Below are 72,089 nucleotides of genomic sequence, written 5' to 3' on the forward strand. Positions count from 1 at the left end.
GGTACACCACATCCAGGTATACCAACAAGTGTGTAGAGTAAGCTGTTACATAGACAGCCTCGGTACTCTGTCAAGGTACACCACATCTAGGTATACCAACAAATGTGTAGAGTAAGCTGTTACATAGACAGCCTCAGTACTCTGGCTGGGTACACCACATCTAGGTATACCAACAAGTGTGTAGAGTAAGCTGTTACATAGACAGCCTCAGTACTCTGGCTGGGTACACCACATCTAGGTATACCAACAAGTGTGTAGAGTAAGCTAATACATAGACAGCCTCGGTACTCTGCCCAGATACACCACATCTAGGTGTACCAACAAGTGTGTAGAGTAAGCTGTTAAATAGACAGCCTCAGTACTCTGGCCGGGTACACCACATCTAGGTATACCAACAAGTGTGTAGAGTAAGCTAATACATAGACAGCCTTGGTACTCTGCCCAGATACACCACATCTAGGTATACCAACAAGTGTGTAGAGTAAGCTGTTAAATAGACAGCCTCAGTACTCTGGCCGGGTACACCACATCTAGGTATACCAACAAGTGTGTAGAGTAAGCTAATACATAGACAGCCTCAGTACTCTGGCCAGGTAAACCACATCTAGGTATACCAACAAGTGTGTAGAGTAAGCTGTTACATAGACAGCCTCAGTACTCTGGCCGGGTACACCACATCTAGGTATACCAACAAGTGTGTAGAGTAAGCTGTTACATAGACAGCCTCGGTACTCTGCGCAGATACACCACATCTAGGTATACCAACAAGTGTGTAGAGTAAGCTGTTACATAGACAGCCTCCGTACTCTGGCCAGGGACACCACATCTAGGTATACCAACAAGTGTGTAGAGTAAGCTGTTACATAGACAGCCTCAGTACTCTGGCCGGGTAAACCACATCTAGGTATACCAACAAGTGTGTAGAGTAAGCTGTTACATAGACAGCCTCGATACTGTGGCCAGGTACACCACATCTAGGTATACCAACAAGTGTGTAGAGTAAGCTGTTACATAGACAGCCTCAGTACTCTGGCCAAGGTACACCACATCTAGGTATACCAACAAGTGTGTAGAGTAAGCTGTTACATAGACAGCCTCAGTACTCTGGCCAAGGTACACCACATCTAGGTATACCAACAAGTGTGTAGAGTAAGCTAATACATAGACAGCCTCGGTACTCTGCCAAGGTACACCACATCCAGGTATACCAACAAGTGTGTAGAGTAAGCTGTTACATAGACAGCCTCGGTACTCTGTCAAGGTACACCACATCTAGGTATACCAACAAATGTGTAGAGTAAGCTGTTACATAGACAGCCTCAGTACTCTGGCTGGGTACACCACATCTAGGTATACCAACAAGTGTGTAGAGTAAGCTGTTACATAGACAGCCTCAGTACTCTGGCTGGGTACACCACATCTAGGTATACCAACAAGTGTGTAGAGTAAGCTAATACATAGACAGCCTCGGTACTCTGCCCAGATACACCACATCTAGGTGTACCAACAAGTGTGTAGAGTAAGCTGTTAAATAGACAGCCTCAGTACTCTGGCCGGGTACACCACATCTAGGTATACCAACAAGTGTGTAGAGTAAGCTGTTACATAGACAGCCTCGATACTGTGGCCAGGTACACCACATCTAGGTATACCAACAAGTGTGTAGAGTAAGCTGTTACATAGACAGCCTCAGTACTCTGTCCAGATACACAACATCTAGGTATACCAACAAGTGTGTAGAGTAAGCTGTTACATAGACAGCCTCAGTACTCTGGCCGGGTAAACCACATCTAGGTATACCAACAAGTGTGTAGAGTAAGCTGTTACATAGACAGCCTCGGTACTCTGCGCAGATACACCACATCTAGGTATACCAACAAGTGTGTAGAGTAAGCTGTTACATAGACAGCCTCAGTACTCTGGCCAGGGACACCACATCTAGGTATACCAACAAGTGTGTAGAGTAAGCTGTTACATAGACAGCCTCAGTACTCTGGCCAGATACACCACATCTAGGTATACCAACAAGTGTGTAGAGTAAGCTAATACATAGACAGCCTCAGTACTCTGGCCAAGGTACACCACATCTAGGTATACCAACGAGTGTGTAGAGTAAGCTAATACATAGACAGCCTCAGTACTCTGGCCGGGTAAACCACATCTAGGTATACCAACAAGTGTGTAGAGTAAGCTGTTACATAGACAGCCTCAGTACTCTGGCCAGGGACACCACATCTAGGTATACCAACAAGTGTGTAGAGTAAGCTGTTACATAGACAGCCTCAGTACTCTGGCCGGGTAAACCACATCTAGGTATACCAACAAGTGTGTAGAGTAAGCTGTTACATAGACAGCCTCAGTACTCTGGCCAGATACACCACATCTAGGTATACCAACAAGTGTGTAGAGTAAGCTGTTACATAGACAGCCTCAGTACTCTGGCCGGGTAAACCACATCTAGGTATACCAACAAGTATGTAGAGTAAGCTAATACATAGACAGCCTCAGTACTTTGCCAAGGTACACCACATCTAGGTATACCAACAAGTGTGTAGAGTAAGCTGTTACATAGACAGCTCAGTACTCTGGCTGGGTACACCACATCTAGGTATACCAACAAGTGTGTAGAGTAAGCTAATACATAGACAGCTCAGTACTCTGGCCGGGTACACCACATCTAGGTATACCAACAAGTGTGTAGAGTAAGCTGTTACATAGACAGCCTCGATACTGTGGCCAGGTACACCACATCTAGGTATACCAACAAGTGTGTAGAGTAAGGATTCAGCACCTCTAAAATCCCTGATTAACAGGCTTTTATCAGGCATTGTGCACCAAGCACATGCACGGGCTTAGAAAGTGTACTTGGGTCAATGAGGGGATCCCTAAAGTACACAGGCACTAATGTCTCCTGAGAATGGTACAAGAACCACATCATGTAGACTAATATCAATAGTTGCTTGATGACTTTGAAGGAAATCCAATTCCAGCAATACATCAGGAGACAAGCATTGTACAATGTGGAATTCTTGAAGAATAACCAAATGATCTATTGTAACTGGTATCTTAGATATACTAAGAATATCTAGATCTTTCCTGTTTGTTCTGTCCAAATGTCTTTCCCCTTTTTTTCCTAATAGGAAATATTTTCTCACCACCAATGGATGAGAAAACATCTGATTTCATACAGCTCAAATTGGCACATGGCACCCCAACTCTAATATTGCCATGACATAAACCCTTACAACTGGTCAAGACAACAACATTGCTGAAATCAGTGACATCAGCATTATAGCCATGTTTTTGTTGAGATTCATTTCCTTTAAATGTGTCCTACCACATTGTCCACAATTGTTCCATAATTGTGGTTGTGACATCCACTTCTCCTCCATGTTCATATTCCTTAGAGAAGGGCTCCAGTTTTGTTAATAGGGCACGTCATTGTCACTTATGTCCCTGATATCAACATTGTACAACCACTTCTGCGATGTTGATGGAATGTTTGTGTCTCGTTCTTCACTGGGTGTTGGTCATCGGTACACTCAGCCACAGTTTTAATGTACTGCTTTCTGTACATAGAGTCATCCTGATGCTTATATGAGTGAGTGAGTATGGTTTTACGCCGCTTTTAGCAATATTCCAGCAATATCACGGCGGGGGACACCAGAAATGGGCCTCACACATTGTACCCATGTCGGGAATCGAACCCAGGTCTTCGGCGTGACGAGCTAACGCTTTAACCACTAGGCTACCCGACCGCCCCGATGCTTGTATGAAATGTTCCCTCTTGTTTGAGTATTTTCTGCACTGGTCAATAAAGAAACTTGTCCAACTAGCTCATCTATACACATGCACAAAAGTTAAGCGCCACCATATTCATAGTCTCTTGATTTCACGTGTGGGAATCAGAAATACGAAATATGATGATGTATGACTGAATTAGGCTTCCATAGTTTCAAATTTGTCCAGATACCACAAGGAAAGCATGCTTTACGGCAGTTCCCCTACCCAATAAATAGTGAAATTCAAGTTTCAGACACGTGGTTGCATTTTGCTCCTGTGTGAGATTCCCCTTCCAATAGAGGTTGAAAATCAGCCATAGTGAGGAGAAAGTTAACGAACTCTGAAGATGGCAAGTGATAGGCATGAAAAATGCTGGCATGTCATGCAGGGCCATTGCAAGACAAATGGGGCGTCATCACAGTGTTATCAGTAGTTTCATTGTCACACATGGTCAAACCAATGATGTCACAATGACAGGCATAGGTCTGGTAGGCCAAGAAAGACCTCTAACAGAGAGGATAGACGTCTTTTCATGATAGTCAGACGAAATCCATTTGCCAGTTCAACAGATTTAAGACTGCAGTGGATTACCCACCAGAGACTCTCGACGATGACCGTAAGGCGTCGCCTCAGAGCGGCTGGTTATAACGCCAGAAGACCAGTTAAACATCGTCAACTGACTGAGAGGCACATGCGGAATCGTCTGATATGGTGTTGTGCCTGTAGTCAATGGAACTTGGCCACCTGGAGAATGATCCTTTGGTCTGACGAGTCAGACATCGTGATCCCCCAGTTCAGAATCTCGCTGAACTTGAAGCCGCACTTCATGAAGAATGGATCCGTTTGCCTCAGAGAAGCATTCAACGACTTGTAATGAGTATGAGGCATAGGGTTGAAGCTGTGGTCAATGTCCGTGGATCATACACACGTTACTGACGTTTCTGTCTTGCAATAGACTCTGCACTACTTGGTTGTCTATGTGACACCTGATATGGTCTGCTGATATCATGACAGTTACATGACAAAAAAAGTTTTTCAATGTTTTCTAATCCTTCAATTTCTGGTCTTCGGTAAAATTCCATTCTGCTCATATTCTTTTGGAACACAAGATAAACTTGCTTTGGGACAACTTTTGCATCACATGAGGTTTACATATATGGCTTATAACAATCGTACATCTCGTTATAATAGTCATCATTAAGTGCCAAAAGTAACAGTTCACAAATATGGTGGGTGGCGCATAACTTTTGTGCATGTGTATATAACAGACACAAGTCTGTCATTCTCTGATGTGGCCAGTCCAAATGCAGCATCTGCTATTCTTCCAGGACTTATTCCTAAGCTGTATCATGCAATCTTGTCAAAATGAACTGTTTAATGTAAGGTTGAGAATTAATAATGACTGCATCCCTGAGGAAGTTGTCGTCCAGTCTATCAAGATGTTTAGCCTCATATTGCAGTTCTTGAAGAAAGTCATGAAAATCCTCGTCTTTGTATCCAAGATGACTTTACTTCAAACCTGCTGTATCACAGCTGTCAGAGTTTTAACTGTGAGTGAGTGTTGATCACCCTTTAATCCAAGCTCTTTGGAGAGATTAATGTCATTGAGTGTGATATCACTCGCCGAGTCAAGCATGGCCACAAGCCACAAGCATGGCCTATCCACAACCTTGTCTGGTTGCGAGCCTGTGTGAATGGGCTTATGGATTTTTGTAGTCACAGTAATGACAGGGTTGATTGTGAAGGGATTGCAAGTACTTTAGTTGCTGTAGTGTGACAACACAATCCCTAATAGCAGTGTAAAACTTGCATAGAGCAACCAAGTCATGGATACAACAGTTGGGCCATTTGTTACTTTATCCAGGAATGCTCTTGCCACTTTAACATGATGCCAGAAATACTTTATCAGTACCTGGAATGCCAAGGCATAATTCCTGCCACTGTAGTCCAGTCCTTGAGCCAACATTCGTGCTTCACCTTTCAGGTGGACTGTAGCAAATCTATTCATCGAGTGTCTGTAATCCCGGGTCTGCAGTGTACCTGAATATAGAACTGTTCAACACTCGACCGCGGCTACTTGATCTGAATGATCGACACTTGAGTGAAGATTTCACATCACACACTGCACGAAATTGAATCACATTCCTCACAACATGCAGAGGGAAATCAACAGCAAGGGACAAATTCAATGTTCGTAAGAGAAAGCAAGATAATGAGGGTGATTAATAACTGTGTATTCTGTGCTTCTGATACATGCTTCAGCATGAGAGTGTGTGTTTAGTGTCCATGGGAGTTTTGCTGATTATTCCTGTGCTGGCTTCATGCAAATATGTGCTTTTTTGTCATCAAGCCTAAGGGAGAGCACTCATCCCACACTCAGCGTAACGCTAAAAGTACTTCTCTCTAACAAATAGGACGGTCCAAATTTACATTGTCAGATGATGCAATATCTCTCAGAATAGCTGCAGTCTCAGTATATGTCTCATCGGGCTGGAAGCTTGATAGAACTTGTCTTTGAGTGTCATGTGTATTATACCATGATGAAAGCTGTCTCAGTAGTCTTCAGGAACGTCGACATGAAGTAGGACTGATCGGATGGCTCCTGCAATGTGAAAATCATAGTCAGATGCAACCATTTTCATCCCAACTAGGATAAGAGATTTTTTGTGTGGCCTCACTCCTCTGGAGATTGGGTTCTTGGGCTCTCCAGTAGGTACAGTAGCTTTATCATCTACACATACAAAGTGTGCATTGTCACTGAACTGTACTGCCATCTCTTTTAACATTTGAAACTGATAAGAAGTGAATGCAGCAGCCACATGCTGTCCCTGTGGCAGCCTCTGTTGTACTGCAAATTTCACCTTAAAGCCTTCAGTGTATTATGTAGCAACATGTGTATGGGGATTGCTTGGCCAAAAGTTTAGTCTTAACCAAGTCTTGGATATTTCTGATCTCAGGGCATCTACTGAAAAGATGGTAATTAGAGCTGATGTGTTTGACATCGCTCATGAATTTCATGCTTTTCACCAAGGAACCTCTGCATTTCATTCCAAAATGGATCAGGTCTAGCATCAGCAATTCTTCAATTATTGTATATAAAGTTGACAATTAGATCAGTATCGTCACAGTGTGACACTGTAGAAAAGTCCTGTAGTCTCTTATCCACTTCTGCTTCGCCATCATTTTCTGGAGCAGATGCATCACCAGTACAGTATCTATACATGAAAAAGAAAACATGCCTAGGATTCATTGGACATTCTTGGTTCTAGAACTTTTTTGAGTTGAGTTGGTTAGATCGGAATTTATGTGCTGGCAATTTGGTGCCTCACTCAGACACTGTGGATTCAAATCCAAGATGCCACTCAACCCCCAAAAGTACTAGAATCTGTACTTTACTAAGAAAGTGTTATCCCAAATATAACATTTGTTACATTTGACCACTTTGTAAATGGCATTGTGTTTCATAGCTTTCAGCTGTGGGAGCTGTGCCAATTTACACTTGTCAGAGAGGTACAAAAAGTATGTGATCGAGACTACCAGTTGTCCCATGGAAGCCTCAGTGGCTGAGTGAATTTGATCCCTGGATTTGTGTGCTGGTGATTAGGTGCCTCATTCTGTGAGTGTGGGTTCGATTTGGCAAGAATTTGTGATAGTAATTGAAGAGTCCAAGAACAGATCTAACTTCACTCTGGCACAGGCAAGTCAAGAACAGCATCAATCTTGTAACTATCATTAGATCACCACCACTACCACGAGAAGTAACCAGTGTCGATTGATGTCTCACTCTATATGCTTTCCATCAACAACCGCTGAGCCCCATGTGTTTAACATCCGGGCAAATACCCCATATTTCTAGTGATGTTAAAGATTGGATCTGCAATTATATGAATTATGATCATGATGATAGTAGCCCAAGGGCACATGTGACGCATGACAAGCCAATTCCACAGGTAAATCTGCATCATCATGTTTGAAAACATTGTCAGTTGTTGAGGCAATTGAATGAAGTGTTGGAAAAGAACCTTAAGTGGGAATGGACTGATGAATACCGGGAGGGAATATTTGCAAGTATGCATGTTCAGTGTTGTAAAGCAGAACAAGACACAGTCTACATGACACAATGCAGGCCAGAGACTCCGAGATTTACAAGACAAAAAGTTTCTATCCTCCAAGCATGTCACACAAGCCAGTGAGAGGTACTTACCTATTGATTTGGAACACAATCAAGGTGTGCAGTGTGTCAGCATACTTATCATTGGGGAAAGATTGTTCAAACAAACAGGATTGTGTAAAACTTACAGAACCGCTAGATTCACAAGTTTCTTAAGATATTGAACATTGTAACATTACTTTGTTGACAAGGTCAAGTGAACAGCTGACAGATTTTGAAATATTTGTAGTTGAATCACAAGAATCTGCTGTTATAGATACAACTTGTACTCTGACAATATGTGGTGAAAGTTGGTTAGATTTTCTGTTGCAACTTTAGAGCAAGTGTTAGCACAGTTCCAAGTCAAGAATCATTTGTTTGGGGAAACTGTTTGTACTGCTTGTAGCTATACACTTGCCCCTTCTTCTGATCAAAAGCTGGAACTGTATTGGACCCAAGCGTATGATGTTCAGCAATCCTGTGGTTTGGGACCTCACATCCAGTGGACATTATTGTGTGGATATTTTGAGCAGAAATGGACTTGGTGACAATCATATGGTATGAACTGAAGCAGTCTTGGTGTCAATAAGACCATGAATTTAGAAGAGAAACCAAAGGTTCTGTTAAACCTTCACAAAAGATTTGGTCATATGTCTGCAGAGAGCAGAAACAGTTGTTGAAAAGTGCAGGTGCAAGTGACTGTTACTTTGCTAAAGAATGCAGAAAATAGGGAGATATGCCATCTGCATAGAACACCATGTCTAAGACCAGTTGCTGGTTTTCCTTGGGCAACTGAGTAGAGTGAAACTGTCGCTGTGGGCATTGCATGAGCTGGAGCAGCCCTTAGCAAAAAGATATGGTTTTTCACCATTGATTTTCAATTTATTCTTCATTTATTTTCCATTTAAATGGCAAAATCATTGAAATACCATTTTAATGCCATTTATTTATACTCAGAACTGTGGAGAACATCTAAACCATTTTTTTAGGGTACCATTTAAATACCATTTATATTATAAATGGAGGTTTAATGGTAGTCTTAGGCCATTATAGTGGTATACATGGACATGGCTACATAAAGATGTACATGTACAATATGAAATGTAAAGAGACCAATACTAGAAAACAACTGAGATAATAATGTATACACATGTACCCTGTAATACTCATGTTAATTATATATAACTTTCTGAAAATTATTGCAGATGGCATCAAATATTGCATTATTTGTCCCCGCCGCGCGAAAGCGCGAAGCGGGGGATATAGTATTCACGACCGTCCGCACTGGATTGTCTTCATATTTGGAACTATGGTGTATATACAGACTCCCCAGACACCAGTCGGTTTTGGTGACCTTGACCCCATTTTCAAGGTCACAGCAGGCAAATCTGCTTTTGGAGTTGGAAAACGGTGTTGCCGCGATATCTCAAGAACTAATAGCTGGATTGTCTTCATATTTGGAATTATGGTGTATATACAGACTCCGCAGACACCAGTCGGTTTTGGTGACCTTGACCTCATTTTCAAGGTCACAGCAGGCAAATCTGCTTTTGGAGTTGGAAAACGGTGTTGCCGCGATATCTCAAGAACTAATAGCTGGATTGTCTTCATATTTGGAATTATGTTGTATATACAGACTCCGCAGACACCAGTCGGTTTTGGTGACCTTGACCTCATTTTCAAGGTCACAGCAGGCAAATCTGCTTTTGGAGTTGGAAAACGGTGTTGCCGCGATATCTCAAGAACTAATCACTGGATTGTCTTCATATTTGGTACTATGGTGTACATACAGGCGGGGGACATTTCGTCACTTTGTGACAAATACTTGTTTAATCAGGGATAAATCTACCCCCGCGTCCCGTGTCTCTGACGCATTAAATTCTGACAGGACCCATATTTTTTTTATACGTGCATCCTCCAGGGCGCAAGGTTTTCATGAAACACTAATGTCCTTTTTTGTGGAAAATCAATATCAACGTTTTTAACGCAGTTTTCTTTTGTCTAAATGCGTGCATAAACGAGATTTTGGTCAATCAATTTTCCATGGAAAGTCCCGTTCTAAAAATAACTTAATACGCATGTGCGACGTTTTTCTTTAAAACGTGATAGCTGATTGGTTGTCAATAAGCAAGTGACCAATCGTAAGCATGCTTGTATATGACTTCCGTTTCTGTTGTTGATAATTTCTCTAGCAGTCGACATGCCGCCGAGAAAGGTAGCAAAGCTGTCACATTCTCAAAAAACTTTGTCATCGATGTTTGGTCAGAATGATACAATTGAGACAAGTGAAACTGAGCACGGCGAGTCTCAGTCAGCCAAAGAACCTATCGGAAAACAGAAAGTAAGAACATTCCAATCAAATTGGCCAACTGCACACCGCTCGTGGTTGATATACGATAAGGAAAGCGACTTCATGTGTTGCAAGCTTTGCACCGAAAATGGTAAAACAAATGGCATGACACGTAACGCTAAGTGCAGAAATTTCCAAAATAGTACCTTAACCAGGCATATAAATAATAATGATTATAAATTGTCAATTCAGACTCCGAAATTTCTTGAAGATTTGCAGGTAGCACATGCACGTATGACAGCAAAACAAGATAAAGCAGCTGTGGCCTTGTTGAAATCTGTACACTGGTTAGCTTGTGAAAACGTCCCCCTGACAAAATTTAAGTTTTATTGACTTTTTACATGAATTTGAAACAGAAGATATTGAAGTTCTCAAGGAGTGTAAAGTCAACTATGATTCGCTAACCACTGCCAATGGTCAACTAAAATTTATGTCTGATGTGATAGAGGATGAATTGCGGATTAAGTTAGAAAAATCTCCGTTAGTTACTGCTTTGGCAGACGAAAGTACAGATATCACCAACTACAAACGCCTTGTTATGTATTGCCAAATAATAGAAGATATGGTGCCTAGCACTCATTTTGTCACAAACATTGAGTGCACAGATACGACAGGGAAAGGAATTGCAGTGGCAATTTTGGATGAATTGGAGAAACGTGGTGTCCCCCCACAAAAGATCATGAGTCTTGGATCAGATGGTGCATGTGCGATGACTGGGAAGTACAATGGTAAATTCATGTGTTCAAACTGCCTATCCAATTTGTTGCATTATATATATCTGTATGCAAATATAATTGTCACCACTGCTGTGCATTGGCTCTATTGGGCATTTTAGTTTTGCCGGGCCAAAGGAGAGATATTCATGTATTCTTAGTTTAAACAGGATTATAAGCCAGTAGAATCATTAATTTCTGCTTAAATGCTATTTTTCTTAAAAAATAACACCATTTAATTTCCATTTATTTTCAGGGTTTTTTTTAAATAGGACATTTATTTTCAGATAGTTTTTTAAATGGTACCATTTATTTTACAGTTATTTTCCATTTAAATACCATTTTTAAGGTACTTAGCATATTACCATATAAGGAAAAGGCAATTTAAATATTTCGGCTTAAATAAATGGAGAATCAAGGGAGTTTTAGTGGTTTTGAGAGAAAAAATGGTATTTAAATGAAAAGTCAATGGTGTATTACACATAGCAACACATCGTACATAGTGGGCACATACCACCCCACAGGAAAGAAAAATGGCATTTAAATGGAGTTTCAATGGTACAAAATTAAATGGGGAAAAAATGGTTTTTCAATGACATTTCATTTCGATAAGGGAGGGTACATGGTATCTTCACACAATAGACTAATTCATGTCAAAGTAGTCAAGTGTGTTTGTAAAAAGCTTTATTAAACATTGGATAGGAACACATGGAGCTCCTTGAAAACTGAACACTATTAAAGGTGGCAAGTTTGACAACAATGAGGTACAAGATATTGGCTAAAAAGTTACAGTAAAAACTACAGCAGCTGACAGTCCCTGGAGAAATGGCTTTCTGGAGAGACATAACCAAACACTGACAGAAATGTTGTTGAAAATCAAACAAGATGAGGATTAGCATGGGCTTTGATGACAAAGAATTCTTTCCAAAATGTTCATGGGTATGTAGCAGGGGTGGTTCATTATGAAAAAGGACAAGCTGCGGTTGTGTTTGTTGAGGTGACATTTATTCCATTATCAATCAATTCAATTGATCAATCACCCTGTAATAAAATATATAAAATTATATACTGTACATAGAATAGCATTCAAAGATACAGCTGCATATTAATTATTTCCTAGTTTGAGCAGTCACATTAATCCATACATGCAACGCATACAGTTACACATCACTAGTTCCTTGTAGATAACTTATATTAAATACAATTTACCGAACTTTCAAATAGTAAAACATATATTAAATGTCTCTTATCATAACTGAATATATCAGTTACACACCATATAGTTAGGAGAATACTAGTAGCTGTGTGGCGTCATGTATATATACTTATTATCTCTTATATAGTAGGAATATATATAAAATGCTACCATGTTGTGTTAAATTATAACACATAGTTAATACATATAAATTCATTCATAAGTGAGTGATAAGATACAGGATTTATACATACCCTGTGGGTGACACCGGGGTGTGTCTATAAACCCACATCATATAGGATTATGGCATTCTTATTAAAGGTAAATAACATAACTATCATGCCTGAATATATACATACATACATACATACATACATACATACATACATACATACATACATACATACATCATGACAACCATTTCCTTAAATTATAGAAAACCAACTTCTAATTCAATCCTTACATTCAAAACTTCCAATCAAATCATGCTCTCACACATACTTACATGTTAAACACTTTATACTGATAAAATAGAAGATATCTTGATTATTTGATATCATAGGTAAGCATTTACAATATTTTACATTATTGATAACATATTTAAATGATAAGTTAGAATTCTATTTAGGAAAGATAATGTAAATAACTAACCTGAACTATATGTAGTCCATGTCCTGTCTGTGCAGAGTTATAAGCAGAGTGAATAAAAAGTGTGCAAATGTTAGGGAGGAAAGCTGTAGTTAGATAATGTTAATCAGCTAGGAAGCTGAAAGCTATTGTATTGACAAGCTAGAGAGTTGGTGACAAAGGGACAGGAATAGACTAACCTGTCCACCCTTCAATAAAATTGGACCAACCGCTTGGACTCTTAACCCAAGCATATACATTTTGTACTAAAACTAATGAAGATGTATACAACTACTTGAAATGAAAAGAGCTAAATCTATATTCCTAAAAACTATATATACAATATCCTGTTACAGGTACAGCTGTTGTCACTAACAACTATGAGTGAAGTGGCGGGCGCTCATATTAACGCTATTCGTGATGCAAGGAAAATTTGGGCCAGTGTCCCAAGAGAGCACAAAAAGCTGTGGGGTGTGAGGCTAATGACGTTTATTTATCTATTGAGCGTATGCATGAACATACGTCAGCCTGAAACAATGAAATAACAACATAAGCAAATGTAACATAGAATCTAATAAATATGTACAAACTGTTACAGGTACTCTTGAATTTATAAAATATAGATATCACTTTCATTAATATCACTTTATCACTTTATCAAATATATATATATATATATATATATATATACAAGTGATATCATTTGGTAAAATACTGTATAAATATATATAGTACAACAGCCACACATGTCAAACATACAACACTCATACACCTACTATTACCACTGTAGTCAACTAATTAGTTAAAAATGATAACAAGGTCATGCAATCTTGCTGGACAGAAGGATTCGAACCATGCCAAAACATTGAAAACATTCGCGCGCATGCACCGCTTGTTAAGGTGTGGTGTTCTGCACAGCGCCATATAGCGCGTGGCAATGAACTCCCTGGGCTTGTTACTTTCTGGTCATGCTTTGATATATAGAGCAGCCATGTTGTCGGTGCCTGCCTCTAACAGTGTCAAATCAGGCCCAACTGCATAAAATTTGTAAAGTCATATTAAAGGACTTTAATACAGCCAAATAAGGGTTTTTTTCATAGTCAAATATGGACATATTGTTGTAAATAGTGAATTTAGAAATTGTTTCTGAAATTGTGGGTTAATGTAAATATGGTGTAAATTTGAGTTTCAATTAGTAAACAGACATGAACTAATTTTTGTTGAGTTATTTTTAAGGCTACATGAACAAATTTTTGTTGAGTTATTTTTAAGGCTACCACTGTGTAACACGCACTGCTAACTAGTAAATCTTAGATTACATATGTAAAAATACTTGTAAAATACTTCCCCCTGCACCCAAATGATGTCCTCATTACGTGACGTGGACTGAGATATTGCACCACCAATTCACTCAAAGATACCAGCAGCCGCAAGCTGTTCAATGAGTCCAGCTCTGTCATCCCTGTCCTCTGTTGTGGTCTGACTCATCACATAATCTCCTGAGCACTGCAACTCCGATGGCTGTCTCTGCCGGAGTGATGTCCTTGGTGGTGGCTCGGGTCTTGGCATTGGTCGCTCATCTGATGGGACAGGAGGAGTGGCTCCTACCTCTGTGTTTGTGTCCTGTTCTTCACTGACATAAGCATCTGCTGCTTTTCTTCTCTAGCATCCACTTTACATGAACCCGGGTTCTCTGATTCCTGCAGCATGTGGCCGTCACCACCAAAAGAATAGCTGGCTAAATCAACAGTAGTCAGATCGTCACCCTCTGGCTGTGAGGGAGAATCTCGTTCCAAGTGGTATCATCGGGCCCCGCTGGAAGTTCAACAAGCAGGCTTAAGATGGACACACGCTCATCTTGATCCGACACTGATGTTTCTGTCTCTGGTTCTGGTTCTTTAAGTTTCTCAGGTCCTGACGTTGGATCTGGTCTTACTGGCTCTTCTTCAATTTCCTCAACTGGTAAGATCCTGGTAAGAGGAGGTGACGAGGCAAAGATTTTTGTTCCTTCCTACTCCATGTTCTTTCTTCACAACAAACACTGTTATGCCCAGATTTGGCTGAGAAAGAAATATGTATGGATCCTCTTCCCACTTGTCAGATAGCTTGTGCTTTCCCTCAAAGGCTTAACTCTTCACCAGGACACGTTCACCAGACTAGACATATCCAGCCTTCTGTTTCTTCTGGGATTCCCTTGATGCAGAAGTGGCGATTTAGCACGTCAGTGTCTGCTTGTCATTGTAGTACAAACATCAGGTAAAATGGGGAGTAGCACATTGATTCCTTTCACACAAATCCTTTCAAGTCATGCTTCTGTTCGGACTTCAGTGTGCCAAACATGTTGAATAGAGTCCTGTTGAAGCGTTCTGTCATCGGCACATTCTACATGTAACATGTGCTTGAAGGGTTCAAGTGGAACACCAGGGAAGTTCTGCCTGTAGAATGTCTCTGATATAGATGAGATGGTTGCTCCTGTGACCAGTAACATCTTACACTTGACTCCATTGATGGTAACCATATTCTCTGTTGGGTCTCAGCTGCTATCTGCTGGTTGTTGATGCTTCCAAGGCCCATGGCCCTCCCCTTCCCTATAGGCCTGTGGTATTTAAAGGGTCTCAATCGATGGCTGCTCTGCATCCCTTCTGAATATTCCAGACTGCCCACATCTCTAACATCTTGGGATGTCTTCAAAGGTCTGTGGTCCCTGGAACCAGGCTGGTGTCTGTTGGGTGCCGTCCGAAGGGTTGATGTCCTCTTGTCCTCACAGGCTGTGTCAACTGTTGACTTAGATCTTGACCCGAGGATGGCACCTGGTTTAAGGTGCATCCTAGCCTGTCAGTCCTACCAACATGTACCTTGAGGGCTGCTATCTCTGCAGACATCGATTTCAACAGCCCTTTGATCTCCTTGACTTCAGATTTGTGACTGGGGTGACAGTGGTCTTGTTGATGCTGTAAGTCTTCTTGATTGTTGATTTCTCATATGGCTCATCCTGGTCTGCTTTATGGCTGGTGAAACCCTTCACATCATCACGAAGGCATCGAAAAGAATCTGTTTTGTGTCGCTAGGTTGCAGCTGACCAAGGATAACGTCTTGGCTGAGAACATCCCCCAGATGGCAGGACCACTCAGCTCATTTCCCCTTGTATGGCCATGTAGAACTGCGCCATGATGTTTTGCTCTGTGTGTATATTGCCAAATACACTATCCACCTTGTTGAGGGCTTTTAGTGAGGCATTCTTGTCCACGTGCATAGCCACTCTGCCTTGCCACTTAGCAAACGTCAGACTGTTTCCAAGACAATGTCGGTGGAGTAGTGTGAACACATACATGTATACTCGTGCATCTGCTTATCAAAGTCAGCATCTCCCTTCCTGTCACCTGAGAAGTACGGTAGCTGTGGACTCTTAGCCATGGTGACTGTAGTGGGTAGAGAAGGGAGCTGCAATTAGCAGCTGCTGTTGGCCCCCCATGTTCTTGCTTAAGCCTACAGACCTCAGTAATCCATTGCATTAAATCTTCTGGTGTTTCAGCTTTAGATTGAAAACCTAACTTCAAAGAAGAAACCAACTGATCCACCTTCTCCTTTGAGATATTCCGTGTTGCCTTACTTTAACACGAGAAGCAGAACTTCTGAAGAAAATAGATACTTGCTACCAGTGAATACACCTGGGTAATGTCGAAATGAAGCACCAGAGACAAAATGCTACCTTGTTAAAAAAACAAGGGAAAATAAATTCTCACATGGAGAACCACAGTGCGAGAAGCTTTATAACTGTGATATCATGATGCTGGTTAGTATGCAACACAGAACACAAATGATACACAAGCTGGACGTACCAAGCCCAAGAGAAGTATGATGCACACATTCATGTGTACACTAAAGCTACTGTGGAAGATGATGAATAACCATGACTGAAATAGGCAATAGAATAGGCAAGCAACTTACCAAACAAGTTATCCTGTGGCTTACCAGTGAAATTTATAACTCTTTACAGTACATATTAACACTAAACACAAATTTTCCTGTCTTGACAAACACTTAGATAAGGAATAACACTAAAATAATGCTAAATATTCCTGAAAAATAATGCTAAAATATAACTGATGTTTAGTAACAAATATTATTCATGAAAACATGGCAGTGCAATGAACAGGATCAGTGAACTTACCCTCCAACATGATGAGATAATAGCACCAAAAATCCAAGAGAAAGAAACAACACTGAACACAGAACCTACAGCACCAAATATTTACAGAACTTTTACTTACGCGACCCTGTTATCAGCACACGCCAGGAATAAAGGAATGAACCATAAGTAATCAAACGCAACATACTCAAGAGTTTATTAAGTTTCAATAAATTAAGTTGGACTAAACCACAAAAGAAACATCACCCCAAGTAATATTTCATAAAAAGTTGTCATGTAAATATTTGGGTAATTTTGTCAAAGTTTCTAAAATTAAATATTACCTTGTCCATAGAAATGAAATTTGATGACAATAAAGCAAAGCAGAGCAGATGACAATAAAACGGATCGCCCAAACGCATCACGGCAACGGCCATGGTAACCCAATGCCCGAGAGTTCCATGCAAATTGAAATGCACATGTGTTCCCCCATTTCTTGCCCTATAAAAATCCACCTAGGTCGGATAACATTGATTCGTTATTGAATTGCTACCAAATGCCAATATTGACAAAAAATCAGCGACACCAAGACCTTGGACGATTTGCAAGCTGGACAAACCGCCCAGCAAGTAGCCAATGCATTGCAAGTCCACGTAAGGACCATATGCAGGCTCCAGCAACAGTACCAGACCACCAACACTACAGATGACCAACCATGTAGTGGAAGACCAAGGGTCACCAACCGATGTCAGATTGTGTGACAGCATCTTCAAGATCGCTTTGATACTGCTGTGGAAACTGCCCGACAGACCATGGGGACACACCAGCGACACATTCGTGCGGACACCATGTGTTGACGATTGACGAGCAGACACTTCCACTGTAGCAGGCCATACCGAGGACCCGTTCTGACACTACATCATCGCCGGAACTGTCTTCAGTGGGCAACACAGCACTAGCATTGGCCCCACAAGCAGTGAAGAAGAGTTCTCTTATCAGACAAGAGCCGTTACTGTATCGCAACAGCAGATGGCAGAAAGAGAGTCTGGCAAAGCCGTGGGGAACATTATTTGGATGTTGAGAGAGACTCTTGGGGTGGTCTGAGCATCATGGTGTGGGGTGGAATTGGTCTTGCACAGAGGGTAGGCCCTGTGGTCTTCCAGAACATCGGTCCAGGGAGAGGCAATGGTGTCACAGCAGCTCGGTACATTGATCAAGTCTTCAGACCACACGCCATACCTCATTTGGCACGTCGCCGCAACTTCGAGTTTCAGCATGATAACGCCCATGCCCACACTGTGAGAAAGAGACTGTCTCCAGCAAAATGGCATCAGAACCATGCTTTTTCCTGCCCTCTGTCCCAATTTAAATCCCATTGAGCACCTGTGGGTCGAGATTTAAAGATGGATGAATGATGTCGGACCAAGGCCGACATCTGCCGCTGAACGGGGGCACGGGTGGCCCAGTCGTCTAAGGCGCTGCAATTCACTGTGCAGAGCTGCATCCCTTGGGCACGCCAGAAACCTATGATTGTGGGTTCGAATCCCGGTTCGCCCAAATTATGTTTCTAGGTTTGTCAGCACCACACCCGTGCTCATGGGTTTCACCGGAGTGGTAAATGTCTGAGACCTGCATCACTTCGGGCTTTCCTCTCACATTAAGCTGACACGCCGCGATATGACTGGAATACTGTTAAAAGCGGCGTTAAACCCAACTCACTCACTCACTCTGCAGCTGAACTGCGTCAGGCGTTCCTCAGAGTGTGGTCTCAAGTGCCTATGGCCTTATCCATTCAATGTATCGACGTTGCACGGCAGTCATTAATGACACACGTGATACTGACTTGTGATGCCATTTTCTCAGAGACTAGTGTTGTTTTTCACTTTAAGAACATTTGACACTTTAATTTCAACCTTGATGATCAGTTTTGCCAAGTTTCATGTTTTTAATATGTCTCAAAGTATGTTTACAGTGTTTGGACAAATAAAGTTTCTCATATATCTATCCATGGTGACGTTTCTTTAGCAGTTCAGTATATAATAAGAGTTGAGGTGAAATAGGGTATAAGGTGGCTTTCAAGATTACTGCACTTATATAGCAACACAATATATGCTAAGGAGGACACTAGGAGATTAAGTGTGTTAATAAATATGGGAACTGTCTCACTAACTAACTGAGGAATACCATGTAAGTTCGAAGTCTGAGCGCTCCTGTTGAAACTTAAGTTTACATGTTAAAGGTATTATTAGTCATCACATAAGCAGTAGTAACTAGTGTTTGGGACAAAATGTTGTCAGAGACCATCAACATTCAGGGAGACTGAGGGTTATCACACCTACTCAAGATTGATGGATTCGACAGGTTCATCTCCAAAATAGGCATCAAGCCGCAACAACAATAGCCCGTAGCATTCCTAACTGGCCTCTTATGCACTGGAGACAGTGAGGCGGAATCAGCTCCGACTTCATCTCATCCAATTGATGTAGTAGGCGCCTTGTGAAATTTCTGTGTAGGATCAGAGTTGCTGGGTATGGATTGTTCACCAGACAGTTATCTATGAGGCGGGTAAATAATGACGAGGCCAATGAAATACCAAATGGGAGTACTGCCTGTCAAGAAAAAAGTGAGATTCAAAACACCCATTTATTCATCAAACACTTTTGGGACTCAACATATGTTCAGAATGCAACTTTAGAACACTTTAAAAGCTGAAAGCGGATCAGGCTCAAATATTCAGATGTCCTCTGGCGGAAGCACATGGTTTACACACACACAAAAACTAAAAGGGGGAATTGGATAAACACAATATTTACCTTGGATCATAGAAAAATCGAAAAAAGGCAATTTGGCTACTGACACTTCAGAACAGCCACCACCAAATTTATGAAATAAATTTGAGATTCATGAGAGTCAAATTGTAACTAGCTGGGTTTTGGCAAATCAGGTTTCTCTGAATGCACTCCATGCAGAATGCTTAAAAGTCAACAAAGTCAACAGGGTCAAGTCATCATCACAACAAGAAGTCATCAGGATCAGGTATCATCAGGCAGTTCTGGTAGCAGCACTATTCTGGCAAAAGGTCTGGAATACTCATCACCATTTGTCACTTTCACATAAGCCGAACTGACTTGGTCATCAGGACTAGGAATTACCTGGATCACCCGCCTGACAGGCCCCAGCCCTCAGCCCTGTTGAGGGTCTGCAATCACCACAGGATCACCTTCTTTGAGAGTTCCTGTTCATCTTTACACCACTTATCTCTCTGCTGAACCGACTGAGAGCCATCAGCTAGGAAGGCATCAGTATCCATGGCTTCTAGCAGTTCCAGGTGTACAGCTGAGTTGGAGAGACACTTGAATATCACTCAAAATCTTTTCTCCTCCCGGTGACCAATCTTTATGTACATTTGCCCAAAATAGTCGATTCCTTTGGAGTAAAATGGTGAGTCTGGCATCTTGGGGATATCTGGACTGGTTCTACAGTGCTGCTATTCAACACATAGTCTTTGATGACTCCGAATCAGCGAACAAGCGCTCTGACCTATAATGGTATGACTTGACGTCATAGTGTTTGATCAATAATATGCTTGGGATCAAGGACAATAGAATGTTTGAAATCATTTGGTATGTCAGTCTGCTTCATACTCAGGACTCAGTTCAGACTCACGGTTCATTGGCTCTGAGGCAGCCACCCCAGCAGAAGGTATTAACTGTATTACTTGCGCTGATATAGGTTGACACAATGGTAGAGTTTACTGTGGTACTTAGCTCTGTTTTCATAGTGTTATGTTTACTCATACATGACTCTAATAATGTTGCTTCATTCAACTCATCTTGTGCCTTTCTAAGTTCAAGTGTTCTACATAATTCAGTTTGTATCCTTTTACTTTCTCTGAGAACTTGACGAGTGGTCGTTTGAGCCTGATAGGCTTCACCATCAAGTGGATTAAGTGTTTCATCTGCAGAGACATCTTCCTCAAGTAGCCAGTAATTCTCCCATTGTTTTTTATACTTTGAACACATTAAACTTGTGTAGATTGTTTATTAGATAGCCGAGAGTGAATTGAGTCACAAATTGAACGTTCACTCTTCTGACAATGTTCACTACTGCCATGACCATGATGGACTCTCTCATGGGGATTTTACTGATGCTTCGCGCATTTCGCCCTCTTCATTGCCTTCCAATGCATTGGTTAAATCAAATTCATAATGTTGCACGTATGATGGCAATAGGCAACAATGACCTGATGACTTGACGAACTGACTTGCTCACCTTAACTGTCTGTATAGTTTGTATGCCACTCAGCTCTCAGTTTGTCAATGTTGTTAACACTCGGACCATAGGAAAACCAGACTCAACATAGGCTCAGAATTCAGCTTCAGAACACTTTAAATGCTGAACATGGATTAGGATAAAATGTTCATGTGTTTAGGTTCATGGTTCACATGAAAAAAAAATGGGAATTGGAAAAACGAAATATTTGCCATGGATAATAAAAAAACAAAATAAGGCAATTTGGACATCATTGAACTGTAACCTGAGGAACTTCTGGTATGGGATGTGGGATGGATAGGCGCAGGTAAGTGTCCCCTAGGTGAAGGCCATCAGAGAATCGTAAGCATTGATTCTGATTCACTGGTTGTTAAACAGAGATGAAGTCAACTAACCCTAATTTTGAATCCCATTTGGAGGTGGCCAAGTAACCTAGATGGCAGGTAGCAGGGATCTCAGCAAGCGCGCACTGAGGTGATTTTCTGCCTCTGTTGAAAATCCACTTCCGTCAAGAGATGATGCATCCGATTGGCGTTGGACTCGCAGAGGTCCTGCTCAATGGCCCGAGCTGAGAAAAGCCAAAGCTGACAAAGGTCTCAATGAGCGCCTTATCTCTGTCTCGATGAAAGCGACCGAAGTGTCAGGAATCCTGATGGTAATCAGCTTGGACCACCCAGACATTCTGTGAAGGTCCTCATCTTGGACTGGAATGCTACCTCGAAAGGCATGTATAAGGAAATCATCCTTCTTAAATCTAGATACCTTGAATGCTGGAGAGAGTGTCAAATGAATGAAGTCTTCATCCAGCTCCTTAACCATATCCCTGAGCATGGAGGTGGGATGTGACCAGATGGTATCTCTCTTATCAGGGGAAGTCGCTACCACAGTCAGGTGATCAGCCATTCAATCTTGCCACTTTGGACAGGCTGAGGTGGGTGTACTCTCGGAGGATGTCTCATAATCTTGTACCACAGATTCGTCTGATGAATTTGAGTGGTAAGACTGTGATCGATAAATAGGCAAACAACTCCTGGATCGGCGCTTAGAGCATGATTACTTAGATGATCGCCTGGAGGAAGTGCCAGGCTACGTTTACACATGAGATGATGGGAGCCAAGAGGATGATGGCATACCCAAGTCCACACAGTTGTTGGAAGCGCTGATGGTGCGTAGGAGGACGGAGGCGCCGGCAGGGCAGAGAGGTAGGCAAGCATGGGCGCTGTATACAGTTGAGGAACAACTTTTCTTCTCAGCTGGACCTCGACAGCTTCGTTTTCTGTCAAATGTAAGCAGTAAATGCATTAAGGAGTAATGCAGGATAAGTAAAAAAATAAGAAATCATCTGTCACAAAAAATTACATTATTGCAATGTGTAGAAAATAATATTTTGGATGCATTAATTAAAGAAATATCTGGTATTGCATTGTAGTTGAAAAAATGTCTCAATACAAAATCCCAGCCTTCCCCCCATTCCAAATATTAAATGGCCCCTTTGGAATCCAAGAAATGCCAAATGCTTGGGTGACAGTGTTAAATGTCAAAAGTTAGTTTATAAATATAATCAGATCTCGCGTGAGCGTGAGTCCATTCACGACGGTGGCACCCAGCGAGGGATCGCATTCGATGTGGCCAGGGTAACATATAACTGGTAAGTAAAATGTTCTATGTAATGGTATATGTGACGTAAGGGAGGTAGGTTGCAGTGGGAATGCCGGTTAGATGTTAGTCTGTGTGCGCACGTACATGTATAGTTGTCAAAGATAATGCTGAATAAACAACCTTGACTGAAGATATCATCGTTGTGTCATCTTGGCCATATTCCAATCTAACAACGGCTAGCCATGTTGGTAAGAAGGCATCAATATCAGCCCTATGGGTGATTGTTTGTACGGGCCAGGCCATCTGGTGTCCTCTGGTGTTGGTTCCACGATGGAATGGTGAACAATGGTTGGTGACGACCTCTACGTTACCAGTGTAGTTGACCTCCAAGGTACCAGTCACAGGTTGAAGCTTATCACCCGGGTTCTCACTCAGGGTTTCAGAGTCAGCAACAACGTGGTCTCCAGGGACATCGGGGACTGGCGCTGCAGTTATGGAGATGTTGAATGCTCATAGGACATATGCCAAACAATTGGTTCTGCAGCCAGGACCTCTCGCAGATCCATCTTCCTAGTCAGAAAACAGCAGTAAAGGCATTAAAGTAGTATTGAAATTAGCAGGGTAAGATAAATTATATTTTCCATGATATGTTGTTTCCATGGCAACAAGTTTTATTTTGACTGTTCATAGTGGCGTGTATCCTGACATAGAAATACAAAGCTCCCAATTCCAATTCCATGGTATTGTTTTGATAGCTCAATAACTTCTCTTGTATATTGACAGACAGATCAGATAGAAATTCTCTCATCAGGTTGGACTGAAAGTGACAGTTAGATGAATGTGTGGGGGCTGGTTTTTTTGTCATCTTCTGATGACTCTTGTTAGACATTAATGGAATCATGTCTACACACCTTACAGTTATATATCTTCCTGTAATTGTGACTAATTGTATAATTCTTCTTCTCTAGTCCGACTTCAATCTGCCATCAAAGGATCAAAATGTTTCCGACCTATATATATGTAATCAATCCTCTCTGACCATCACAACTTATATATGTCATCAAGGAGTAATCAAAGAATAGTTGGTTCCTAACCGATCATGTTACCGTATTCGACGTAATAAGCGTCCAGGGCGCTCTCAAAATGAGAAATAGGGGGCTCTTAACAGAGTTTGGTGTTTATTACGTCGAATATGGTATTTTAAGTAACAAGCAACTCTGCTCCAAATAGTTATCCTTTCGTCTCAAAACACAAAGGTCTAACAAAGAAAACATAAAAACTGCTTACGTCTTAGTTTTGTTCATCTCACTGAACAAAAGTAAGACACCTTTCATTAAATAAAAAAAAATGATTTTGGGGTAGGTGATAAATGCATCTGGTGGCAGTCCTAAGTTAGGTAACTGTCCTAGCCCAGTCAGAATCGAACAAGCAGCTCGGCTTCTTCTTTTGCCAGGGATTTCTGATGAATATGGAAAGGGTTTTGTCACTTTAATTTATTGCTGAAACAACTCCGTTCGAACAAGGTAAAATATATTATGGACAAGAATAAAGGTCCTAGAAACTGCCCCACCTTGTTAGTTCTGAGGAAATCTAGAGCTCATAACGGAACTCAGGATATAAAGGCTCACTTTACACAAGGGTTAGTTGTTAAACTACAGTGACTATCTTTTAAATGAAGAGGCGGTGGGGAAGCCTAGTGATTAAAGTGTTCACTCGCCACGCGGAAGAACCGGGTTTGATGCACCACATGGGTACAATGTGTGAAGGCCATTTCTGGTGTGATATTGCTGGAATATTGCTGGAAGCAGCTTAAAACCATTCTCACTCACTCCAGGCACCATGTCAACAGGTACCCAGGTGAGGTTTAGTTTGGAAGCACACCCGAGGGCTTCACAGCAGGCACAACTAGACATGACATGGAAAACTCGAGAGAATTAACCGGTGATGGGTGGATTTTAGCACCAGTTGAAGTTTCAGAGAATTAATATGTGTTCACCATATTCAGCTGCCCCAAGAGACAATTCATTAAGGTTATGTTTATGTTTGAGACATTTGAACAATATGGAGATAAAACGTTGTTTTTAAATGGATACTTTTTGATCTGCTTCGTATTTTGTGCATAAAGACTGCTATTTTACATGAGGAGGCATATTTTACCATCCCGGTTTGAGAAAGTGACAGGACTTATCTACGGTTCCAAATGGACACATGTGCACCAAAAATGTTCACAAATATTTGGAAAAGATTTTTTAAAACTTTTAGATAAGGTGTTTTCCATATTAGCGTACATATACGATTCAGTTCGTTTGGAGAGGATAAATCTGATTGTTCTAGACTGCTGGCTACTGCTGAGCTCTGAAATAGCTGAGGATTTGTATGCCCACTCAGTTCATATGTGTCTTATCATCAATAGGCGGCAATGGTTGTAAACTTCACATGCATCATTATCCCGTAATACTATTACTTTGTAACATCTAACTAAATTTTCTAGGCTTGTTTACATAGATGTATCAATCTTTGTAAAAATATTCTTATATTTATCGACTTTGTAAATGATAAATTTGTAAATTTTATATTTCAAATTTACGATCACACTGTTGTTTGCCGACAACAGAGTATGAATTTAAACTCAGTAAAATATAACATACTGGAGATATGATTATTGAAATCAGTTTCCTGACATTAAAGGCATTCCACATTCAATCATGTAATTCAGGTCAGTTCTCGAAAATTTACAAATTTTATGTTCGCTTTGGTCATAACCTCTATGTTTGAAAATGATCAGGATATTTTTTTATAATAATGTATTGATGTCTATCACGAATAAATGTACGAAATATTGTTTAATTCGTTCCATGTTTAATGAAGCCTCCTGTAGTTTGAAATCACCCACACTCTTTGCATTGCATATACTAAAGTAAATCCAGTGGGCAGGGCAATGGAGTGTGACAACCACTCAGCAGGCTGAATGCCACCCTTTAACATTCCACTCTGAAGCCACAGTGCTACGTCAGGGTCCAAGAGAGGCAGTATCTCAGCCATATAAAAATACCCGTCACAAAGGACAGTGAAGCATTAGCATGATATCACAGATTGAAACATAAAAACTAATAGTTTCAAACTCTAAAACTTCTAACCAACATATACACATCAACATTTTATACTATTAAACTACGAGCTATATACCACCAGTGACTAGAACCAGGCCACTGGGGACCATGGGGACTTACAGTACTTTAGCTACCTGCATGAATCCCCAACAGGATTTAAGTCATAACTCTAGTCACTGGTAGTTGTAGACACTACTAGCCAAACATTAAGACACAATCCAATTATGATATGTATTAAAATTCTAGTCCTCTGCAATGTACTTAGATATTATGAGGATTTATGTGTCACTATCAGGGGACAATGATTTTATTATACTTCAACCCCATTAAATGGCACAACCAGAACAACTGAAACTTGATAAATTGTATCCCATGTGAGAGAATCTACACAGTCAAGTAAAACGTGCTTGATCGGGGCCCAAGAACATTCCTTGATGCTGTTGGATATTTCTAAAACTTGGCTGACTTGCTAATCATAGTGCAAACACAGTAGACAGAATTTATGGATAACTTCTTGCATGACAGAGGTATAAGGATCTATACCGAAACATTGCCATGAACAGTAAATATACAAATTGTCTACTTTGTCATCCGTCAACTTCTAAGTAATAACTATCAAACAATGCATCGTGCACATATGTAAAATTTAAAATCGTTTGAAAAAGTTGGCACTGAAAGGATTAGATAATGTGACATGTAGAAATGCTTTGTTACATGTTAATATAAAAATCTTGAAAAAACGTATGCAAGAATCATTCTGTTTTAATCGTTCAGTGTTTTTGTGTTTGTATGTTGTAAGACTACCTACGTGGGGATATAGGGAACAGGCCAGGGACTTACTGCCCGCTGGACCATCAACTTGGTTGTTTTAGACTGGTGGTAGTGGCATGACAACTTGGCATATATTCTGCATATAAATAGCAATTATGAAAATGTTTTCATCAATAGTGTTTAAACTATTCTTGATAACTGTGGTTTGTTGTATATATTTACCGACTCACAGAGTATATCAAGACAGTGGTTAACACACTCAACTCAAAAACAAAAGTTCCTGTGACACCAATATTTTAGTGTATTTTTCAAACAAGTAAAGTTTGGTTTTCAATATTGTAGTACATGTATGGAATCAAGTCACAAAAACGCAACTGCTACAGAAAAGCATGCATTCCATGCAAAGGTTGACTTTTATGCAAGCCCCATGCATTTCACTACCCAAGAATGGGTATAAAAACGTGCGTTAACGGAATTCTTTATGCATTGTTTAGCATCGACCAATAATCGACAAGGCAACTGGATTCGAACAACACACCTACGAAAACGATTCCAGCCAGCAACAGTGACTGCAAGAAGCATCCCTGGCCTTCGACGAATATCTTCACAAACCCTACGTCGTCGCCTCAGATGTGCAGGGATTGTCGCCAGAAGACCCGCCAGACGTCCCATTTTCACAGGAAATCACCGTCAAGCACGTCTACTGTGGTGCAGACAGCGTCTACGCTGGACAGCCATGCAGTGGGGACAAGTTCTATTCACTGGCGGGTCTCGTTTTCACCTCAGCCACAGCGATGGACGGATTCGAGTGTACCGACGTCGAGGTGCACGTTACGTCAATCATTGTGTCATGGAAGAAGATCAGTTCGGGGACGGCAGCGTTTGGGGTATGGGGTGGGATTACAGCAAGACAGAGGACCCGTTTGATAGTGGTAGAGGGAAATCTCAATGGACAGCGCTACCGCGACCAGATTATCAGCCCTGTTGTTCTACCGTTTTTGCGTCGTCATGGCCCAGGCATTACCTTTCAACATGACAACGCCCGGCCTCATATTGCTCGACTTGTTCAGGAAACAAAATAACGTGAATGTCATCGCCTCGCCCGCTAGCTTCCCTGATCTCTCACCAATCGAGCACATGTGGGATGAGATGGATCGGCGCCTTTGACGTCAACCACGTGTTCCACAGACACTCCAGGAACTTCGAAACATGCTCCAGCAGACATGAACAGATATCCCATAGGACTTTGTGCGACGCCTGGTCCATTCCACGAGACGAAGATGTGTTGCTTGCATCGCAACCAGAGGTGGACACACACGCTATTGATTTGTAAATTGACATTTTGGCATGTTCTTGTGTTGTTTTTTTATGAAATCACGCATTTTCTGAAGTCAGTATGGCAAATTAAACCATTTGAACACTTACACGAGTCTTTTATCTGTTGCAAATCGAAATTGTTGCATATTTGGTAAAAACATAACTTTGCATTAAATCTTATTCAATGTCACAGGAACTTTTGTTGTTCAGTATATTAAGAATACTGATAATTCACCGTCATATGTAGAGTGAGTATGATTTTACTCCGCTTCTAGCAATATTCCAGCAATATCAAGGAGAACACCAGAAATGAGCTTCACGCATTGTGGCCATGTGAAGATTCGAACACGGGGCTTCGGCGTGACGAGCGAACGCTTTAACCTCTTGGCTACCCAAGCGACCCCATATGTAGAGAACAAAGAGTGAAAATGGGCCTTTGGAAGAACATAAACATTTTAACTGATATTGAGATTAGGACATAAGCATGTCATTGGTGATTGTGTTCCTCTCGGCCTGTGTCAAGGAGAAAGGCAACCGGTCATAGAAAGAAACATCAGCGACGTACAGTAAAGCTAGTAGATCCTTATGTTGCCGAAGACCAGTGCTATTCAACCAGGAGCACGCCATGTCCATCTACCAATCATATTCCATATTATCCTATAATATTACGACCGGCCAGCTATCACAGTTATAGCCAGTCATTATGAGTTATGCTCTCCAGAGGGCATACAGTGTTACTTCTGATGTGAGTAGAGACAAAGAACAGATTGACTGACAATAAATTATTCCATCATAGTTGTAAAGTATTATTTATGTAAGACAGCTACGCGATAAATCGCAAAAACACTGAAGAACGAGGCCTTTGTATTTCATGACAAACACAGTTCCTTTCTGGCATGATAGAGTCGGATGTCATGATTATTTAAATGCAAACATTTTTAAACCTTGTAAATTTTATTAATGTCCTTAAAGCAACAAATGTTGTCATTGACGGCAATCAATCAGCTTCCATACCCAACAGCTACAGATTCCGACAACTGTACTGCCAATGAGTTTTATGTTGTACTTCATAAAGTATTCCAGTTTCCCGCTGAAGATGAATTGGATGTGGTTGTTTGTAGACTGTTGACTGAGAGGCCACATGAACACTATCTTACCCTTCTTGATGAAATCAAACTGAATTAAAAAGCTTCTGGTGGCTTAACGTTTTTCAACTCAAATCACCATGGATTGGGATTTATTCAAACATATGTTCATGCACCTAGCTGGGCAACGAGACTCAATTTGATCATCAATCAGTCATTACAACCAGCATTGTATGCCCATGGTAAGAAAGTCTTCCACCCATATATAGTTCTGTGAAAGACATTCAGAAGTTACAGTCAGAACAGGAGCGTAGGCACATTTGCATGGGAAACTATGAGGCTCAATACGTACCTATGGTGCCGTTTACTGTTCACGTCAACATCATAACTTAAGTACTAGTATATAATTTAAATTTCGTTTCATGAAGTTCAAACTCGTCCACATGTGGATTCACATCTGGGGGGACATTCCAGCTTGTTTTGCAATGTGATTGCATTTGAAAGTACCCGCATGGCAGCGTTAATATGTCATTATTTTATAGGGATCAGTTTTAGACAAAAGCAGCCTTAGGTCGATATTATGTAAGGACGGGATAGGTAGTGACATTTAATAACCATAGAATTACCCTCTCATGTGCGGGCAGCGGATCTAAAAAAAACATAACAAATACATTAATGTTATATCTGGTAGTTGGGAAACTGACACTTTAGAGGTGGTGAGGTTTAACGGGGTTTAAGGTCGCGTTCATTATTATTGCAATTATACAGCGAGGCGCAAGCACGTGTGTGTGTATGTGTGTGTGGCTGCTTGTACTAGTCTGGTCTAATGCCGGGTTTATAGTGCTAGCCCACTGAGATACCATGCCGCTGTTTAACATGAATACCCCACGCAGACACAATATACCGACTGAAAGCCGACCAGTCCTTGTTTTATCCCCTTAATACCGAGAGCAAGGCTGGGCAACATGTACCATCTCTCAACGTCTTTGAGGATAACGCGGCCGGGGATCGAACACCCTAAGTACCGCTCTCCGGGCGGACACTCTGTCCACTTGCGGATCAGAGTGTCAAGTGTAGAACAGCATATATAGTACACCGTAGACCATTTGGGTGTATCAAATGTAATTGTTAGGCGTTGTCTGTGACCGTTACATTTTGCTGTCACCAACACAATACCCAGGGGTGATGGAAAAACTTTTAACCGACGCCACTTTGACGAAGAAAGTTTAGTTTACAACTTCATCGACCATGTTTCTAGATTAAAAGCTGGCAGTGCCAATATACCAGCATAAGGAAACAGGTAGCTGTTTATCAAGTTATCTTTGTGTTACGAAATATTCACTCAGAGACAAGCATGTCTTGTGTTGCAAAATGAACATATTAGTTTACGACAGTCTGAAATATAATTATTCTTTTCAAGAATTTCCAATTTTCGCGAAATTGAATCTGTTAACCTGTTAGACTGGTAATTCTCTTGCATTGACAATATATATTTAAGACCGATTAAAACGGCTTTGAATTGTAAATTTGTTTGTTGTTTAACGACGTCGCACTCAGTAATATTCCAGCTATATGACGGCGGTCTGTAAATAATCGAGTCTGGACCAGACAATCCAGTGATTGATATCTTGAGCATCAATCAACGCAATTAGGATCGATGACATGCATCAACCAAGTCAGCGAGCCTGACCACCCGATCCCGTTAGTCGCCTCTTACGACATGCAAAGTCGCCTTTTACGGCAAGCATGGGTTGCTGAAGACCTATTCTACCCTGGATCTTTACGGGTGTGTACATCTGTACAGTGGGATGCCGAACATTAGGTCACCGTGGCAAAGTGAAGGTGGTTTCGTCGTAATGAGACTGGATATCGTCTGGCGTTGACGTTTTGTGTTATGGTTAAAATGTATATTTATTGCAGCTACAAATTCAGCCCATGTGATCCTTTCTGCTGGAGACACCGGATAAGAGTAACTTCTCCCGTACGTCTAGTCTCTGTATCCTCTCCAGGATTAATTTAGTTAACACAAATACACAGCCCCTCCTCCCCACCCCCGCTACCCGGCACGTGGGTAGAATTAGTCCCAGGTACTCCATCGTTAGGGGTGACATCATCAGTGTTCTGGTTTTCAGTGGTTTGGTTGACTTCTTCTGATTGTACCCGATGTCAACCACTTGTCTTGAATATTTATTATATAAATGACACATTGCTGACTGTGACATTAAACAACATTCACACAACTGTTGACTATCAATTTTTGTGCATTAATTCTCCCTCATATATTTGTCACACCGAGGCTGTTGGCTTTTCAATCATCAGATCAGTTCTTGTGGATTAATGCTCCCGAATATTATGTTTACTCTTATGTAGTAAATCTTTAAATGCGCCCTGTCAACATACTTCACAAGTGAGCCTTGTTTATTCTAAATCTCATCCAGAGAACTGTGAGAATGTCGTCACTTCTTCTGACGACACACATGACGTCACCAGGATTGTCTCCTTCCCATGACGTTACAGTGAGGTCGTCACCTTGAAACCCCTCTCTCCTGTAGTATATTGACAGGTCAACCAGCCACAACCTCCTCACATCCCCCTTCACGTGTGCGTACTGGTGTCTCCCACTGGCCACAGCGACACAGTCTAGGGCAAACCTTATGTATTCCGAGTTGTTCAGATGGTCGTTGACGTCCACGCTGCTAGGCATGACGGCTATGGATTGTGAAAAGGACATGGGTGACGGGGGAACGTCAGGTATTAAGATCCTGGACTTCCGAATAGCTTCATTAGTAAATCGTCCATATTTATCTAAAAACCATGAAGGAAAGGCTACGGGTTTCCTCGTCTTTCTGTTTAGAAGGACCATTGTGGCATCCAATGAGACAAGAGTCTTGTTGTCGAGACGGTTGATCATGCGATGGCGCCACACAAGGGATGTCCTTCCCACATTTTGTAAGGTGACGACTATCTTGTATGGGAAATAGCTCAGCACAGTGGCTGAACAGAGCAACTCCCACTTGAATGCATATTCCATCCTCATGGTGACAAACATGCCTCCCGGGGACAACAACTCTGTACTATGACAGAAGCCATTGGACATTGACAGGAATCGACCACTCTCAAGGCAGCGAGTTAAAAACCAGGGATTGATTCCACCTGAAATAAGCAATAGGTTTTATGCCCATAGTGTTATACACCTTCACAATTAGCAGCAGTGGATGGGGATATTGCAACGTGCATTCAACAGTTATATAGAACACACTGCTTACTCACAGGCAATGACTACAAACAGCGTACGTCACAAGCAGTGATTATATACTGCATACGTCACAGATAGTGACTACACACTGCGTACGTCAAAGGCAATGCCTACATATATACTGCGTCCGCCACAGGCAGCAACCACACTACATACGTCACACGCAAAGATTAAACACAGCGTATCTCACAAATCACAATGCAAGATATGTCCAATAAAGCTGTGTATGTTAATTCATGTTCAAACGACATACATGTATTTGTCCAGAAATGGTGTCCTTTGTATTATACAATTGATCTAAAGAAATTGTCAAATTGCGACACGCGATCCTAAGCCTGTCTTTAAAGGTGTTTGCGTTAATCTCAGGAATGGATACAAGGGACATAGCATATCTCCGATATGTATTTGCCGTGCCTGTGTTAGTTTCCCGATAGTTCTGTCAACAATGTTCGACCCACGACATAATCAGCCCCCACGACTCCCCACCCGACCCAGGTAAGCCGTGATGGGAGCTTAACAACCTGGGATACCCAGGTGTAGTGATAGGCTGTGGTGGTAAGTGTTCTCTAACTGGAGTTAAACTGACAGTATGTTATTATATATTATTATCGCATGCCCAAGTCAGCACCATTACAACCATCAGACAACGACTCCTTGTAATATCGACCTAGGACCACAAGAGTGGATGTCCACGTGCTTAAGGTCCAGGTTAAACTTTTCAAGTCAGATCTTGGGAAAAGCTGCAGTTAGTGTGGGCCCAGTTCTGCCCCAAACCAACTAGGGCACTTCCGAGGGATATCGTGCAAACAAATTCGCTCACCCGATCCACTGTAGGCGCTGTACGATAAGTGTGGATACAGGATCTCAGACTTGCTGCCGTCCGCGGACAGGGTCATCTGGTAGCTTTGTGTCTCCATCATTTTGCTGAAAAAGTACACAGCAAATCAAGAAATTAAACATAATGTTGAAACTGGTGTGATCACATTCTGTGCTTTACTTAAATTCGTTGGAGGCGAGATATATTTGGGGTGTACCTAACATGAACCCATCTGTAGCTGCGTTAACCGTATGTCTGTGCTGCAATCCGTACATGACTTTGATGTTGACTTGTGGCTGCACAGAGCCACGTACTGTCCGATAGTGTTTTCTCAATAGAATCCCGATGAGGAACGTACCACACCCACATCCCCGCAATACTGTACACGAAGCGTAATCCCACTAAAAACTAAAACACGATTCGCTTTCTAAAACACCTGCCTTCAAAAATGTGTACCTATATTTTGATCATACAACTTCCCATGTACTCATCGGTCTGGAAGCATCGAGAGGGTACTTTACATGCTTCAGCAAAGTGCATGCGTACTCATCAGAGGCTGTCAGTATTTTGTGTTTCCCATCTCCCGCCCGCCCTGAAGTTTCGTTCCGACGTGAAAAAATAGGAATGTATCTGATCTCAATTCTCTAATCTCGCCGCTGTGGAAACGTATTCCTCGATGTGATAAATAGAGAATCTCACTCGAGTGTCTTTTGATATCAAATATATCAACGAGTGTAGATATATTTGATGTCAAAAGACACGAGGGTGAGATTTTATTTATCATCCAACATCATTCTGCCAACTCTTTCAGTTTGGAGACAGTAATAAGCAGCTTCAGTAGCAAAGCCATATGCGATGTCATTGGATTGTGATGCAATTTCAATGTCGATATCGCTTGATCTTACCCAAGTCATATCACCTGTGGGAGCCAGTTTCGGAAGATAAAACAAATTACTCCTACAATTGTACACTGGAAATCCAGGTCAGTTTGATCTTTCTTAAGCAATATTTATTAAAAATTCGCTTCCAAGGCAAAGCGACTTGATCTACATTTTTAATTAATGAAAGGGGTGTTATGAGGTGTTCTATACTTTAAATTTTCAAAACGTTTAACGCCGTACTCAGCAATATTCAAGCCATATGACGGCAGTCTGTAAATAATCGAGTCTGGACCAGACAATGCAGTGACTGACATGAGCAAATCCACACAATTGGCATCGATGATATGCCTGACCACCCGATCCCGTTAGTCGCCTTTTACGGCAAGCATGGGTTGCTGAAGACATATTCTACCCCGGATCTTCATGGGTCCATAAAATATGTTACACAGTTAGTGAAAACAGTTTGTTTGGTTTTTTTCATTGTTTTTTTTCGAAAATATTGCCCGCCCGCTTCCTTGTTGGTTGAGGTTGGAGATGAGAAACATACAAAAATATGCAACATGACTCCCATCCTGAAACACTACCCTTCATATGCGAGTACATATAATATATACAATTTAGTTAATGCAATAGTATATTTACTTATTTACTTGTCGAGTGGAAACCCGACCGGTAGAGAAGTTTTATCCGGCTAAAAATGATTCGATCCAACCCGAAAAGTACAAAGAAAATTGTATATAAAAAATATATTTGAAGGCAACTGTTTCAGGAAGCGAATCGTGTTGCAATTTTCGTGAAATTACGATTCATGAACATTATGACAGGGTCTTAGTATGAAATGTGTTGAATTGGGAATCTATAAGGAAAACATTATGGGACAATCCTTAGCTCTGTGTAGCGGCACGTCTCTATTATATCTGGAATATTGCTGAGTGCGGCGTTAAACACCAAACAAACTAGGATTCGAAGAGCGTTGTCATGCGTTGAAATAGAGTAGTAATCCGCACCCCCTCAAAAAGGGAGGTAACCCATACTGTCCTCGTGAAAGGATGTAACAAATTCTCAGTTCGTTTCATTAAATGTCCCAGTTTTAAACCGTGCCTGCACAACACACTTTTCCCATGAAGTCCATGAAAGTGAAAACACATGTAGCGCATTATAATGGACAGGAGACATTCTCCGTCTTGACCAGGTTCAACACTCACCTCGTGCACGCGTCCCTGGCCAAATGAGTACAAAGTTCACAGTGAAGAAAGAGTTAGCTCCCTTGGCTACCAGATTAACAGCCGGCGGAAGCGTCCTTAAAATACACGACATTAAGCTGTCAACACACCAACAATGTCCATTGATGTGAACGTTGATTATTGTTATTAAACCGGCGACAATCGGTTTGATTTACTTCGTATTCGTGAGTGAGTATAAAGTTACGCCGTTTTCCAGCAATATCACGGCGGGGGACACCAGAAATTGGCTTCACACATAGTACCCATGTGGGGAATCGAACCCGGGTTTTGGGCGTGAAGAACGCTTAACCACAGGCTACCCCACGGACCCTAGATTATACTCATCGTTGACATTATGGTTTACATTGTGGAATTCTATGTGGCGTGTTATTAAAACCATAAACATACTGTAAGTAGTATATCCGGCTCTGCTCGGACAGGATCAACCTCGCCCTTAGTTATGTTCTGGGGCGGTCGGGTAGCCTAGTGGTTAAAGCGTTCTCTCGTCATGCCGAAGACCCGGGTTCGATTCCCGACATGGGTACAATGCGTGAAGCCCATTTCTGGGGTCCCCCGCCGTGATATTGCTGGAATATTGTTAAACGCAACGTAAAACCATATTCACTCACTCACTTGTGACGTTCTGAGAATTCTGCACATGACCATATGTGACTTCCGGTTCCGTGAGAATGGTAGGACAGATTACCTCATAAATGGCGGACATGGTATCGCGTAATTCTCGCGAAATCACTGCGACACACGTCGCACTTACAAAAATGAAGGACGCATTATAATTCTCGCGAAATAATAGTCAGATCTTTATTAAAAGTAGTTTTTAATGTATGCATTATATGCTACGAGTGTAAGTGAACCATTTTATTGGTGAATACTAAAGCTGAAGGGGTCGTTGTCGGCACGGGTTCTACAGATATGTCTTTTGTCCATTCCGCCGCAGGCCGCATTGCACAGTGCGCTTGACCGGTTCCTCCGCCGCAGGCCGCATTGCACAGTGCGCTTGACCGGTTCCTTGAACGCTTACGTATACGACTCGTCTTGGATGCCAAACCGCGGTAAAAGTCATCATGGTATTTCCTTTCCACAAACCGGAACTGTCATAGTGTTGTATGAGATGCATTTCAACGTACAATATAAAATCCGAGCATACACAGTGACGTACGTACAGTAAGTACTCTAATATTCCGCGATGCACAGCATTACCAAGCATGCACTCAGGCGAACCAGAACTACAACTTGAACCGGTTTTCAGTTCGGGTTATGGACCCGACGCCGTTTAGGGTACCAGATACCTTACTTTATTCTGTTTTTGGCTATAGTGTCTGTTGAAGTCGTGCCGACAACGACCCCGTCAACATTAATTAAACACAATGGGTGTATCTTGTTCGGTGTATATTAAATGCTACGAAAGTAAATACAGAAAGACAGAAGACGATATTCAGTGCTTTAGGCCATAATACAAACAAGATGGAAAAAGTAATTAAATGTACATGCTGAATAAACGGCAGGGGGAACGCACTTACGACGAAACATTGTTAATATTTTCCGTTGATAAGAGAGAAGATGAAAAGTTAGATAGGTTTTTACAATAAGTAAAGGTTTAAACTGACATTAATAATTACACTTCTTCCCCGTTCACATGCACAACATTTACTAACGTAAGTAATTTTGCGCATGTGTTGCTAAACATACGTGTGTATGTGTAAATTTACTATGCGTTCACATGAAAATCAACTTAGGTGTGTAAATGACGTATGTAAATTGTGTAAGGCAGTAAGTCTGTTAACGACTTTCAACACGAAACAGGTTGTTTTCCAATCAAAGTTGAATTTTACTTCACCGAAAATTGTCGCGTAAAGAAACATGTGTTTGATTTAATTTGTACACAAAGTTTTGACTCCTTGAAACCAAAAGTAAATACCGTCCGCTCTACACCTAAAAGTTGGCAACTGTTGACAATTTTGTTGGTGTTGGCAAAATAACAGATATTAATTAGATCATCTTCTTACATTGACATAAACGTTCACATTACAACATATACGCTCAGTGCAAATTTACATCTACATTTGCACCTGCTCCAGACATGATGCAAATTTGGTCCTGCTGTAAATATACACACATGAGTAAACGCGTTCACATGACAAGTATACTCACGTGTGTATTTACACACACGTATGCACATATACACACATATGTATAGAGGCGCATGTGAACGGGGTATTAGACGGAGTGATGCTAATATTGAAAGAAGCAGGAATAAAATCTCTGTTTGAAGATGCAGCCAATGTCTTGAGACGGTCATATAAATCCAAAACCATGTATAAATAAAATATTTCTAATATGAGATGCCGGTGGTGTGTAGAGGTGAGGTGGTGTGGTGTGGAGAGATGTGATGTGGTGTGGTGTGGTGTGTAGAGGTGTGGTGTGGTGTGGTGTGGTGTGGAGAGATGTGATGTGGTGTGGTGTGTAGAGGTGTGGTGTGGAGAGATGTGATGTGGTATGGTGTGTAGAGGTGTGGTGTGGTGTGGTGTGTAGAGATGTGATGTGGTGTGGTGTGTAGAGGTGTGGTGTGGTGTGGTGTGTAGAGATGTGATGTGGTGTGGTGTGTAGAGGTGTGGTGTGGTGTGTAGAGATGAGGTGGTGCGTGGTGTGTAGAGATGTGGTGTGGTGTGGTGTGTAGAGGTGTGGTGTGGTGTGTAGAGGTGTGGTGTGGTGTGTAGAGATGAGGTGGTGCGTGGTGTGGAGAGATGTGATGTGGTGTGGTGTGTAGAGGTGTGGTGTGGTGTGTAGAGGTGAGGTGGTGCGTGGTGTGGAGAGATGTGATGTGGTGTGGTGTGTAGAGGTGTGGTGTGGTGTGGTGTGGAGAGATGTGATGTGGTGTGGTGTGTAGAGGTGTGGTGTGTAGTGGTGTGGTGTGGTGTGGTGTGTAGAGGTGTGGTGTGGTGTGTAGTGGTGTGGTGTGTTGTGGTGTGGTGTGTAGAGGTGTGGTGTGTAGAGGTGTGGTGTGGTGTGGTATGGTGTGGTGTGTGTGGTGTGATGTGGTGAGATGAGGTGTGCAGAGGTGAGGTGAGGTGTGATGTGGTGTGGTGTGTGTGGTGTGATGTGGTGTGGTGTGGTGTGGTGTGATGTGATGTGTGGTGTGATGTGATGTGATGTGTGGTGTGTGGTGTGTGGTGTGATGTGGTGAGGTGAGGTGTGCAGAGGTGTGGTGTGGTGTGTAGAGGTGTGGTGTGGTGTGTGTGGTGTGATGTGGTGAGGTGAGGTGAGGTGTGGTGTGGTGAGGTGTGGTGTGGTGTGTAGAGATGTGGAGAGGTGTGGTGTGGTTTGCGTGTGTGATGTGGTATGATGTGTGGTGTGGTGTGTGATGCGGTGTGGTGTGATGTTTGGTGTGGTGTTGTGTGATGTGGTGTTGTGTGGTGTGGTGTGGTGTAGTGTAGTGTGGTGTGGTGTGTGTGGTGTGGTGTGGTGAGATGAGGTGAGGTGTGGTGGTGTGTGACGTGGTGAGATGTATGGTGTGTGATGTGGTGTGATGTGTTGTGTGGTGTTATGTGGTGAGGTGAAGTGAGGTGAGGTGAGGTGAGGTTAGGTGTGGTGTGGTGTGGTGTGTAGGGTTGTGGTTTTGGTGTGTTGTGTTGTGTTGTGTGTTGTGTAGTAGGGTGGTGTGGTGTGGTGAGGTGAGGTGTGGTTTGTGGTGTGGTGTGGTGTTGTTTTGTGGAGTGGTGTGTTGTGTTGGTGGTGGTTTTGAGAGGTGTTGTATGGTGTGATGTGGTGTGTGTTGAGGTGTGGTGTGGTGTGGTGTGGTGTGGTGTGGTGTGGTGTGGTGTGGAGTGGTGGGTGTGTTATGTTGAGTTGTGTGGTGGTGTGGTGTGTGTGGTGTAATGTGGTGTGGTGAGGTATGGTGTGGTGTGCAGAGGTGGGGTGAGGTGAGGTGAGGTGAGGTGTATTGTGATTTGGTGTGGTGTGTGTGGTGTGAGGTTTGAGGTGAGGTGTGGTGTTTAGAGGTGTGATGTGATGTGGTGTGGTGTGTAGAGGTGTGTTGTGGTGTGATGTGTGTGGTGTGATGTGGTGAGGTGAGGTGAGGTGAGGTGAGGTGTGGTGTGGTGTGGTGTGGTGTGGTGTGTAGAGGTGTGTTGTGGTGTGTGGAGTGTTGTGTGGAGTAGTGTGGTGTGTGGTGTGGTGTGGTGTGGTGTGGTGTGGTGTGGTGTGGTGTGGTGTGGTGTGTGTGGTGTGATGTGATGTGGTGTGTGGAGTGGTGTGAGGTGTGGTGTTGTGTGGTGTGGTGTGTAGAGGTGTGTTGTGGTGTGTGGAGTGTTGTGTGGAGTAGTGTGGTGTGTGGTGTTGTGTGGTGTGGTGTGGTGTAGTGTGTAGTGTGTGTTTTTGTTGTTGTTGTTTTTTGTTTGTTTGTTGTTGTTTTGGTTTTTTTTTTCTTTTTTTTTTTGGGGTGGGGGGTGGGGGGGGGGGGGTGGGGTGGGGGCAGGACAGAGGGAATCAGGGGTAGATCATAATAAGATAATACACATATTTTGGGAGGATCATAAAAAGATGTACAAGTACATGTGGAGGGTCATCCAACAATATCCATGACAAGCATTAGGGGAGGGTCAGTATTAGCAGTACATTTGTGCATGAAGAAGCTGTTACCCAAATATGGGTATCTTTTGCAAATTTGTATCTGCCTTGTTGTAGGATTGCTTTTATTATGCTGATAAAAAGTTACATTTTCCTCATTATTTGAACTGATATATACTCAAAGTCATTGAAAACCATGGGAAAATGTCGTCTTCTCTGACGAGTCCCGTTACACACTCTGTTTTCCGGATGGACGTCGCCGTATCCATCGACGTAGGGAAGAACGTGTCAGTCCATGCCTCGGCGACTACAGGCATGCGCCAGAGCCAAGGTGGACATACCCGCTACTGATCCTCGGTGTGGAGGGTCATCCAACAATAGCCATGACAAGCATTAGGGGAGGGTCATCCAACAACAGCCATGACAAGCATTAGGGGAGGGTCATCCAACAACAGCCATGACAAGCATTAGGGGAGGGTCATCCAACAACAGCCATGACAAGCATTAGGGGAGGGTCATCCAACAATAGCCATGACAAGCATTAGGGGAGGGTCATCCAACAACAGCCATGACAAGTATTAGGGGAGGGTCATCCAACAACAGCCATGACAAGCATTATGGGAGGGTCATCCAACAACAGCCATGACAAGTATTAGGGGAGGGTCATCCAACAACAGCCATGACAAGCATTAGGGGAGGGTCATCAGTATCAGTACATTGTGCATCAAAAAGCTGCGACCCATTCCCCCTTGTAATGGACCGGTCCCAAAATAGCTTTTGGGTATTTTTTACAAACTTCCATCTGCCTTGTTCATTTGAATACAGCAATTACCCAGAGGATGTACAAACTAATATCATGACCCTGGTCACTCTAGTGTGAGGTTCTCAGCACTTGAAATTCAAGAAGTTCCATTTGAGGTCTACTGACAAATAGTCTACTGATCTATGAGGTAACTCAGTTTCTATTAAAAACAGGCAGTTGTATACATACCCCTATTGCAATATTATAGATATCTGTTTTAGGATTGCTTTCATTATGACATTTTTCTCATTATTTGAACTGATATATACTCAAAGTCATTGAAAACGTAATTGCTTTTGATGAGCATACTTGTGAAAAGACCAATTGCCTCAATTGTTTTGAAACATCATGATAGTGCTGTGAGTGAGGGATATTGGTCCTCCTGTGACAGTTCGGGTTCGAACCTCAGACCATCTTGGAGCAATGAGTCTGGAAGTGAAAAACGCAACTGTGAACACTGCACAGGAACACATGCACTCTAGCCGGCCACATGCTGCACGTGAAAAGCCAGACTCCTTTAAAAGCATACGTGAAAATGGTCATCGGTCACGTGTTCAATATGCCAAGACTCGACCAAGCCAGGAGGAACCAAGCGATCGGAATGCTGCAAGAAAGGGCAACTCAAGTGATCGTCGCCAGACGTTTTAACAGCCATCCATGCACGATAACTAGACTGTGGCATCGTTTCAACACAAGATGGACAGCTGCTGATCGTCCGCTCCCTGCTGCAGCACCTGTGACGACAAGACAGTCACGTCCGTCTGTTGCACCTTAGCAACAGATGCTAAATAGCCGTAGATACAGCCAGGAGGACTTTTGGGACCCGCCAACGCCGCATCAGCCCCCAAAACGTCATAAGGCGTCTGGCTGCGTTTGGCATACGGTGCCATCGACCTTGTCAAGGCCAGATCCAGCTACACCGACACAGACTTGCCAGACAGGGATGGGCAGCTAGTAGGGGCTATCTGCAGAATACACCATGGGCAAATGTCGTCTTCTCTGACGAGTCCCGTTACAAACTCAGTTTTCCGGATGGACGTCGCCGTATCCATCGACGTAGGGAAGAACGTGTCCGTCCATGCCTCGGCGACTACAGGCATACGTCAGAGCACAACGTGGACATACCCGCTACTTATCCTCGGTGACCCCAGCTTTTCTGAGCCTATGTGACGTCAGCGCGTTTCTTACGGATTTTATTGTTAACATTTCATGTGATGGTTATGTTTGTCATTATTGTTGGTTTCATTTGGTTTTCTTTCACTGTTATAAAATACTCACCACCTGAACTATACTTATTTTTAAAACTAAAAGTAATGAATTTATTTCCAATAAAAAAACCGGATTCTAATAAATAGACATGCTGTTAATGTTGATAAGAGAACACAGCTGTCAGTTTTCGTAGCCATTACGAGGATGCAGTACCAACAACACGTGACCAATAGGTGTAAGGATGCCCGGAAATGTTGATCAAGGGCAGAGACCTCAGGTGTTCTTGTTTACCACCACTACAGTACAAGGATGTAGTGCAGGGCTGGGTATGTTGATGAAGGACAGAGAGGTACATTGTCCTTATCTATCATGATCAGGAAACATTTTCCACAGGCACAGTTTATGCCATATTACTTGTAAATATGCTGCCAAATGTGTATCAATTGTCCTTGAATATATATTCGTAAGATATTTCAGCGAACTACAAACATTTAGCTTGTGAAGGATCATAAAGGATGTAAATGCATTTGTGCAGACACCATTCCAATAAATAAATATCCTCAAACACATATAAATAACTTTCCAATTGTTGGTGAAATGCAGGACCCAGAAGAAAGCAGTCACCACTGACCTTTTGGTCATCAGCAGATTTTGTTTCCGTGTGTGGTCTCCTGGTTGGGGTGCAGGCTAAAACGGCACCTCAACAAAACGTCACCGATTTCTCTGGCGAAAACGGCACCTCATTTGGCGAAAACGGCTACTAAATTTACTATTTATTTCCTACTTACTAAAGTAAATATTAAATAAATAGCACACCTGTAGTCCAATTTCCTGCCATTTCCGCCAGACTCAGTTTCAGCTTGACATTGAGTTAATTTGGGTAGGTAATCAAAGCATGTGATGTTCTCACAAAATGTTTAGTTGCACCTCCCGAACAATTAGAATAGAGGCTAATGTCTAAAGGCGATTAACATTTCACTATTATTTGTGTTTACAAGTAACTATGTGAGTTTAATTCCATGTATTTTACTTCAAAGCATGTAAAGTTTTCACAATGAGTTTAGTTGCGCCTCCCAATCAGAGTCAGCGAGTATTTCAGTACCAAAAAATAAGGTGCCGTTTTCCCCAGGCAATAGTAGCCGTTTTCGCTTAAGGTGAGGTGACGTTTTCGCCAATCGGTGCCGTTTTCGCTCGGTGACGGTTTGCTGAGGTGCCGTTTTAGCTATAATAATTCATTTGGCGGGAAAAGGAAAAAAAGACATGTTATTGTTAATATGTACGTTTGCACCGCACTTTTCTTGTTTTATAGTCGCCAGATCTGTAACAGCTTCTTGTACATGGGTTTCATGACAGATCTGGCTTATACATGTGTGGACCTTATGCTGTGTATGGAACCTCAGGAAGTCAGTAGTTGTCCGCAATGTTCTAGCTTTATCCCCATGACAGCCTATAGTCCAGTCTGGACCAGCATCCAATAACCGGGACATACAAAATGTTTTGGACACTAATTTTTTCACGAATCCTGTGAACGTTGGGAATATCGTGCATCAACACACGTTTGTCAAATCAAAAAGTTGTGTTATTGCTGTCCTGACTATTGAAGTGGCCCCTACTTTGTTCAGCTCTGTCAAGCAACATTCTGTTCCAAATGTGCGCATAAAGTCGATGATGGTTGAAGTATGAGATCAGCTGTGCTTGAGCAACCCATAACATTCCCGAAACAAGTAAGGAGCAAAACAACGGCTTCACTTCAACCAACGTGTTTGCTTTAAAAACGAGGAACAGTGACAATATAAAGTGATATTTAGGTAGATATAATACTAGTCTATATTTTAAGCACATTGATAATACATGAGGTTTTAGTTGGTTTTGACTGCCCGGGCCCAGTCGGACCGTACACTTGTGATTGAGATTACGTGGACAGTATAGGAAAAATGGCTTCACAACGGAACGTTTTTGCTTTAAATATCACGATCTGTGACAATATAAAGTGGCATTTAGGTCAAACTAATACTAATCTATAGAAGTAAACACATTTGGTGATACATCAGTGACGTTTAAGTTGATTTTGATAGCCCGTGTTAAGTCGCACCAAACACGGACCAAGGACGGACCAAACACTTCTGATGGTGACTTTGTAGAGAAAGTAGAGGAAAACGCCTTCACTTCAAGCAACGCGTTTGCTTTAAATACGACGAACAGTGACATTATAAAGAGGTATTTAGATAGATATAATACTAGTCTATAGATGTAAACACATCGGACCGTACACTTGTGACAGAGATTTTGTTTTGAGTAAGTGTTCACTTTGCCCGGCTGAGTCAATCTTGTACAAATGAATTTCTGATTATAAGGTGCTGAATGTTTTGAAAATATAAAAGTCCTCACTTTGATGCATGTATTGTCATATACTGTATATCTTCACCTTTGCTAAATGTTTCATTTGAGAATGAGTGAGCGAGTGGGTATGAATTTATGATGTATGTGTTTGCTTATGACAATGTTATTTATGTATAATGTAAAGCGTTCATAGGTATGTTATGTGTAACACATAATTCATGTTTTCTAAGGTAACCCGTTTCAACTTAGTGAGTATGTTTGTCTTTGTATTTGTATTTAGATGCAGGCAACATAAGTCCTGTCAGTTGTGTTGATGAACGCAGTTCCCGCCCCAGTTTCACCTACAGGGTATGCTTGTGTTTTCTTGTGTATTAATGAAATTAATTAATTTTATTTATCATATTATTACACATGTATAGGGATACAAATGTATATATAGTTATTGGGAATTATAACAAATCCTTCAATGTATTTGTTAAAATCATGAGTTCTTTCTATTTCTATGATGTCGTCGGTGTGACCATGTGAATGAATATAATTATATAATGTGATGTGCTCTTACATATTTATGATTGTGTATATTTATATATATTTACGTGTATATTTATTTTTAAGTATATGATTCAGCTGCAGGGCGTTTGTTCTGACTGATAATAAATCCTTATCACATATAACGACCTGTGATGTTCATAAACACCCCCGGTTACACTGTTACCGAAATAGACGTACACTTCTAAGAAATTCGCCTCTTTTATTGTCGTTTTAGCGACTTTAACAGTGCCGGAAGTGCTTTAACAGTTATGAACAAGTGTCGTGTCAGCCCTTTGACATTAGCGAATATCAACTTTCAGAAAAACAACAACATCCTGTTGTGTTAATTTAACATGAATGAGTAACTTTTGTTAGGGAGGCCCAACACGTAATTAAAGAAAGAACATTAGTCACTGACACTTCCTGGCCAGGACATCACACTCCACATGCTAAGGTCAGCGGGAAATCTTCTCACATACACATATCCTTGAAAACACATACAATCAAGGCACTGGCTCTTCTACGAGGACTCCCGGTATTTTTTCACGATATATTTGCCCAGATACGCTCGTTTCGTTTTAATATTCTTCAATCCATTTTTAATATTACCTGCTGGCCCGGCCCGGCCCGACTTTTAGGCAATCCGGTTGTTAATTGAGAATACTTCTCTCTCTTGTGCTGCTAAACATGTTCGAGCTTTTGTCCATGACAAGTAAGGTGAAAAAAACAATACCATGATATCTGTACATGTTTACAGCTTCTATTTCTTCACCATTAAGAAGCCATCATTCATTTCTGCGGACCTCCATTTCCAAAGACCATAATTTTAGTTTCGTTGAGATTTTCTTTCATTCCAGTCTCCGCACAAATACGTTCCAAAATATAAATTTTCTTCGAAGCCTTAAACCAGTGTCAGTTACAGATGAGACATCATCAGCAAATAATAATGAAAACACATCAGACATGTGAGGAGATATAAAAGTATAATAACGAAGTTGTTATCAATAAATTGTGCATACTTTGTTAACCCCTAGTGTTTTGAAATATTTTTCTTTTTTAACTGGTAGTTTTTAAAATTATTTCAATAGTATAATATGTGCTAATATTCTTTCCAAAAGTCCTGTGAGCTCCCCGAGATGCATATTTACTTTGCTTAATTTCTTCTTTGTACTTCCCATCAAGGTGAAAAATGACTGGTTATATATATACTCTTCAAAAAAAGAAACTTGACACTGACTTTCAAAATGTAATATAATGCGATTGTTTCAAAATAGGACACAGAAACCATAATTGAAACACTGTTTTGAAGATCAATGTACACAATGTTCAAACTATTAATCGTGTCACCTAGACAGACACACGTACATGTACACGATACAGTTAATGTCACAGGGGTACAGAAAATGTCAGTATCGATTGTGCCCACCACGTGCATCAATCACCGCTTGACACCGACGACCCATAGATGCAATCAAGTTGTCAATAACACGCTGTTGGATGTGCTGCCATTCATGCTGAAGTGCATCAAGAAGCGCCGGAAGTGTTTGGGGCGGTGGATTCCTTCTGCGAACGCGTCGATCCAACTCGTCCCACAGATGCTCAATCGGGGACAAATCTGGTGACCGGGCTGGCCAAGGTAATGTCTGGATGTTGCTGCCACATGCACGAAAGGCGTCCTACCACCGTGATGAATTCCGGCCCATACCATGACACTCCCGCCGCCAAATGGGACAACCTGCTGCACACAGTTGGTGGCGTAACGTTCACCCCGACGTCTGTAGACACGTGCGTGCCAAGCAGCACGTGTGAGTAGGAAACGGGACTCGTCAGTAAACTGTACATTTCTCCACCTTGCACGTGCCCATCTAACCCTCTGTTGGCACCAAAGCAGACGGTCCGCCAGATGACGTGGGGTCAATACATGACGTCGAACAGGTCTTCGTGCAAAACGTCCAGCCTCCCTCAGTCTGTTGCGTACCGTTTGATCTGATATTCTGCGTACCCAGGGATCTGTGTGGTTGTAGACGTGTCTGTGGTAGTGCGGTCTCGGAGGTGTCGCAGCCGGATGTATCGATCTTGTGCTTGGGTTGTCACCCTTGGTCTTCCTGACCTTGGTCTGTCGTCAACTCTGTTGGTGTTGTTGTATCGGGTCCACAGTGCGGAGATTGTCTGTCTGGATACGCCAAAGTGCCTGGCCACTTCTTGCTGAGTTGCTCCAGCTTGTAATCTCCCCATGGCGTTGTTCCGTTGAGCTGCATTCAGTCTTGGCATTCTGTCACCGCCTCTACTGCCGTTATAAGGACTGTATGAACAGCCGTTGATGTGGATTTTGATACCCATTCAGCAGGGGGGCCTGCATCCCTAAATGCAGGATCCTGTGCTGCACGTTTTTTACAGGCGGTTGCGTTTGGATGAAGCTGTAAAATTGATCCCCAAACGCTACGTTTATGTGCTTTGCATGTGTTTTCGCGAATTATAGACACATTATCTTTCTGTTTGACTTATTTGGTTCTCATTTAATGTAATTATTTTAGATATTTGGCAACAAGTGGTTTTACATCTATGTCAAGTTTCTTTTTTTGAAGAGTATATATATATAACCCTCATGAATTGTATTGCTGATGTACCACCGCCGGCGGTTCCCTGGAGTGACATCAAGGTTGTTGAATGAGGGTTAGACCCTTCTACTGTAAACCCTGGTGCTTTTTGTGTATGTAAACAACGTTTGCGTGATACCTACATCGAAAGGTGGAGAGAAAATGTATGGCGCAATAAGAAACTTGTAGTGTATAGTAATTCGAAAGTTCCTTTTGACGATGAAATGTATTTAGATATTTTAACTCAACATTTACGGAAATATTTCACAATCATTAGAATTTCTTGTCATAAGCTAATATTTGAAACAAGTTGTTACAATAATATTGCGAGAAATTGTAGATATTGTGATTACTGTCAACAAGAACTTGTAGATGTAATCGAAGATGTAAATGATTTTTATGCTAGTGTTATATTGCAGTTTATTTTATTGTTGAACAATGATTGTAACTGCATTACATTGTTTTAGGCTGAGATTCGGGAGACGCTCATTGCATTGTGTATGGACAGTGATGTTAGTCGGGAAGTTACTGTATTAAGTACAGTAGTGACTATTATCGGGGGACAGTGATGTTAGTCGGGAAGTTACTGTATTAAGTACAGTAGTGACTATTATCGGGGGACAGTGATGTTAGTCAGGAAGTTACTGTATTAAGTACAGTAGTGACTATTATCGGGGGACAGTGATGTTAGTCGGGAAGTTACTGTATTAAGTACAGTAGTGACTATTATCGGGGGACAGTGATGTTAGTCGGGAAGTTACTGTATTAAGTACAGTAGTGACTATTATCGGGGGACAGTGATGTTAGTCAGGAAGTTACTGTATTAAGTACAGTAGTGACTATTATCGGGGGACAGTGATGTTAGTCGGGAAGTTACTGTATTAAGTACAGTAGTGACTATTATCGGGGGACAGTGATGTTAGTCAGGAAGTTACTGTATTAAGTACAGTAGTAACTATTATCGGGGGACAGTGATGTTAGTCAGGAAGTTACTGTATTAAGTACAGTAGTAACTATTATCGGGGGACAGTGATGTTAGTCAGGAAGTTACTGTATTAAGTACAGTAGTGACTATTATCGGGGGACAGTGATGTTAGTCGGGAAGTTACTGTATTAAGTACAGTAGTGACTATTATCGGGGGACAGTGATGTTAGTCGGGAAGTTACTGTATTAAGTACAGTAGTGACTATTATCGGGGGACAGTGATGTTAGTCGGGAAGTTACTGTATTAAGTACAGTAGTGACTATTATCGGGGGACAGTGATGTTAGTCGGGAAGTTACTGTATTAAGTACAGTAGTGACTATTATCGGGGGACAGTGATGTTAGTCGGGAAGTTACTGTATTAAGTACAGTAGTGACTATTATCGGGGGACAGTGATGTTAGTCAGGAAGTTACTGTATTAAGTACAGTAGTGACTATTATCGGGGGACAGTGATGTTAGTCGGGAAGTTACTGTATTAAGTACAGTAGTGACTATTATCGGGGGACAGTGATGTTAGTCGGGAAGTTACTGTATTAAGTACAGTAGTGACTATTATCGGGGGACAGTGATGTTAGTCAGGAAGTTACTGTATTAAGTACGGTAGTAACTATTATCGGGGGACAGTGATGTTAGTCAGGAAGTTACTGTATTAAGTACAGTAGTGACTATTATCGGGGGACAGTGATGTTAGTCAGGAAGTTACTGTATTAAGTACGGTAGTAACTATTATCGGGAGACTCCAATTGAACCAGCTTAAAGTGCAACTTATTTTCACTCGATCAAAATGGCTATTACTTGAAAAGCTCACTTCGCAAATTTTGTCATTACTGTAAGTAATATTCATTGTCGGAGAAATGGCTTGTTTCACTGTGTAAGTATTAGCAGACTTGCAACTATCTTCGTTAACTAATTATCGTGATTCTATTTCAACTGACGAGGACTATGCATGTAGAGACCCTGTAGAATGGTATTACCGTTAAATATCCGATAACTGCTTTAAGGGTCAAGTAAACTGCAAAATATATGAGAATATCAACTCCCGAGAGAGAAAAACTCATAATAATCGTAAAAAAGTATTTAAATGTCCAAGTAAAAGTGTTGACATCGCACGCTTCGTGATCGGCTTCCAAAACAAACCTATTTGGGGACGTGGCCTGAACCAACCGGCACAGCGGTGACAAATGTTTTCATTGTCTGAGATGCTTGACATTATATACTAGCCACATAAAGAAACTGTGCACGGAGAAAATATAGATATAAGGGCACACCGTCCATATATGAAAGATAGGTTTGAACACAGCAATTATTGGAGACATTCAAACGCTCATGCACGTGCCATGCGATATGACGTCATTGATGGGGGCCTATGGACGTGCAATGTGTTACTGCACGTGCATCCTGTGCAGCTGTACACAGCATGTGCAACTCAAAATTCGCTGTCACTTTGGAAAGCATGATCTGTGGTCATTCAAAAATTAAAAACTTCTCAGGCGCAGACACAAGCATATCACAAGCAAATCATGCCAAGATTGACAGCTGCACAGCGTCATGAAGCCATTGGAATGATCCGAGCGGGAATGAGGCAACAACAGGTGGCAACACATTTCCAATGCCATCGTAACACGATATCGGCATTGGTGAGGCGTTATCAGAAAACAAATGATGTTGCCGACCACCCACGTTCAGGACGTCCCCGAGTAACGACGCCAAGACAGGACAGATGGATTCGAGTTACGCATCTCCGACACAGGTTCCAAACGGCAGTAACGACGTCCCAGACAATTCCTGGACTGCGCCGTATCCATCCCAACACTGTCAGGAATCGTTTACGTCAGTACGGGATTCGACCACGACGCCCTGCCATACGTCCAATCCTGACACACCGTCATCGAGTCAAACGTCTAAGATAGTGTCGAAATCATGTTCGCCAACCTCGAATATGGTGGAGAAATGTTGTCTTTAAGAGATGAATCGAGGTTAAACATTTCCCACAGTGACGGGCGCCAACGTGTCTACCGGCGTTTGGGAGAACGTTATGCACGCAACTGTATTGTGGAGAGGAATCGTTTTGGAGGTGGCTCTGTGATAATTTGGGGTGGGATAACAGCACGGCACCGAACCCCTTTGGTGGTTGTTCAGGGCAATCTCACCGGTGTTGGCTACAGCGATCAGATTCTGAGGCCTGTGGTCATTCCTTTCCTGCAACGTCATGGCCCGGGATTGACATTTCAACAGGACAACGCTCGTCCTCACACGGCTAGGGTCGCAATGGATTTCCTTCACCATAACAATGTCATGTTACTGCCATGGCCTGCAATTTCTCCAGATCTCTCCCCAATAGAGCATGTGTGGGATGAAATGGAGCGCCGTCTGCGTCGTCTTCCACATCCTCCAGATAACCTCCGTGACCTGGCACAGGATTTGAGGAGGATATGGCAGGCCATTCCCCAGGCCTTCCATGCCCATTTGGTGGACTCCATGCGTCGCCGATGCACTGCTGTGATTCACGCACAGGGTGGTCATACCCGTTATTGACTTTGTGACGTTGTCGTTTGACCCCCTACTCCATTTTGATCTTCTGACGTCATCGTAATAGATGTTGTTCAGGTCCCGTTGACATTTTCTTATGGTCCGATCATTCAGCTGCTACAGCGTCTGCATCATTTTGTTCTTGCTGTGTTGTATTTCAATCCAGAATATATTTTCTCCGTGCACAGTTTCTTTATGTGGCTAGTATACATATACTGTTTCTGCTATTTCTGTCAATCCTACGAAAATAACAGCATTGCATGCATTATTAAATGCGTTAAACGACGTTTGATCGATCTTGATAGTGTGAATAATTAAAATAACAATGATCAATCGGTTACTAGCGCTTTATTACTAACATCCTGTTTGGGTAATATACCGCTTTAAAAGTTTAACTCAACGCCCAGCTATCTCACGGTATAACACTATGTGTGAACTACGGCGCTGACAGCAAGACACTTCACGAAGCCTGCTTGGAACTTGGAACTCGGGCAGTACATGTGATGGCGACATGAAGGACACACTATAACGCCGGAACAGGTTAACCTAGAGGCATAGTTACTGGAAACAGTGGAAACATTGGAATTGAGATAATTATTTCCGAACCCGCATCCGAATGACACTTGTATGCTATGAAGAATAGGACAATACCAGAAATAGAGACACTTAAGAACGATATTTTGACATAGTGTTGCAGCCATGAGATAGTGGTGTTAGGGTGTTGTTACATAAACCACAGGCTACGGGTTGTGAGGTACAATCTGTTTATTCCAGCGTAGTGGAAGAAGACACTCTGTAATAATATTAAATAAACAATTTACATAAGATAAAATCACACGTGGTGAACATATCATCATTATGAACTAGGTACATACATGCGCGTATATACAATCGTATACATGTACAACACAATAATACTTTACACAAGTGACTTTATATGATCACATGTTTACATGTGATGAACAAAGTATCTGTTGACATGAAGACTATAAAAATAACATGGCCTAATAATGAAACAGACCATAGAGTCTGTACAAAGAAACCTACCCTGTGGGTGACACGGGAGTCCACGCACCAAGTAGCCCGACAGCAAACTCGTACAGTCAACCTATGTGAGGGATAATACATTGATCAACTGTATTTCTTGACAACTAGATTACATATAAAGGGCTACCATTATACTTTCTGAAACATATATACATAACTGTGACCACCACTATGAAATACTACAATGTTACCAACAATACAGGATTGATGATGCATCCATCTTACATCGTACAGTAAACATACAAAACAATCATTACTAGCCAGCATATTGACCAGATTAAACATAGAAAACAAACCATACGCACATTCATACAGATTAGATGGTAGATTGTGTGTATACTTACACTAGGTTGATCATGAACCTATTTATACCTATGTTATGCAATGATTTATATTAGACGTTAATTTACAATTTATATAACAACTAAAATGTATACTAACTAACCTTTGAGTTGTACAATATTTAAGCTGGTGTACAATCCTCATGCAGTGATAGTGTGACCAGTTAGTAACAGGGCGGATGACATGCATATTTGAAACAGGACCAATCAAGTGAGAAGCTAGGCCTGGGCTATTGTTAAAACACCAAAGACAATGACAAGAAAATACAGCAACCCAAATACCCTTATACCTAAAATGTGCCCAGCCGTGTGACACAGAACTGTGCAGTAAACACAAAAGCAAGAGACAGACGGACTGACAACTAATTAAAATGATTAATTATACATTTATGTACACGATATAATATCACTAAATTAATCCCTGTTACAATAGCTATGCTATATACACACCTATATCCACCTGATGTACCTATAAATCATAGGTACATCACAGGTACATCACAGGTACACCACAGGTATTTCACAGGTATATCTCAGGTAAGTCACAGGTGTGTCACAGGTATATCACAGGTGTGTCACAGGTATGTCACAGGTACATCACAGGTACATCAACGGTGTGTCACAGGTATATCACAGGTAAGTCACAGGTTCGTCACAGGTACACCTCAGGTAAGTCACAGGTATATCACAGGTATACCTAAGGTAAGCCACAGGCATATCACAGGTACATAATAGGTACACCACAGGTAAGTCACAGGTATATCACAGGTACATCACAGGTAAGTCACAGGTACATCAAAGGTACAGCTTAGGTAAGTCACAGGTATATCACAGGTGCATCACAGGTATATATCAGGTACACCCTAGGTAAGTCACAGGTATATATCAGGTCACCTTAGGTAAGTCACAGGTATATCACAGGTACACCACAGGTAAGTCACAGGTGCATCACAGGTACACCACAGGTAAACCACACGTACATCACAGGTACACCTTAGGTAAGTCACAGGTATATCACAGGTAAGTCACATGTACACCTTAGGTAAGTCACAGGTACACCACAGGTACATCACAGGTAAACCACACGTACATCACAGGTAAACCGTAGGTAACGAACAGGCAAACAACAAGTAAACCACAGGTAAACCACAAGTAAACTGCAGATACCTCAATTATGAAGAATCCTTCCAAGAATATCGAAGATATATTTTATTCGTCTGTACTCGTTATCCTCATACAAACAGGAAGAACCCTAATATTGAAAAGTCTGACAATTAATCGGAGAAAATACAGGAACGCGAGGTCATAGTAAATAGCAGTCGGTCCCTCATCATCGTAAGAAGGATCCCATCTATACTTCTGCATTTCTGCGTTAGACACGTGCACAGAAGGATTTGACACAAGTGGTAGTGTGTGTTTATTACGCATTTAAGACAGCCATTCACTTGTGGTGTAGTTTAATTACACATCAATTGCAGTAAACTGTTGGAAATCCTGATCTCTGAGCTGAATCTTTCAATAATATGTAGCCTGGTCTAGGCCACCTGAAAACCTATTTAAATATAACATAACATGAGACAAGGTCGACGTTTGTTTTATCGTGGTTTAATTTTCACACCTTAGTCAAGGAAAATGACAATATTTATTATTTGACGAGTACCTGCACAGAGATTTGTTCGGCAAACATTAATGTGTGCATACTCATTCTTTCAGGTGACCGCGAGGTGACCCTGTCACAACCGAGAGGGAACATTTTCTACATTGATGGTTTTGTCATACATATGGTCTGAAACAAAAGTTACTGTATATCTAGAACTGACGTCAATCCGTGACGAACTGTTGCAGAATACCTAGAAATGGCGGGAATCAGTATATTTTTTACTGGAAGAATAAACGGCGTCCTGTTACAATACATCTGAAACTGGCAGTATGACTTTGTTGGGCTTCATTGAGGGGTGGGTTGTCTTTACATCAATGTTCTCAATCCATTATTGTCTTTGAATACAATCAGTTGCAGAATATTATATTGCATACATGGGAACTGGGCCCGTGAAGATCCGGGATAGAATAGGTCTTCAACATCCCATGCTTGCCGTAAAAGGCGACTATGCTTGTCGTAAGAGGCAAATAACGGTATCGGGTGGTCAGGCTCACTGACTTGGTTGATGCATGTCGTTGTATTCCAATAGATGACACGACAATCACGCAGTACTGGAACAATAGACGACACGACAATCACGCAGTACTGGAACAATAGATGGTTCTACAATCACGCAGTACTGGAACAATAGATGACACGACAATCACGCAGTACTGAAACTATTGATGGTTCTACTTTCACGCAGTACTGGAATAATAGATGACACGACAATCACGCAGTACTGGAACAATAGATGACACGACAATCACGCAGTACTGGAACAATAGATGACACGACAATCACGCAGTACTGGAACAATAGATGACACGACAATCACGCAGTACTGGAACAATAGACGACACGACAATCACGCAGTACTGGAACAATAGATGGTTCTACAATCACGCAGTACTGGAATAATAGATGACACGACAATCACGCAGTACTGGAACAATAGATGACACGACAATCACGCAGTACTGGAACAATAGATGACACGACAATCACGCAGTACTGGAATAATAGATGACACGACAATCACGCAGTACTGGAACAATAGATGACACGACAATCACGCAGTACTGGAACAATAGATGACACGACAATCACGCAGTACTGGAACAATAGATGACACGACAATCACGCAGTACTGGAATAATAGATGACACGACAATCACGCAGTAATGGAACAATAGATGGTTCTACAACCACGCAGTACTGGAACAATAGATGACACGACAATCACGCAGTACTGGAACAATATATGATTCTACAATCACGCAGTACTGGAACAATAGATGACACGACAATCACGCAGTACTGGAACAATATATGGTTCTACAATCACGCAGTACTGGAACAATAGATGACACGACAATCACGCAGTACTGGAACAATATATGATTCTACAATCACGCAGTACTGGAACAATAGATGACACGACAATCACGCAGTACTGGAACAATATATGGTTCTACAATCACGCAGTACTGGAATAATATATGGTTCTACAATCACGCAGTACTGGAACAATAGATGGTTCTACAATCACGCAGTACTGGAACAATAGATGGTTCTACAATCACGCAGTACAGGAATAATAGATGACACGACAATCACGCAGTACTGGAACAATAGATGACACGACAATCACGCAGTACTGGAACAATATATGGTTCTACAATCACGCAGTACTGGAATAATAGATGACACGACAATCACGCAGTACTGGAACAATATATGGTTCTACAATCACGCAGTACTGGAACAATAGATGACACGACAATCACGCAGTACTGGAATAATATATGGTTCTACAATCACGCAGTACTGGAACAATAGGAGGCACTATCTGGGGTTCTTGAGCTAGTAAGTCTCCCTTACAGGCACATACAATGTTCACACGAGTGAGGCTGACAGCCGTCAGTCACCCACAGACAGATACTCCAGCCTCATGGAGAATGGTTACTATTCCCGAGGGACGTCACGTCACTTAGTCCCTTCATAATTCCTGCAGTTACAACAGAACCGGAATCAGCGACAAGAGTCGGGCTTGTTTTAGCACGTGCTGTTTACAAATACTGGCCTCGGCAATTCGCCACCAAACATAACCAAGGGCCGTCAGTCGAGTTGTTTGTCCATCAATTATTTACCTGCTCCTACCTCGTGTTGCTGTAACCTGTCTCAATTAATTCAAAACAACGCCGGGCCTGACCACGTCGGAAAACAAACACGAGAGAGAGAGAGAGAGAGAGAGAGAGAGATAGAGAGAGAGAGAGAGAGAGAGAGAGAGAGAGAGAGAGAGAGAGAGAGAGAGAAATATATATATAGAGTTAGTTTATTCACCCACACTGCCGACGTAGTGAGTTTTTCTTACTTAGTTTTACGTATAGTTTCACCGGGAGCGAGATAGTCGGCGATGACGAGAGTGATAGTATACAAACCTGATCTCGCACGTTCAGTGGGCCATCCTTGCCTCCGGTGATGAGATAAGTGTTTACCCTCGGGTGTACCTAACCGGCCCCACCAGTAAGACTGAGAATAACGCTGACAAGACCCAGATGTATGTGCAAACACAAGGGTTTTAAGTAAATCACGGCAAGAATAGCGTGGGAGATACATAATGGGGTTATTATTGGATGTAAACTGTAACACCTTGTGTCTATAACGAGAGCGCATAATCTGCATGTTCCTTTCTCCGACTCACGTTGACATGGAAGCTCTCTGAGGAGAATAGAAACGTCATTGGGTAATGCGTTCTTATATGACGCCGAAGAAACATGCGCATTGCAGGACGGCTTCACTTGCTGATGTTCAAATGTAATGAGACGTGTTGGTCGTACTCGAGACGCGTCATAAACAGACACATTGATTGGTGACGTGAAACTTTAAGGGAAGGGAACATCCCGTTTTTGGATGTTAAACATCTTCCTGCTTCAAAACGTGTTATGGTAAAGGGAGAGGTGTTTATATAACGTTGTTGTAAGTTCACCAATCCCCTTCAAATAACAAATCTTTCCTGAAGAAAATAGTGTTCAAATCCAGTAGGCGAAGCTTCACAATTTCTTCGTCATGTGACGTAGTATGATAGCATGTCCTTATCTCCACACCCAGTGTGTAAATATTCATATCTTTGTAATATGCCCATCCCCCTTTGGCCATTCTGCTATCGTCAGCCCCCCTCGGGGTGTATTTACCCGTCGGGACATTGAACGTTTTGTTTTGGAATACAGCTGACACATATCACTGGTCGAATTGTAACTTGAAACGAATAAATCGTGCATACATCTGTTCACATTTCAGTGTATATAATTCTATCCAAACTGTTATAAATTTTACTCTTCAATAACGAACATGTAAGACCTCATTAGTATACGTCTTGAGCTTGGCAGTTGAGATTAATTACCCGGTACTACAGTCTCCCCGACATCAACAGGCAGCCCTGATTACGTATTTACGCGTCACCACAGAGCGGCAGAGCTGTGGTGTGAGTCAGTCGTGGTAAGAACCTGTTCTTCTTCTGCCGCCTGAGGCAGACAGTCAAGCGTGACTATGTGACACCACCACACAAGGCACCATTCTGTGTCCCCGACTTGGAGAGTCATACAGTGTATTCACCATGAGGAGAACGTATCTCAGTTGTTTCATGTTTCTTGTGTTCCTTGTCCAACTCCCAGAGAACGCAGGTAGGTTCCCATTTGTTATATCCTCACACAGCAGTGACACTCATCAGTTTACGGATCGTTAATGTGGAGACGATGTGTCAAGTCTGGCTGTTGACAAATGGAATTATTCTTTCTTAAAACAGTCAGACTGTTTGAACGAATGTTAATATGAGGATTACGTACCAGCTTCTGAAATTATTACACAATTATTGTCAGTATCTATCATAAATACATACCAGGCAATATATATATAATAAATATACCACGTAGAAGCTGTCAGTGAGAATCAGGCATACACCGAACGTGTATATTGAAGAAAGTTTAGTGGATATTTTTCTGTCATTTCTATTTCTCCGATTGCCTCCCTGTATTACTGCATTAACTTTGACGTGTATGTCACCTGTACACCTGTGATGTACCTGTGACATCTGCGCCATAACGGTACACTGTATGCCTGCTCCACCCTTGACGTGTATGTCACTTGTACACCTGTGATGTACCTGTGACATCTGCGCCATAACGGTACACTGTATGCCTGCTCCACCCTTGACGTGTATGTCACCTGTACACCTGTGATGCACCTGTGACATCTGCGCCATAACGGTACACTGTATGCCTGCTCCACCCTTGACGTGTATGTCACCTGTACACCTGTGATGCACCTGTGACATCTGCGCCATAACGGTACACTGTATGCCTGCTCCACCCTTGACGTGTATGTCACCTGTACACCTGTGATGCACCTGTGACATCTGCGCCATAACGGTACACTGTATGCCTGCTCCACCCTTGACGTGTATGTCACCTGTACACATGTGATGCACCTGTGACATCTGCGCCATAACGGTACACTGTATGCCTGCTCCACCCTTGACGTGTATGTCACCTGTACACATGTGATGTACCTGTGACATCTGCGCCATAACGGTACACTGTATGCCTGCTCCACCCTTGACGTGTATGTCACCTGTACACCTGTGATGCACCTGTGACATCTGCGCCATAACGGTACACTGTATGCCTGCTCCACCCTTGACGTGTATGTCACCTGTACACATGTGATGTACCTGTGACATCTGCGCCATAACGGTACACTGTATGCCTGCTCCACCCTTGACGTGTATGTCACCTGTACACCTGTGATGCACCTGTGACATCTGCGCCATAACGGTACACTGTATCCCTGCTCCACCCTTGACGTGTATGTCACCTGTACACCTGTGATGCACCTGTGACATCTGCGCCATAACGGTACACTGTATGCCTGCTCCACCCTTGACGTGTATGTCACCTGTACACATGTGATGTACCTGTGACATCTGCGCCATAACGGTACACTGTATGCCTGCTCCACCCTTGATGTGTATGTCACCTGTACACATGTGATGTACCTGTGACATCTGCGCCATAACGGTACACTGTATGCCTGCTCCACCCTTGACGTGTATGTCACCTGTACACATGTGATGTACCTGTGACATCTGCGCCATAACGGTACACTGTATGCCTGCTCCACCCTTGACGTGTATGTCACCTGTACACTTGAACGTATAATACACCTGTGTCATACCTGTACACGCCCAATGGCGAGCCGAACATTGTTCTTCTGATGGATTATTCTCTGCCTTCTTTGCGTCTGTACCTAAACAAAACGTCATTTGTCATGCGTGGATGGTTTCCGGGTTGCCCCGTACTGACAATATAATGAAAGTATTTGCATGTTTTAACCAGCTTTGTGTGATTGGGTCGCTTGAACACAGACAGTTCTATAATTATCTTAGAGGTATGTTTGCGGTTATGTACTTATGTGTTCTATGTCCACGTATGTGTTCTATGTCCACGTGTCCCGTGAAGATCCGGGTCAGATGGTACCGTAAAAGGCAACTATGTCGGAAGAGGTGACTTACGGGATCGGGTGTGTTCTATGTCCACGGGTGGTCAGGATCGCTGACTAGGTTGATCCATGTCATCGTGTCCCAATTGCGTGGACCGATGCTCATGCTATCGATCACTGGATTGTCTGGTCTAGACTCGATCATTTACGGTTAGCTGGAATATTGCAGAGTTCGGCGTAAAACAACCAACCACCACCAACAACAACGCATGTGTTCTATGTCCAAGTATGTGTTCTATGTTCATGTATGTGTTCTAGGTCCACGTATTTGTTCCATGTTCACGTGTGTGTTCTATGTCCGCTATGTGTTCTATGTCCGCTGTGTTCTATGTCCACGTATGTGTTCTATGTCCGCTGTGTTCTATGTCCACGTATGTGTTCTATGTCCACGTATGTGTTCTATGTCCACGTATGTGTTCTATCTCCACGTATGTGTTCTATCTCCACGTATGTGTTCCATGCCAACGTATGTGTTCTATGTCCACGTATGTGTTCTATATCCATGCATGTGTCCTATGTCCACGTATGTGTTCTATCTCTACGTATGTGTTCTATGTCCACGTATGTGTTCTATGTCCACGTATGTGTTCTATGTCAACGTATGTGTTCTATGTCCACGTATGTGTTCTTTGCCCACGTATGTGTTCTATGTCCACGTATGTGTTCTATGTCCACGTATGTGTTCTATGTCCACGTATGTGTTCCATGCCAACGTATGTGTTCTATGTCCACGTATGTGTTCTATCTCCACGTATGTGTTCTATGTCCACGTATGTGTTCTATGCCCACGTATGTGTTCTATGTCCACGTATGTGTTCTATGCCCACGTATGTGTTCTATGTCCACGTATGTGTTCTATGTCCACGTATGTGTTCTATGTCCACGTATGTGTTCTATGTCCACGTATGTGTCCTATGTCCACGTATGTGTTCTATGTCCACGTATGTGTTCTATGTCCACGTATGTGTTCCATGCCAACGTAAGTGTTCTATGCCCACGTATGTGTTCTATATCCATGTATGTGTCCTATGTCCACGTATGTGTTCTATGTCCACGTATGTGTTCTATGTCCACGTATGTGTTCTATGTCCACGTATGTGTTCTATGCCCACGTATGTGTTCTATATCCATGTATATGTTCTATGTCCACGTATGTGTTTTATCTCCGCTGTGTATTCTATGTCCACGTATGTGTTCTATGTCCACGTAAGTGTTCTATGCCCACGTATGTGTTCTATGTCCACGTATGTGTTCTATGTCCACGTATGTGTTCTATCTCCACGTATGTGTTCTATGTCCACGTATGTGTTTTATCTCCGCTGTGTATTCTATGTCCACGTATGTTTGTCCAGTTATGGGTCAATGGATGAATATTAAGATAATGGTTTGATCTAGCGGACAATGCAATAACTTATGTTCTCGTTTATTCCGTTTCAACAATCGGTTTGAGACACGGGTACTTTGTGACCTCATCTGCTCGAGACACTTAGACTGTGGAGACAGTCGGTATATGACAGCGTCAAGGGGATATGTGTTTGTGGCCGCACTCCGTCAGCATGTCTATGTTCGTTACGCACACGCACGCACGCACGCACGCATGCACGCACGCACACGCACACACATACACACACACACATACACACACGCACGCACGCACGCACGCACGCACGCACGCACGCACGCACGCACGCACGCATGCACGCACACACACACATACACACACGCACGCACGCACGCACGCGCGCGCGCGCGACCCGTGAAGATCCGGGGTAGAATAGGCCTTCAGCAACCCATTCTTGCCGTAAAAAGGTGGTCAGGCTTGCTGATTTGGTTGATGCACGTAATCGGTCCCAATTGCGTGGATCGATGCTCATGATGTCAATCACTGGATTGTCTGGTCCAGACTCGATTATTTACAGACCGCCGTCATATAGCTGGAATATTGCTGAGTGCGACGTTAAACAACAAACAAACAAACAAACAAACAAACACACACACACACACACACACACACACACACACACACACACACACACACACACACACACACACACACACACACACACACACACACACACACACACACACACACACACAGTGTGTCGCTAATATGTTTGTGTGTGTGTGTGTGTCTAGGTATATATGTATGTATGATACTCTGAGCATGAAATGTACTGAATGTATCGTATCTGAGCATAAAATAAAGGGAATGTATCACATTCTGAGCATGACATCCAGTGAATGTATCATAATCTCAACATGACATTTAGTGAATGTATCATATTCTGAGCATGACATTCAGTGAATATCATAATCTCAACATGACATCCAGTGAATGTATTATATTCTGAGCATGAGTGAGTGAGTGAGTGAGTTGGGTTTAACGCCGCTTTTAACAATATTCCAGTTATATCACGGCGTGTCAGCTTAATGTGGGAGGAAAGCCCGAAGTGATGCAGGTCTCAGACGTTTACCACTTCGGTGAAACCAACGAGCATGGGTATGGTGCTGACAAACCTAGAAACATAATCGGGGCGAACCGGGATTCGAACCCACAATCATAGGTTTCTGGCGTGCCCAAGGAACGCAACTCTGCACAGCGAATCGCGGGCCACCCGTGCCCCTTCTGGGCATGACATCCAGTGTTCCGTGTACCGTGTACTGTCTTCCGTATATTGTGCACTGTGTTTTCTGTGTACCGTGCACCATGCACCCTGTACCGTGCACTGTGTACCATGTTCCGTGCACCGTGTACCGCATTCCGTGCACCGTGCACCCTGTACCATGCACCGTGTACCATGTTCCATGCACCATGTACCGTGTATCATATTCCGTGTTCCGTGGTCCGTGTACCGTGCACTGTGCTACGTGCACCGCGTACTGCGTACTGTGCGCCATGTAGCGTGCACCGTGTAGCGTGCACCGCGTACTGCGTACTGTGCGCCCTGTAGCGTGCACCGTGTACCGTGCACCATGTTACGTGTACTGTGTTTCGTTTATCGTGCACCTTGTTCCGTGTACTGTGCACCGTGCACCTTGCACCTTGCACAGTGTACCGTGCACCGTGTAATAGCGTTTGTTGCGTGTATCTGTCGTTAAACGCTATATCGCCATGTTTCAGCCGGCGCTGATGTTCTGAGCATGGCATTCAGTGAATGTATCATGTTCTGAGCATGACATTCAGAGAATGTATCATATTGAAGGGATGACATTCCATATATCGTGCACCGTATTCCGTGTACCGTGTACCATGCACTGTGTACCATGCACCGTGCACCATGCACCCTACTACGTACAACGTGTACCGTGTACCATGTACTGTGTACTGTGCACCCTGTAGCGTTCACCATGTACCATGTACCGTGTACTGTTTACTGTGCACCGTGCACCCTGTACTGTGTTTTATGTATCTTGTATCGTGCACCTTGTTCCGTGTACCGTGCACCGTGTACCGTTTAGCGTGCACCGTGTATTGTGTACTGTGCACACTATAGCGTGAACCGTGTACTGTTTACCATGTACCATGTACTGTTTACCGTGTACCGTGCACCATGTACCATGTACTGTTTACCGTGCACCGTGCACCGTGTACTGTGTTTCGTGCAACTTGTTCCGTTACCGTTCACCGTGCACCTTTCACCATGTACCATATACCGTGTACCATGCACCCTGCACCCCCACACCGTGCACCATGCACAGTGTACCGTGCACCGTGTAGTAGTGTTTGTTGATATCCAGTGTACCGTGTACCGTGTTCTGTAAATCGTGCATTGCTTTCCGTGTACCGTGCACCGTGTTCCGTGCACACTGCACCGTGTACCGTGCATCGTGCACCATGCATCCCATTCCGTGCACCCTGCTACGTGTACCGTGTACAATGTTCCATGCACCGTGTAGCGTGCATCGTGTACCGTGCAACGTGCACCCTGTGCCGTGTACCGTCTACTGTCTACCGTGTATCGTGCACCGTGAACCGTCTACCGTCTACCGTGTATCGTACACTGTGTTCCGTGCACCGTGTACCGTGCATCGTGTACCGTGCACAGTTGACGTACACCGTGTAGCAGTGTTTGTTGCGTGCATCTGTGTTTAAACGCTATATCGTCATGTTTCAGCCGGCGCCAAGTGCTATGCATGCAGCTACATTTTTGCCGGCCACGACGGGGTCTTCGGCTACAGCTGCGTGAACGACACGAGCAACTTCGAAAGCACCTCTCAGATTGAGTGTGAGCTGCCACGGAAATGTATCATCAAGGCTGTTTATGATAGAAGTAAGATTGACAATTATCCTGCTTGATAGTGATACACACGATTTAAGGATAAATTTCAAAACAAATTGGTACCCTTAACAAGTAGTCATATAGCATCTCTTTTTATTAATGTAAATAACATGTCTTAAAACTATCTGATTAATACGCTAGCAGTGCGTCCTTTACATAAAAAAATAAATATGTGTTTTGTGTTACAATTTATAATTACATCAATTACATCACAGCGAGTCGGCGTAACGGGAGAGTTAACAAATATACATGTGATAATCCTGTGTGATGAATAACATGCGACTCCCTGTTTTCCAGACGTCCAGCGCCTGTTATCAATGGACAAGGGGTGCCAGGTCCCACAAGGGGAGACAGGGTGTGACGCGCCGGACGGCATCAGACCAGTCTGCTATTATAACTGTGACACTGACCTATGTAACTTCTTCGACGGAAACCTCGCCTTTGTAAACATGCCTCTACCGGGGAAAGCAGCCCCGACATCGTCGTCAGGTCTCTACGACACTTTGATGATGGCTGTGCTGGCAGCATACACATCCGTATAGCCTCAAGGTCATCCGTCACCACCCGTCACCATCATCGCTAACCAGAATCAACTGAATGGATAGATGCTTCTCTATAGAAGTTAAAGAACATTCGATTCTTTTATATTAATATGGTTAAATTGTCATGACATGACTGATTAGCTACAGTAACATGAAGGAATCGGTGTTCTTTAACTTCTTTAGAGTAGGATATATTGAAACATCTTTAAGGGGTAACACGTGACGAGCTGAACAGTTCACGTTACTAGACACTCAATGCACCAGTACTGATACTTCCGGTCAACAATGATCAACTTACTCTGGTGCTGATTCATGCACATTATGGATATTATAGTCGACGCTACTTACGTCACACACATCTGGAGACAAGGAGACAATTATAACACTGTATAGTAACTGACGCTTGTTCAATGTTGTAACAGGGTGGGGGAACAGCACGATTAGGGGAACAGCACGTGTAGGGGAACAGCGAGTGTAGGGGAACAGCACGTGTAGGGGAACAGCGAGTGTAGGGGAACAGCGCGAGTAGGGGAACAGCGCGTGTAGGGGAACAGCACGTGTAGGGGACAGCGCGTGTAGGGGAACAGCGAGTGTAGGGGAACAGCGCGAGTAGGGGAACAGCGCGTGTAGGGGAACAGCACGTGTAGGGGAACAGCACGATTAGGGGAACAGCACGTGTAGGTGAACAGCGCGTGTAGGGGAACAGCACTTGTAGGGGAACAGCGCGTGTAGGGGAACAGCGCGAGTAGGGGAACAGCACGAATAGGGGAACAGCGCGTGTAGGGTAACAACACGTGTAGGGGAACAGCACGTGTAGGGGAACAGCGCGTGTAGGGGAACAGAACGTGTAGGGGAACAGCGCGTGTAGGGGAACAGCGCGAGTAGGGGAACAGCACGAATAGGGGAACAACGCGTGTAGGGTAACAGCACGTGTAGGGGAACAGCACGTGTAGAGGAACAGCGCGAGTAGGGGAACAGCGCGTGTAGGGGAACAGCACGTGTAGGGGAACAGCACGATTAGGGGAACAGCGCGTGTAGGGGAACAGCGCGAGTAGGGTAACAGCACGTGTAGGGGAACAGCGCGTGTAGGGGAACAGCACGTGTAGGGGAACAGCACGTGTAGGGGAACAGTACGTGTAGGGGAACAGCGCGAGTAGGGGAACAGCACGTGTAGGGGAACAGCGCGTCTAGGGGAACAGCACGTGTAGGGGAACAGCACGTGTAGGGGAACAGCACGATTAGGGGAACAGCGCGAGTAGGGTAACAGCGCGAGTAGGGGATCAGCACGTGTAGGAGAACAGCACGAGTAGGGGAGTCACGAGTCACCTTATATCGGGATATATCGAGGCCGTTCAGGTTAAGTCAACTACAGCGGCTTTATACTTGACATAGTTACATTCCTAATTACTGTTTATCCAGTGTAAGACATTATATTGCCATGGATTCTGTCAACTGGTAATGTGAAACATCCGTTGTGAATTAACACAGGAAGCATAGACGCGTAGATTCAGATTACATTTTAAATAACGATCTCGTTGAACATATAAAACTGGGGCATTGACAGCTGCATGTGCAGCGGAACCCCGTTAAACCGCACGATAACGTCGTCCGGATGAGTACAGATTGCTATTAGGATATGTAGAAGATGTGGAAGGTGTCTGGATTAACGAGATTACCATTCAAACGGCATGTCAGCAGCGGACGTGGTATGATGTGAAAACAGTGTGACAGTCTCACGGCATGTCAGCAGCGGACGTGGTATGACGTGAAGACAGTGTGACAGTCTCACGGCATGTCAGCAGCGGACGTGGTATGATGTGAAAACAGTGTGACAGTCTCACGGCATGTCAGCAGCGGACGTGGTATGATGTGAAAACAGTGTGACAGTCTCACGGCATGTCAGCAGCGGACGTGGTATGATGTGAAAACAGTGTGACAGTCTCACGGCATGTCAGCAGCGGACGTGGTGTGATGTGAAGACAGTTTGACAGTCTCACGGCATGTCTACACAACGGACCCGGTATGATGTGAAGACAGTGTGACAGTATCAGTACCTGCCCGTGTACCTGTGCAGGTAAACACTGACTGCACCACTTACTGCATAATACGGACACTTCTTGTATAAAACTGTTTTTTTGTTTGAATACTACCTGTCTTGTTGCTAACTTGTTAACATACATCTCACTGTTATAATGTATCACAATTAATGACATTAAAAAATATCTACAACACGGATATGTGGGGACGGTGATCAATAGCACAACACAGTGATCTATTGCACAACACGGAGATATATTGCACAACACAGTGATCTATTGCACAAAACAGAGATCTATTGCACAACACGGTGATCTATACACTACATAGCGAACTATTCCACAACACGGAGATGTATTGCACAACACAAAGATCTATTCCACAACACGGAGATCTATTCCACAACACGGAGATCTATTGCACAACACGGTGATCTATAGCAGAACACAGTGATCAATAGCACAACACAAAGATCTATAGCACAACATAGTGATCAATTGCACAACACGGGGATCAATACACAACACAGTGATCTTTCGCACAACACAAAGATCTATTGCACAACACGGTGATCAATAGCTCAGTACGGAGATATGTAACCTAACACGGTGATCTACAGCACAACACAGTGATCTATTGCACAACACAATGATCTATTGCACAACATGGTGATCTATACACAACACAATGATCTATTGATCAACACAATGATTTATTGATCAACACAGAGATCTATTGCACAACAGTGATCTATAGCACAACACGGTGATCTATAGCACAACACAATGATCTATAGCACAGCACAGTGATCTATTGCACAACACAGCGATTTATTGCACAACACGGAGATCTATTGCGCAATACAGTGATCAATAGCACAACACGGTGATGTACTACGTAACACGGTTATCAGTGGTACAACACCACAATAGCACAACACGATGATTTACAGCACAACAGGACCGCCTCCGTGGTCTAGTGGTAGAGCGTCCGCCCGGAGAGCGGAAGGTCCGGGGTTCGATCCCCGACCGCGTCATACCAAAAGACGTTAAAGATGGCACTTGTTGTTACCCTGTCTGGCGCTCGGCATTAAGGGGCTAAAACAAGGACTGGTCGGCTCGGGGTCAGTATACTGTGTATGAGTGGGGTATTCATGTTAAACCCGCAACATGGTATCTCAGTGAGCTAGCACTATAAATCGGCATCAGTCCGGACTAGTACAAGCAGCCACACAAACACACACACGTACATGCACGTCGCTATATAAGTGCAATAATCTTGGACGCGACGTTAAACCTCATTTCACCTCACCTCACTTACAGCACAACACGGTGATCTATAGCACAACACAGTGATCTATAGCCTACACAGTGATGTATAGCCCACACAGTGATCTGCAGCAAATCACGGTGATCTATAGCCAACACGGCGACCTATCACACAGCACGGTGATCTGTAGCACAACACGGTGACATCACTACACTGTGATCTATAGCACAGCACGGTGACCTACAGCACAACACGGTGATATCACTACATTGTGATGTATAGTACAACACAGGGTTCGTTTGCACAGCACGGAGATCTATAGCACATCACGATGATCTATAGCACAGCACGGTGATTTATTGCACAATACAGTGATCCATCACACAACATGACGATCTATAGCACAACACGGTGACCTATAGCACAACACAGTGATCAACAGCACAGTGATCTATCGCACAATACGCTGAGAGCACTACATTGTGATCTATAGCACAACACTGTGATCCATTGCACAGCACGGTGATTTATAGCACAACACAGTGATCAATAACACAGCACGGTGACATATAGCACAACACGGTGATCTATAACACAACACGTTGACATGTAGCACAACACAGTGATCAATAACACAACAGGGTGATCTATCGCACAACACGGTGATCTATAGCATAATACGGTGAAAGCTAGAACAACAGAGTGATTTATTGCACAAGAACGTGATCTTACAGTTCCACTCCAACCTCTGACCGGAGATTAATTTCTCTTCTGAGCCTTTTGAGGACAAGCGAGTCTTGTTTTTGCACATTTGTAATGGCTTGGCGATTAATAGATAATTCCGTTATGTTACTTAAGATTAGATTATATTGAAGGATAAAACATGTCATATCCAAAAACTTCAGTAAAACGTTTTCTTTCCAGACAGATAAACTACAAGTTACATTCTACTGCACAGCCTAGGTGTATAAATGCCCCAGACAATCTTCACCAAAGTGTTACAAGACTTCATAGCTTCAGGCTGTCCTCCCACATGACACGCCGTAATGTTACTGCTATACAGTGCAAAGGGCATGAAATCAACTCACTCGCTCACTCGCTCACTCACTCACTCACTCACTCACTCACTCACTCCTACATGAAGTTGACACACCGTAATATAACTGATATATATTTCAAAGGGCGTGAAACGCAATTCACTCACTCACTCCTACATGAAGCTGACATGCTGTAATATAACTGATATACAGTTCCAAAGGCGTGAAACCCAACCCACTCACTCACTCACTCCTACATGAAGCTGACATGCTGTAATATAACTGATATACAGTTCCAAAGGCGTGAAACCCAACCCACTCACTCACTCATGTCTACATGAAGCCGACATGCCGTAATATATCTGATGTTTAGTTCCAAATCAAAATTCCGCTCACGCACACGTTCAAGCCAGAGATGTGTATTTCATAGGAGCAATATATCTGATTGAAGCGTCTGGTAAATCACAGCTCACAATCATATATCCCCCCCCCCCCCCCCCCCCCCCCCCCCGCCCCCATCCACCCCCACCCCCCACCCCCAAATATGTATACATGTATGCTACCGTGACCCAGTTTACAATTCCATTATTAGAAAAAAGTTAATACAGATATGCATCTGTACCTAAATTCAAGAAATGTAAGGTTTATAAATTTCGATTCCCCACATGGTACAATGTGTGAAGCCCATTTCTGGTGTCCCCCGCCGTGAAATTACTGGAATAGTGCTAAAGGTGGCGTAAAACCATAGTCACTACATACACGAAAATATATTTACCAATGTTAGCTTATATATATGTCTCTTCAAATAACACCAACAATATATATCTACGCTATGATCAATGCTGAGTAGTGCATCGAGAAGTATTCTGTAGGCATTCCTCAATATATAAACATAAGATATCAACGACAACGAATATCCAGTCTCGACGGAGGTAAAATTATGTGAATAATGACAACCTCAACAATGACATATGTTTGTAGTGGCAGGGCTAGCACTGAACGTACAGTAGTATCTTGTACAAGTAATCGTGTGAACTGTGTCAGGGGGATGTCAGGCCCCATGTGATGTCTAGTATTGAATGTATGCGTATGGTCATGGTACATAGACGGCTGGGCGATATCCATGTGTTTATATCATTTGACTATTCCTTTCTTTTAGTACCATGTTTCACGTTTGGCAACTGAAAGAGATACCACATGTTGTGTATGGTGACGTCACACCTTCACACCGTCAACAGAATCATGCACGATGTTCCCCACTTAACAGGACAGCCCTTCCTCGCATTATCCCGTGGATCCTATAAACGGCGTTATCACGGGGGGATTCAGTCACACGCATGGAACCTGCACCAGTCCTTCCTCCACAATTAATTCATATTTAACCATGTCGTGAAGGAACTATATTTAGACGAGCCCTGAACATGGATACAATGCTTGCAATGGCCACTGTATCTTATGTCTAATCTTACAAAGCGGGGTGATAATGGCATATGCTGCCAATCGATGTGATTGAATTGTGGATGCTCTGGCTGCGGATGCTGGTGTGACATTTGAGGCACGTCAGCCTCCATCAGCGTCTGGAGTGAACGGTGCGTGTCGTGGCACTGTAGTTATTCATACAGTTGTGCCTACAAGTATGGTAGACCCGTGAAGATCCGGGTTAGAATTGGTCTTCAGCAACCGATGCTTGTCGCAAGAGGCAACTAACGGAAACGGGTGGTCAGGCTCGCTGTCTTGGCTGATGCATGCCATCGTATCCCAACTACGTAGATCGATGCTCATGATGTCAACCACTGGATTGCTTGGTCCAGACTGGATTATTTACAGACCGCCGTCAAATAGCAGGGATATTGCTGAGTGCGGCGTTAAACAACAAATAAAGAAACAACATATAGAAACATAAAAGTACAGTTACAAAGAGTGTGTGTGTGTGTGTGTGTGTGTGTGTGTGTGTGTGTGTGTGTGTGTGTGTGTGTGTGTGTGTGTGTATGAGATCCTATTTAGCGGAATGTGGGTGACGTGGAATTAACATTGAATATTACTTTTCAATAACTGCAGAGTTCCCATCAACTTCCAACATTTGAAACAATGTCTAGTATCGGGAAGTCCCACGTATCCAACTTCCAAAATATTACGAAGGCCCTTGGTATGAAATAACATATCAGTTAAACAAACTGTTCAAAGGTGAATATTTATTGTGCTTAGAACGCATAGCATCATATAGTACATGTTTCCTTAGCAGTCGTGATATCATCCAAACGGCCTCTGTTCGTGTAAATCTGAGAACAAACGAACGGCCTGTGGTATACATTTCCAGGAAAAGGGATGATTCTTTCAAGTCGCATATGTGGATGCTTATGATACAGACAGAAACTTGGGTTTCGTGCAGAACACAGCAGCTGCATGGAATGCTATCGTTTATCTTTGATTCGGTTTACTTTTATCACGAACTTCCATTACGGTCTTATGGACTCAAATACATGCAGCTGTTATGTTATAATAGGCACCTGTAAACAAGCGCCAAAATATTTGAATAGGTTTACTTTGATTTGGCATTGAAAGCTCAATCAATCAGTACGTAGAAACTGATTATATAAACTACTCAAAAGAAGTTACGGAACACCCTGTTCCTTCCATATTACTTTGGGTGATATGTCAAGGCATGGATGACAGTGTCGGTGTACTTCATTTGTTTTGGTAGAATCAAAATAAAGGACGGTGACTTCAACTGTTTCACGCGTTTGTGTCGGTGTTCACTGAACATCAATAAATCCTAACTTGAATAACACCGACAACATCCACTTCTATAATCACAGGAAATCTCTTCTCGAGTCTAAAAACCATAAGTTTCTGTGTAAGGGTCACGGGGTGAACCGTTCGCATTGGGTCAACCAGGCCCGTGTCTTGCATCTCTTGCGGTCGATTGGCCGGCCAAGTATACGAAAACGAGAATTAACAATCAGGTTAAAATTGAAATATTTTCTGAAGATAGAATCCATCGTAATTGATTGAACACTTTCTTAATGAATATGGGAGATTTCCGGTATTCGTCATCTCATACCTTCGCGTTCTGAAGTACTGTTTGAAATCAGCGCCTGACAATAATAACGTACATTACGCTTGTCAATTTACGCTGGGCAGGATACAGTCGGCAGTCGCTGTACGTTGTAGAGTTCCAGTTATTTTTATAATTTATTTGCGAGAAGGGATAAATGGCATGTTAATTCAAGAATGGGGTAATATTTCAGAAAGTAGAACAATATATGCCACATATAGTTTTCTGTTTGTTGTTTAGCACCATGATCAACAATGTTCCAGCTATATGTATATAAGCGAGTCTGGATCAGACAAGCCGGTAATTGGACACCTTATCCTTCACCATGATGTACGAACTTAACAACATAACGTTATAGTACATTACTCTGGACGACTGATTGTTCATTGGTCTTGATAATTTATAGTACATTACTCTAGACGACTGA

At 42.6% G+C, this 72,089-nt stretch overlaps 2 protein-coding genes across 2 annotated transcripts; one reads left to right on the forward strand and one right to left on the reverse strand.

Annotated features, from left to right (window-relative positions):
- Nucleotides 1-30,996: 30,996 nt before the first annotated feature.
- On the reverse strand, nt 30,997-35,290 carry LOC124123368. Its single transcript, XM_046486597.2, has 3 exons — nt 35,261-35,290; nt 33,178-33,281; nt 30,997-32,254 (listed from the first exon to the last, which is right to left on the reverse strand). Exons 2-3 carry the CDS (start codon nt 33,275-33,277, stop codon nt 31,503-31,505), a joined length of 852 nt encoding a protein of 283 aa, XP_046342553.1. The 5' UTR covers nt 33,278-33,281; nt 35,261-35,290; the 3' UTR covers nt 30,997-31,502.
- Nucleotides 35,291-57,334: 22,044 nt separating this feature from the next.
- LOC124123369 lies at nt 57,335-66,410 on the forward strand. Its single transcript, XM_046486598.2, has 3 exons — nt 57,335-57,569; nt 63,558-63,713; nt 64,020-66,410. The coding sequence occupies exons 1-3, from the start codon at nt 57,503-57,505 to the stop codon at nt 64,262-64,264; spliced, it is 468 nt and encodes a 155-aa protein (XP_046342554.1). The 5' UTR covers nt 57,335-57,502; the 3' UTR covers nt 64,265-66,410.
- The last annotated feature ends 5,679 nt before the right edge of the window (nt 66,411-72,089 follow it).

This window comes from Haliotis rufescens, unplaced genomic scaffold (assembly GCF_023055435.1).
Source record: "Haliotis rufescens isolate VD_foot unplaced genomic scaffold, xgHalRufe1.0.p SCAF_31, whole genome shotgun sequence".
Taxonomy (NCBI): Eukaryota; Metazoa; Mollusca; class Gastropoda; order Lepetellida; family Haliotidae; genus Haliotis; species Haliotis rufescens.

Excerpts from the sequence above, each read along its gene's own strand:
- LOC124123368 (XM_046486597.2), bottom strand. The coding sequence starts at position 33,277 with ATGATGGAGACACAAAGCTACCAGATGACCCTGTCCGCGGACGGCAGC. Across the intron at positions 32,255-33,177 it reads CAGCGCCTACAGTGGATCGG|GTGGAATCAATCCCTGGTTT; the intron begins GTGAGCGAATTT and ends TGCTTATTTCAG.
- LOC124123369 (XM_046486598.2), top strand. The coding sequence starts at position 57,503 with ATGAGGAGAACGTATCTCAGTTGTTTCATGTTTCTTGTGTTCCTTGTC. Across the intron at positions 57,570-63,557 it reads CCAACTCCCAGAGAACGCAG|CCGGCGCCAAGTGCTATGCA; the intron begins GTAGGTTCCCAT and ends GTCATGTTTCAG. Across the intron at positions 63,714-64,019 it reads CAAGGCTGTTTATGATAGAA|ACGTCCAGCGCCTGTTATCA; the intron begins GTAAGATTGACA and ends CCTGTTTTCCAG.